Source organism: Danio aesculapii, chromosome 21 (assembly GCF_903798145.1).
Source record: "Danio aesculapii chromosome 21, fDanAes4.1, whole genome shotgun sequence".
Taxonomy (NCBI): domain Eukaryota; kingdom Metazoa; phylum Chordata; class Actinopteri; order Cypriniformes; family Danionidae; genus Danio; species Danio aesculapii.
The window spans coordinates 2,220,805-2,292,893 of NC_079455.1; the positions used below are offsets into that span (position 1 = coordinate 2,220,805).

A 72,089-nucleotide genomic window follows, 5' to 3' on the forward strand; every position below is an offset into this window, starting at 1 on the left:
GTTTTCAGTGACACCATTAATGCTATTGTTCAGCAGTGTAAATGCTAAAGCTAGCCCTGTGAAATGAGCAGTGAAGTGAAGGATATGCTTCCGGGCCCTGCAGATGAGCGGCTCCTGCAAACTTCTCGTTGATCAGTTTGATCTGGTCCTTCACGGAGCCTGGACCTAAAAGAAAACAAATCACAAGCGTTACCAATCAAACTCCTTTTCATTAACTTGGGTCTTTTATCCTCCTAGTTAAACATTCAATCAAATTAACAATTTAGTGAAGAAACTCAAAATGTGCAGATAGTGTGAGGGATATAAACGTTTACCTTTATCATCAATGTCGATAACCTGAAAAGACCAAAAAAACAACAATTATTACACATTTTAAACCCTCAAATTCCAGCTTTTCAATAGTTGTATCTCAGCCAAATATAGTCCAATCCTACACACATCAACTTATTTATTTCATCTTTCATGTGATGTATAAAATATAGCATATAATACAATATATGACACAATGTGATATATGACACGATATTAAATATACGATATGTGGTATTGTACGATATGATAAATAATATGATAATTGATATGATGTATATGATACAATGATATTTGATACAATATGATATGAGATACGATACGATATATAATACAATACAATATACAATAGGATATGTGATATATACGATATGATATATGACACTATCATATGATATATGACACGATATGATATACAATATGATATACAGTATTGTATACAATATGATATGCGATGCAATATGATATATGATACGATATGATATACGATACGATATGCAGTATGATAGGATATACAGTATGGTATACAATATAATATATGATACGATATGTGATATGATACGATATTATATACGATACAATGTATAGTATGGTATTCGATACGATATATGATATGATATACAGTATGGTATACAATATGATATACAATACGATGTGATATGATACGATATGATACAGCGTGATATACGATATATGACACGATATGATTTATGGTATGATATAGGATACAATATGATATATGACAGGATATGGTATATGACAGTATCATATAAACATTATAACCTATGGTATGATGTACATTATGATATATGATACAAAATAATAAACAATACGATTTGCAGTATGGTATACAATATGATATATGAAACGATGTGATATATGATACGATATGATATTTGATACAGCATGATATACGATACATGATATGATATTATTAATGGTACGATATAGGATACAATGTGATATATGACACGATATGGTATATGACAGTATCATATAAACATTACAACCTATGGTATGATATACAATATGATATGATATACGATACGATATGGTATACAATATGATATACGATACGATGTGATATATGATCCGATATGGTATATGATACAGCATGATATACGATACGATATGATTTATGGCACGATATAGATAGGATACAATGTGATATATGACACCATATGGTATGGTATATGACAGTATCATATAAACATTACAACATATGGTATGATATACAATATGATATATGATAGGATATGATATACGTTACGTTACGATATGATATAAGGTATGATATGTTACTATGTACGATATGATACATTACACGATATATGACAGATACGATATGATAATCAATGTTACATATTACAATATTATATATTAACAATATATATTTTATTTGTATTTCTAATTTTTGTTCTAAATTGTTCAGTATACTTTATTTCACAGTTTAAATTGACAATTAAGATTCTATTGTATTGTATAGCACAGATAAACTGACCTCCTCATCAGCTCGTGGTTTCTCAAAGTAGCTGTGTCGTCGTTTCTCCTCATCTCGATCTCTCTCCCGTTCTCGCTCTCGCTCTCTCTCCCGCTCTCGATCTTTCTCTCTCTCTCGCTCGCGGTAGCGCTCCTTCTCTTTGTCTCTGAAGCCCTTGGAGGTGGAGGGAATGTAGTCCCCGATGTCGTCAAAGATGCTGCATGCAAGAGGACACACAGATGGCTCAGAAGCTGATGTTCACAACATAAACTTCAAGAGTTTAATTTCAATTATTTTTCCATGAAAGTTCTGTTGACATTAACAGAGTTGAAGTCAAAATTATTCGCCCTCGTGCTTCTTTTTCCAATATTTCCCAAATGATGTTTAACAGAGCAAGTAATTTTTCACAGTATTTCCTATAATATTTTTTCTTCCGGAGAAAGTCTTACTTGCTTTATTTCGATTAGAATAAAGATTTTTTTTAACCCATTTTAAGGTCAATATTGTTAGCCCCTTAAGCAATATTAGTTTTGGATTGTCTCCAGAACAAACCACTGTTATTCAATGACTTGCCTAATTACCCTAACTTTACCCTAATTAACCTAGTTAAGCCTTTAAATGTCACTTTAAGCTGTATACTAGTGTCTTGGAGAATATCTAGTCAAATATTATGTGCTGTCATCATTGCAGAGAGAATAAATCAGTTATTGGAAATGAGTTATTAAAACTATTATGATTAGTCAGTGCAATAGCCTAGTGGTTAGCGCACTGACATATGGTGCAGTAGCACTTCAGGGCGTCCTGAGTTCGAATCCCTACTCGTGGACATTTCCCGTCCTTACCCAATCTCTCTCTCCCACTTCACTTCCTGTCTATAAAACTGTCCTATCCGCTTAATAAAGGCAAAAAATTAATCTTTAAAAAAAAAAAACTATTATGATTAGAAATGTGTTGAAGAAAATCTTTCTGTTAAAAGGAAATTGGGGAAAGAAATATACAGGAGAGCTAATAATTCTTCTAGGGAGTCCTGGCCAAGATGACCTCATAAAATTGCTTTAAGACAACTGACATACAAAAACATATCCAAGACACAGGGATCATATATCAACCTCCTAGTTAAAACAACAAGTAGTCCCACTCAGTTCACATTTCAATCAATTCTTAAAATTTGACAAAGAAGTAAATCACATCTAAATGTGTAAGAGATAGAAAGTTCTTCAACAACCAAGGAGCAAAGTGAAAAAAAGCTGATTCCCCATGTCCAGCGTGAACACCCAGCGCTTCCAATTGAATTCCAGATGAAGATCTGGTCGAGTAGTTTGTAGTTTGACTGTGTGTGTAAACTCACCTTAGGTCAGCCTCTGGGGCTTTCTTCTCATCCAGACGGCCTGAAAACAGAAAACACAAACACATATTCATGATGTGCACAAAAATACACTACGAGTTACTTATTAATGACTGCATTATGCATTTATTATTAGAATAATTTTTTAATGACTTCAATACATTCGTTTCAATCCGTAAACACACACAATTGGTCTCTTGGCTTCATTTCTGTCACAAACAGGAGGGATTATGTAAATGCATTACTTTGCTCTTGTTTATGTAGATTGGTAGCAGGCACAAGATTTAAAAATGTGAAGAATCGTGAAAGCGATTCAGAGCCGAGAGACAGACGATCCCTTTATTTATCATGCAGATGAACAGCTGTGACAATCTGCGAATAACATTTAAACCAATATGACCTGCTTTTTAAATGGGACCTATTATGCAGAAATCACTTTTATAAAGAGGTTTAAACACAGTTGTGTGGCAGCAGTGTGTGAAAATAACCAGCCTCTAATGGTAAACATGAAGTCATTGTATTTGTTATAATCAAACTTGATAGAATCAGTCTGCAGAAACACTTTGATTGACATTCTCCATTTGTACGTGTCATCAGAAGGGGAAAGCCCCGCCCACTAGTGACCATCTCTCCCTCATTAGCATTGGATGTTAGTCTTGTTTTCGAATCTGCCACTATTCTGACACAGACATTTGTAGCTCCGCCCTCTTTTAAAAAGTGCACAATCTCATTTAAATTTAAAGCGACAGTCACCAAAATGAGGATCAAAGTCTAAAAGGGTCAGTTTTAAAGAGTTATAAAACATTATTTGTGCGGTATTTAGAGCTGAAACTTCACATACACACTCTAGGATTATCAGTGACTTATTTTACATCTTGTAAAAAGGGGTATAATAGTTTTCCCTTTTAAAATGGAACCAAACAGCTGACTGCAAACGAACAAGGAGGAAGAGCAGAGGGAATTACCTTTGTCCTTCTTCTTGAGTTTCTTGTTGCGTGTGCCCTGTCTGAGGTATGATAGGATCTGTGTCAGCTTGCTGATAACAATGTCATTGGTGGTGAGTGTCGTCTGAGCCTGAAAAACAAAAGATCAGAAGAAAACTGTAGTTCAGCCCGCTCCTACAAACCTTACTGGCTGCGACAATAACAAATCTTTTTGGCTCAAGACTTTCGCTCTTATTCACTTCCATTGATTTCTAGATGTTAAAAACAGCTTGTTATGCTTCTTGATTTTGCACACTGATATTGTCTTACTATATTATTCTACTTTTTATGCTTAGTCATGAACGCACTTGTTTGTAGAGCGAGTAGTTTGATTTTGTTCTGCCGTTTATTATTCCTAGTCATTCTTAGTCCTAACTGAATTGGAATTTCAGGTTGTGTCCTTGAATAACACTACCTGACAAAACTCTTACAATCCCTGTTGTAAGAGCAACAAATAATAACTCGACTTCTAGTTGATCATTTGGAAAAGTGGCAGAAGGTAGATTATTCAGATGAATGATCTGTTGAACTGCATCACAACCATCACAAATACTCCAGAAGACCTACTGGAACATGCATAGAGCCAAGATTCTCACAGAAATCCAAGTTTGGTGAAGGAAAAATCAAATCAAGGTCAAGGTGCTCCAGGATTGGCCAACCCAGTCACCAGATATGAACATTATTGAGCACGTCTGGGGTACGATGGAGAAGGCATTGAAGATGAATCCAAAGATGAACTCTGGGAGTCCTGCAAGAATGCTTGCTTTGCCATTCCAGATGGCTTTATTAATCAGTGATTTAAGTCATTGCAGAGATGTATGGATGCAGTCCTCCAAGCTCATGATGGAGTCAGACACAATATTCATTCTGTTTCCACTGCAGCATGACCACATATTCTATACTGGACATTATTGAAGGATCAGTGACCAAACTTTTGTCTAAGCAAAGTCAGACATTACTGTCCTAATTAAAATATTAAAAATCAAGCCATGATCATGTTTTATTGTGGTAAAATAAGCGTAATCTAGAGGTCTTTGCCTTTCATATAAGCCACTTCTATTTCCAAATGATCAACTAGAAGTCGAGTTATTATTTGTTGTTCCTAAAACTTGGATAGGTGACAAGACTTTTGTCAGGTAGTGTATAGCTAAGCCTGTACCATGACAGTGGCTAAACAAACTCTGCATTACAGGATTAGTGTTGAGTTGACAGATCCAAATCCGTGCAATCAGGCTTTGTTGTTACCATGATGCTGATCACTGACTTTGTGAACTCATCATTAGCAAACAGCCAATCACAGGCCTTGAAACATAAATATACTGTGACTGACTTCTCACAAGAGAGTTAGCTTAATTCACAACCAAAAATAAAAAGATTTTTAAAAATACAGATCATTTAAAAACATTTATAGAGAAGAGATGACAAGAGCGGTCCATAAAAGAGGAAAACTACAATAAAAAAAGTTAATCGTGCAAGTGAAGTAAATCTGTATAGTTTATAATATATACAGGTAAGCAGAGACTCAAAAATATAAGCTCATAAATAATCTTTTCTATAATCTATCTTTTGATAAGAAAAACAAAACAAAACAAATATTGTCCGCTCTCCACCAGAGGTAGTCTGGAAGCGGTGTGTAATGGTGCGTTTGTGTCTGTACCTCCATGGTGGGACAGTCGGCTTTACTGCGGATGAGTGTGGTAGGGATGTCTGTGTCTGCATACTCGTCCTCCAGATCCACCACATACGCCATCCGGCCCGGCAGGAACAGCTCATTACGCTCCAGCTGACGGCCCTTGAAGACGTTTCGATAAATGTTCCTTCCTGAAGAGCAGAACAACAACCACTTCAATCACTTTCCAGAAGGATTTTCAAACTTTTTCAGCACTTTACAATTGTAGCAAATTACTTACAGACATGCATATTTATCCACATATCCATCTATCCATCCACATATCCATCCATCCATCCACTATCTATAGATCTATCAATCCATCCACATATCCATCCATCCAACCCTATATCGATCATCCATCTACATATCTATCTATCCATCCATCCACATACCCATCCATCCATCCATCCACATATCTATCAATCCATCCACATATCCATCCATCCATCCATCCATCAATCCATCCACATATTCATCTAACCCCATATGCATCCATCTATCATCCATCCACATATCTATCCACATAGTCATATATCTATCCATTCATTCACATATATCTCTATCCATCAATCCACATATCTATATATCCATCCATCCACATATCCATCCATCCAACCCTCCATTTATCATCCATCCATCCACGTAAATATCTATTAATCAATCAATTTATCCATCCATTCACATAGATCTCTATCCATCAATCCACATATCTACATATCTATCCATTCATTCACATATATTTCTATCCATCAATCCACATATCTATATATCCATCCATCCACATATCTATGCACATATCCATCCATCCAACCCTCCATTTATCATCCATCCGTCCACGTATATATCTATTCATCAATCCATTTATCCATCCATCCACATCCATTTATCCGCATATCTATCCATCCATCTACATATCCATACATTCACAATCCATCTATCTATCCACATATCCATCTATTCATCCACAAATATATCTATCTATCAATGCATTTATCCATCCATCCACCTATCCATCCACATATCTATCCGTCCATCCATCCATCCACATTTCCACCCATCCATCCACCAACATATCCATCCATCCATCCATCAATATATCCATCCACCAATATATCCATCCATCATCACATTTTATTTCATAGCTGTCTGGAATACTCTATTCTGATTGGTCACTTGCTACATTCCAAGGTATGTTATTCCCAAAAAACAACCGATGGATAACTCTCTTATAATATCTCTCTTTTAAATTAATAATTTTAACAGGAAGCTATACAATAATATATTTGTGCAAATAAATTAGATTAGTCAGAACTGAAGCCAAATCTGGAGCTTATCTAGCTAAATAACGGTCCAAAAACTAGTACAGCTAAATGTATATGATATACATTGCCTATATTCACTGAAAAATGAATACATATATTAATTTTCAAAATGGGGTGTACTCAACTACCCTGAGCACTGTACATCCACAAGCACATGTATGTCTGTCATGCTGCGCTTTGTTTTTTGGCGCCATCTTGTGACTGAATAATGCACAGGTTAGTGTATACTCCATCAGCTGTTTTCATTTCTATCAGATTTGAGTTTAATTAACCTGGGAATGTTTTCATCCACTCTGGGCTGATTTTGAGTCTTAATTTGGCCACAGCTTTCTCTGTGTTTTAGCAAATGGTGAATGGCTGATGTTTGGTCACAAATCTTATTTTGGGAATTGTTCATATTTTGAGAAAATGCTTTGGAATTTTTCAAGTCGTCGATACATTCTGGGCAGATTTACTACACATTCATTATGTTGGGGGCTGTTTTTGCCCCATTGACTTCCATTATAATGGCATTGCAAAGCCATGACACCAAATAATTATAAATGTTTGATTGTTATGGCTTTCCCTGTTGGGAAGTGGTACATTTTGTCATTTTAGCTTGAATGGTGTAATGAAATGAATGCTTTTTAAGCCTTTTTCTGCTCATATTTTTGGGCATTTTTCTCTTTCAGCCGCAAGCCAAAATCATTTTCAAGGTCTGGAAATTTGGTGCATACATAATATCCATGTTCAAGCACTGACATTTGTTTACAATTTCAGTTCAGTAGTGTTATATTACATCTCAGAGAACTAAAACATGTTCAAATGCTGCTCAGAGTCATATGCTTTGACTGCTGTTAAAACTCACCCATGCGGGTCTTGAACTCAATCTTCTGCTCTGGATCTTCATCTTTCCTGTTAAACACAAACATGTTAAAATACAGTACGAGCTGGATTGAAGAATAATAAAAATGTTAAAATAAAAGTTCCATAAACCTACTTGACTTCCTTCTGCACTTTCTCGATCATGTCCTCCTCTTCTCTCTCCTTACTCGTGATTTCAGCTCTGACCTAAAAGAAATCAAATTAAAAGTTTACTTAAATTAAAAAGTACTATGAGCAAAAGAGAGAGTTTTGAGTGTAATACCATATCAGCTTCTTTGGCTATTTCATAGCAAAACCAGATCAAACTTACATTTTATAAATATCTCTTCTTTCTATAATAATCAATTATAACAAAAAGACATTATCAGCAATCCATAATAAGGTCTAAAACTGTATACTTATGATAAAAATTATAAAATTTTTAAAGGATTCACATTTTAAAATATTATCTTTAAAGTTAACGTTGTTGTCTGATAACATTAAAAACGGAAAATTTCAAAAAATATATGTATAACAGTTTGGTTCCTGTTGCAATATTGACTTTTTGGGGGATCTCCTGAACATAGCAGTGAATTATTTATATCCAAAGACAAGACAGATATCCAAAGATGCCTTTTCAAGTTGATAGAAATCTAATGAAGACAGCAGAAGGCAATGATCTACTTCAATTATTTAGCCTGACATGTTTACCGTAGCAGAATATTTGAAATGTTTCCTAAAATAAATCAGATTGTGTTCAAAGTTGCTGATTTTTACCCAGACATTTAAAAAGAGCATATTTTAGAGCAGTGATCACAATACTGCAATATTTGTATCCAAGGATATTATACAGTCGGAATCTCATACCGGCCCATGCCTAGTCTTGTGTGTCCATTATGACATCTTGTGTAAACAATCTCCAGAGTTCATACACATTTTTACTACTAAACTTCCATGACTTTTCAAAGACTTTCAAGTCAAAAGTTTCATCTAATGTCTCCGTCTGTCTGTCACGAAAACAATTTTTTGTTGTATGATATATTGCACCAAAGCATAATGCACTGAATAATATGACCTTTTAATAGCATCATAATGCAAACACACTCTTACAAGATCATATTTTATCCTTAAGAATATTTCATTTAAATTATAGTCAGCTTAATAATGAGGCGTTGGAGTCAGAATGTGAACACATATCCTCAAATAATAATAAATGCAACAAAAAAGTGCAAGGTGAAAAGTAACAGAGGCTGTGATATCTGCTACCAGATCTATTTAAAGCTGTCAGACACACACTATACTAAAGTCATTTATAGTCAATACTATAGTGTTTTAACCATACTGACACCTCCAATAGAGAGAGGTGTTGCACAATTAGCAGAATTGGTTTTCATGTATGGGCGATATCTATATTGCATCACCAAAAATGATTGAGGACATATCCATGTGTTGTGCAATAAGTCAATATATTGATTATTGGGAAATTTTCGACAGCATATCATCAATAAAACAACAATCGAATTAGTTTAAATGTATTTTTATGTATATAATGTAAAATTATTTAGATAATACTTGCACATCATTAATTATTTGAGAGCATGATTAAGACAACTAACCTATTTTGCGTACTAATTTCTATGACTTTCTACCAAAACTTTGTGTTTTTCCGACTTTTCCAGGCCTGAAAAAAGCCATATCAGAATTGCAGGACTTTTCCAGGTTTTCCATGACTGTATGAATCCTGAATCTCATCATATCTTGAGGTTAAACAAAATGCTTCGATTTTCTAAGAGCAAAATTTCATGCTTATGGCAGTGGTTTGATTACAGTACAGTGGTTTCTGCTGATGTACCTTCTGAAGCAGAGCAAAATCCAACCCTTTCACCAAGTGAGTGTGCTCCATATCACCACCCAAGAACTTAGACTCCTGGATCAGCTGACGCCTCTTTTCTGCTGCTGATTTGTCCCTGCTCATCAGTGCAGGAGGAAAAACAACAACAAAACACACATTACAAAAGTCACAAAGTCCTATGGATCCTTTTAATGGTCATCAGCATCTTAAATGTTTTTAATATTAATTTAATCTAATAAAATTAATTAATTTAAATCCCTTAGATTTTTTTTTATTCAAAATCTAGACGTAAAAGTAAACTCACGCCTCTGCAGTGGGTCCGACAGCTCTATAGTTGGCAGTGGTGCTGATGAGTTCAGTCTCCTCGTAGTCTTTATTGACACCGTCACGTCTTTCTCGAGCTCGATCACGGTATTTCTCTGCCAGCTCACGCTCTCGCTCCATCTCCTGCTGCCGAAGTTTAGCATAATAACTGCAGATTGAACACAAAAAGGTTGAGAAAATCTTCAAAATCTGTTCTTAAGTCCTACTAAAATAACACAACTTGTAGTATTTCAATCTGGAATGGTGTCATTTTTTGCGATTTGGCTTTCATTGATTTTTTTTACTCGCATCTTACAGATTTTATAATGAAAAAGCCAACAGGAAAAACTTTATACAGTGGGGGGAAAAGTTTTGAAAACGTCATACTTTTTTCTGGGAATAATATTTCTAAAGGAGCTGATCAAAACAAAACAAAAATAAAAAAATGAGTTATATGCAATGAGAAATCATGGATCTTGATGGTTCTGTGGGTCTCGTCTATCAAATTTGATCTTTATTTTGTCATTTCTATTGGATTCGGATCGGGTGATTGGCTGGGCCATTCTACAGCTTGATGTTCTTTCTCTGAAAGCATCTGAGAGTTTCCTTGGCTGTGCTTTGGATCATTGTCTTGCTGAAATGTCCACTCTGGTTTCATCTTCATCCTCCTGCTAATGTAGATGTTGGACTGAAGTAGCTGATATTCATTTACACTGACAAAGGGCAGAGGGTTTCATTTTATTACACAGAACTTCATTTGTAAACTAATTAGATTTATTTTCTTTGCATTTATGGATTTCTTTAGTTGTTTTTAACATCCAGGGAACGTTTTCTCAATGTTTTCTGAGAAAAATGGTGACGCGTTCAATCCTTATTAACCCGACTGTAAAGGTAAAATATTTAATTCTGCTTGAAATGCTCATCCATTGATTTTTCATGTACATCTGAGGCGATTACATTCAGTATTCTGTGTTGCAAGCAAGAGAAATTTCAATGTGAGCAATTCCAGCGTTATGGACTTGACATTTGCAGTAAAAACGTAAAACAAATATTCACAGAAAAAGTATATGTTAACATTATATTGAAACATTTGTTTATATTTTCCAATACAACTAACCACAGAGTTATGGGATCAGAAAAATATCAATCTGTAAACATTTTTAAAACTTAGTGCTTTTATTTAGTCGTTTTGTTAAAAGAATAAAAAGGTAGAAGCCATTTGATCTGCTGCGAATTAAGTTAATCTCATAAAATTGCTGATTAAAATCTGAATTTTACAGTAAAACGCTGTGATAGAGCTTTATTCGCTTCATTCGCTCACCTTTTTTTCTTCCGCCTGCGAGCTGCAGGATCCTCATCCTCATTGTATTCCCGTGGCATCCTGAGAAATTCACAATGACAAAAATGTAATGAATTTAAAAAGACTTATCATGAAGACTGGCAGTGTATATATAATGAGAGAAAGCTGTTAAGCGAGTCCGCGTACTCATGGTGGCGTGTTTTTGAGGGTGGAGCCGAGGACGGAGTGGCTCTCGGGGTCATCAGAAGCTTCCTGAAGTCATCGTTGGTCAGCTTGGATCTGAGGGTCACAAACACATGGTCAAGATTGGAGAAACTGAGCTTTTCAAAGCTTCAAAACAATTCAACAATTCAAATTGTTTCGAAGCGATTGAACCAGCACATGCTTGAGACACCTACTGGTCAAAACATGAAAATGGAAGAAAAACGTCATACTAGAATTGACTTTTTAAAACCTAAACCAAGACTATAGACTACAGAAGACATGTCACTTATATAGGTTTGAATGGGCAAAAGGGCAACGGTCAATATGGCGAATGAATCCCCGCCTACTTGTACAGGAGCCAATCAGCGATCGCTTTAGACTGACGTTTCTCCAGGAGAGAAGTTCAGACTAGATGTGTGCTTTAACGATAGTTTGTTAGTCAACAAACATGCTGGAATCTTGGTGAATACTTGCTTCACAGGCATAAATATATACAGATAGAGCTTGAAATCTGTACTTTTAAATGAACCCACCACACTTGAAAACAAAAAGTTTTTTGGTTTTGTAATCTGTATGAAACAAACGTGACATAAAAAGACAATCATTTACTATTATTCCTTTTCATTTTGCAAATGTCTAATTAAAACTGATCTGAAATACTTCTGATGAAGCATTATCCAGAGGATGAACATGTGTAACACTGCCATGAATGAGGTTGGTGTCGTGATCTTGTTCCTCTAGAGTGTGCATGCGCATTAGCTTAAAACTTATGACACAGTTGTTGTTTAATTTAATTGGTGATTCCAAATATGTAGTGTAATCATAAACTTGACAAACAGTTTTGGAGAATTTGATGTTTCACTATTCAGACAGAATGCCAAAGGCATTTCAATTGTCTTAAAGGGACTTTGCCTATAAAGTATAACCTATAAATGCACCTAGCTTATCATCTAATATCATTCAATATGAAGCGTCAGCACAATATGTGTTATTTTATCATTTTTCAAGACTTATATGTTGTTTGTTCTATTAAAAAGACTATTATTTACTATTATTCCTTTTCATTTTGCAAATGTTTAAAATCAAAACTGATCTGAGATCAGATGAAAACCATGAAAATTAAAAAATGCGCCACTAAGCAGGCAATGGCTGTGGCAGACACAGTCGCACACCCCTCAAAAAAATGTAACTACATCTTGCGATGACGTGTAGCGCATGCTCTGTGATTGATCGGTTTGGTGTAGTGACGCGTGTGGGCGGGGCCAAGAACCGAGGGAGAGCAGCGAGACCAAGTTTTGGATAACTTCTGATGAAGCATTATCCAGAGGATGAACATGTGTAACTGCCATAAATGAGGTTGGTGTCGTGATCTCGTTCCTCTCGAGTGTGCATGCGCACTAGCAACCTGAAAATATTCAGATTTTGTTTAATTCTATTGTTTAGAATCTAAACTTATGACACAGTTGTTGTTTAATTTTATTGGTGATTCCAAATATGTAGTGTAATCATAAACTTGACAAACAGTTTTGGAGAATTTGATGTTTCACTATTCAGACAGAATGCCCAAGGCATATAAAAAATGGCCGCCAAGTGAAATGACTCGTCTTAAAGGGACTTTGCCTATAAGTATAACCTATAAATGCACCTAGCTTATCATCTAATATCATTCAATATGAAGCGTCAGCACAATATGCGTTATTTTATCATTTTTCAAGACTTATACGTTGTTTGTTCTATTAAAAAGACTATTATTTACTATTATTCCTTTTCATTTTGCAAAAGTTTATTTAAAACTGATCTGAGATCAGGTGAAAACCATGAAAATTCAAAAATGCGCCACTAGGCAGGCGATGGCTGTGGCAGATACAAACGCACACCTCTCAAAACATGTAACTACATCTTGCAATGATGTGTAGAGCATGCTCTGTGATTGGTCAGTTTGACAGCGGTGATGAGTGTGGGCGGGGCCAAGAGCCGAGGGAGAGCAGCGAGCTCATTGGAGCAAGTGTTTAAGTGTCGAATCCTGTAGAAAAGCTCCAGATGCAGACTTTTGTTTGTGTTTACTTCATGATTAAGTTTGTTGCATGTTCGCTGGTTCCTGCTTCTGAATGAGCGAGTTTGAGCTACTTGTACAGTAAGATAGTGTTACAGGCTTTTCTGGTGTAAACAAAACACCGGTGAAGAAACTCGACACAGAGGAACATAAAAATGCGCTGCCAGCTAGTGTTATTGCAGAGAACAGAACACAGAAGTATAAACGCACGGCTGCACGCAAGGCAGGCGCAGTGGGTAACAGTGTTCACGCAGGAGTATACATCAGCCCTATCAGCGAGTGATGGTGAAGAGCACTTACTGCAGTGCTGACCGGTGGTCCTCCACCTCATGGCCATCTGGAGCCAGAGGATTAGAGTACACATCAGCTGAAAGACAGAACAAACAGACAGACATATTATTAGGACATTACGGTACACAACAGAGAGAAGAAGAAGAAGAACTAACTGAGGTAAAGTTGGTCTTATATTTGCACATTCATTCAGTGCCAACTTGTGACACGCTCCGTATTAGGACTGATAATGGAAAATCTATTATTGCGATGGTTTATTTTTCTGCGATAAACACAGCAATATGATCATGAAGATGATCTGAATACCTCTATTTGCCGGTTTTCTGGGGAGTCTAACAGAATTTGAGTACAGAAATTAAATAATCACAATGCAAAAAACGTTTGTCTTTGTTTTGTCTTGTTTCTAGTCCAAATATCAACAAAATTCTTAGACCAAGTAAAAATATTGTTTAGTTTTCACTGTCAGAAGAAAAAAATGTATATTACGAGTTTGTTTTTGCTTGTTTTAAGAAAATTATCTTCCAGTGGGGTATGTGAAATAATATTGTTTTTGCTTAAAATGTAGATATTCGGACTAGAAATATCTCTCATCTCATTTTTGTCCGCTTTAGCTGGGCCGGGTCGCAGGGGCAGCAGTCTTAGGAGAGAACCCCAGACTTCCCTCTCCCCAGACACTTCCTCTAGCTCCTCCAAGGGGGTTCTGAGGCATTCCCAGGCCAGCCAAGAGACATCGTCCCCCCAGCCTGTCCTGGGTCTTCCCCGAGGCCTCCTCACGGTGGAACATGCCTGGAAAACCTCCCTGAGTAGGCGTCCAGAAGGCGTCCGAAACAGCCACCTCAGATCTCTTCTCTCGATGTGGATCTATAAGGGTGCGCCCTGCCACCCTTAGAAGTAAACTCATTTCAGCCGCTAGTATCCGAGATCTTGTCCTTTCGGTCATGACCCAAAGCTCATGACCATAGGTGAGAGTAGGAATGTAGATTGACCAGTAAATTGAGAGCTTTGTCTTTCAGCTCAGCTCCTTCTTTACCACAACGGACCGGTACATTGACCACATTACTGCTGCCGCTGCACCGATCCGCCTGTCAAACTCACGCTCCATCCTTCCCTCACTCGTGAACAAAACCCCAAGATACTTGAACTCCTCCACCTGGGGTAAGGACTTTCCTCCAACCTGGAGATGGCAAACCACCATTTTCCAGTGGAACACAAAAATTCTACATAAGAAATATTTTTTCGCATAAATCATATAAAGTCCATATAAATATAGTGATTACACACAATTCTGTGTGGCTCTTGGTCAACTATAATTCAGACTGGATATTGCATATCTTTGCGATGTGACTACTGCTAAAACAGTATATAGTGCAGCCCTACTCCCTAGATCAGGGGTCACCAATCTCGGTCCTGGAGGGCCGGTGTCCCTGCAGGATTTAGCTACAACTTGCCTCAACACACCTAGCTGGATGTTTCAAGTTTACCTAGTAAGACCTTGATTAGCTTGTTCAGGTATGTTTGATTAGGGTTGGAGCTAAAATCTGCAGGACACCGGCCCTCCAGGAACAAGTTTGGTGACCCCTGATCTGGATTGTTTACAATGGTACTTTCCAATATTCAGTCTGAGATCACATGCAAGTATGACTTGAAATCAACATTAGCACTATTTAATTGACTGTAAACAGTGTTGAACTTTGATAGTTAATGGCTGATATTATGAATTTACTATTTATACTTTTCTGAAATTATATTATTAAGGAGAAAGTCAGAATGTGTGGATATTAAAACCAACTTTACCTCCGTCATAAATCTGAAGTCAATAATGAAGCATTCCCTTCATTACTGGACTCTGCAGCTATGTAAAACACTGGGGAAATGCCTGCCTCGGTTGGCATTAGTGCATTTTTTACTACATTCATATTTTATATGTGCACTAAGATCATATTTTTATGAATATCTCATTTCTTTAACGATCTTTAAAGCCTACACAGGATCACAGGAGACACGGGCGAGTGTTAACAAAACACAACAGCGCCAATTTTCGATTATTATACTAATTTACTGATTGTTTTCTCGCTCCCTCATCGCATACATAATAAATAAAAGGCATCTTATACTTACTTTCGCGTTCAGGCATGATGAAATAAAAGTACCAGCTCCAAAACACGACGCACTCTAATGTTGATAGCGCGTCTGATGATGTCACTTCCGCTTGTTCATCTCCTTTCGCTCTGGCAGCGCCTCTTGTTGAGCTGGATGAAAGCGGTCGTTGCTAAAAGGGATACAGCTGCGGCCAGTTGTTAACGAGGATTCATTCATTCATTTTCTTTTCGGCTTAGTCCCTTTATTATTTGTGGCCCCAATCCTAAACCCAACCCTCACAGTAATGTAAAAACATATTCATATATTCATATTATTTATTAAATTACGCATTGATGCATTTTCTTAATGTCTACCCCCACCCCTATGGTGGACAAAACCTGCAAAAACAATAAATAAATACATAAATATGCAAATTATTAATTAATAAATCCACAAATTCCTGCATAAATAAAGCAATAAATAAATCCCCATATATATTTTTTTATTTTATTATTATTTTTTTTGCATATTTATTCATGCAAATTCCTTTTTAACACAAAATCCTGCATAAATATATATATATAATATAGTGTGGACAGATTAATAATTTAATGAATTACACGGATGTTGGGGAATAAGAAAATTAAACTGAACTGAAATTAGATTTTTCCCCCTTTCACACCGCACTATTATTTATTTCTATATTTATTTATGCAGGAGTTTGTAGATTTATATATACATTTGTTTGTTTATTTAATTGCGTTTTTATTCATTTATTGTTTTATTAATGCAGTAATTTGTGTATTTATTTATTCATTTATTTATTTATTTGCGTATTTATTTAATTATTGTTTATTTATGCAGTAATTTGTTTATTTATAAATGTATAAATTTATTTATTTATTGCGTATTTCTTTAAATATTGTTTTATTTATGCAGGAATTTGTAGATTTATATGTACATGTATTTATTTATTTGCATATTTATCTATGTATTTAATATTTTATTTATGCAGGAACTTGTGTATTTATATATATATATACATTTGTTTATTTATTTGTGTATTTATATATTTATGCTGGAATTTGTGTATTTATTTATTTATTTATTTATTTGCGTATTTATTTGTTTATTGTTTTTATAGGTTTGTCCTCCATATACCCCTCACAGTATATAAAATATTTTCATATTATTTATTAAATACTTTACTAACGCCTACCCCAACCCTAAACCCAACACTCACAATGTAAATAATAATAATATTAATTGTTGTACAGCGTCACAAAAGAAATATGCATGAGTATCAGGTGAGTATTCGTCAGCTGTATCCCTTCTACACGTTACCCCAGTTTCCAGTAGGTGGCGGTGGATCAAATGCAGAGCGTTTTCCAGCAAACAGCAGCAGAAGAAGAGCACTTCCTCCGGTGAAGGTGACAGTCATGGCGGCCGCAGCGGTGGTTCGAGGAATCGGCTCAAACTTGTCAAAAAACCTGCGTGAAATTCGCCTGCATTTATGCCAGATCTCAGCCGCCAGCCAGGGCACCAGGTGCAGTACTGACCGCTCCTACTGTGTGTGAGAATAAAGGAGAGGAACTGTCCTCTGTGCGTCACCTGAACAAATATTCAGGAGCGTTATTAATGTTGTCCGAATGCGGTTATTATAATTGAGGTAAAGTTGGTTTTATTTTCACACATTCAGACTTTCACCTTAATATAATTTCATTAAAGTATTCTAAATAGTAAAGTCATAATATCAGTCAATGACTATCAAAGTACAACATTGTTGACAGTCAATTAAATAGTGCTAATGTTGTTTCGAAGTCTTCTCACATGCGATTTTAGACACAATACGTAATGTATCATGGTAAACAACATAGATATCGTGCCACAAGTTGTGCTCATAATAGTACATCATTATAATAAATCTCTATTAGTCTTTTAAATTCTGCTATAGTGTTTTAGTGAACATCAAAGTCCGAATGTGTGAGTATATAACCAACTTTACCTCACTGTTATTATACAATATATATTAACTGTGGTTAATAAAGGGACTAAGCCGAAAAGAAAATGAATGAGAAATAATCAGCATATTTACAATGATTCATTTATAATAATCTAAATGTGTGTGTGTGTGCGTGCGTGCGTGTGCGTGTGTGTGTGTGTCTCTCTCTTCTAGTTTTCTGATATTTTCTTATGCTTTGTAATTATTGATGTTTGTTGTTATTATAGGGACTTCATTGAGCAGCATTATGTGACTCTGAAGAAGGCAAACCCTCAGTTCCCCATCCTGATCCGAGAGTGCTCTGGAGTTCAGCCCGTGCTTTGGGCTCGATATGGTATGAAAACACACCTAAAGGGATAGTTCACTCAAAAATGAAAAATTCTGTTATTAATTACTCACTATGGCTTATGGCTGTGCAATTAATTGAAAATTCAGTTTCGGGTTCTAACGATTATGATAAAACATGAATCGAGATGAAGCGATTACTGCATCGTATCCCGCTCCCTTTTCCACACATCTGTTGCTCTGCAAAGCTCAGTTTCAGGTGAAAATGCAGTCGTTTGCAGCATGAGATGCGCATCATTCATTCATGTACATTCGAATCATTGATGTTTTTAAAAGCGCGAAAGAGATCGCATGCTGTTGTGTGTGTGCGCCCGCTCAGCCTCAGAGACGAACAGAGCACACACATCTAAAGTCATTGTAATGTGAGCACTTTAATGGTCAAAAACATGCAGATGTGTGTCAAAACGCGGTGTTTAGTGTTTATTCATATTAACCCTCATTTGTGTAATAAACAAACGAGTTGAGAATTAAAAGACATGTGAAAGAGAAACCATAAATCAGAACCGCGCTGCTCTTAAAGTGACAGCACGCAATATTCCAGCTGCAGACTGTTTTAATCATGAATCAAACAACAAAAGGAGAAAATCCCTCACTGCTCTTGACTGACGGACTGCTGGAGCGATAATTAAAGTGTTTTTCTTACAGTGAAGATGCTTAAAGCACAGTTTTTCATATTTTTAATAATTTTTTTTTTCAGATTTTCATATTTTCTATTGTATTTATTTCCTTTTCCTTATTTACAGGGAGGAAAATAACTGTATATATACACGGTTGAAGTCAGAATTATTAGTGACCCTTTCCCCCCAATTTCTGATTTTTCTTCAACACATTTCTAAACATAACAGATTTAATAACTCATTTCTAATAACTGATTTCGTTTCTTTGCTATGTTGACTGCATATTGTTCAAAATACAAGCATTCAGATTAAAGTGTGACCCAAAGGCTTAATTAGGGTAATTAGGCAAGTGATTGTATAACGGTTGTTTCTTCTTCAGACAATCAAAAATATATATAGCTTAAAGGGGCTAATAACATTGACCTTAAAATAGGTTTAAAATATTTAAACCTGCTTTCATTCTAGCCGAAATAAAACAAATAAGACTTTCTCTAGAAGAAAAAATATTATAGGAAATACTGTGAAAAATGTCTTGCTCTGTTAAACATCATTTGGGAAATATTTAAATAAAAAACAATTAAATTGACTTTAACTGTAATCGTTTTGAATAGTTGTGATTGAGATTTTTCCCATAATCAAACACACAATTATTATTCTATAAAGTCACTTCTGTAACCAGCTGTGAATCTCCAGCATGTGTGTTGAGTTGGAGCAGCGTTTACTTGGCCTGTCACAGTAATCAATATATGGGCTTATTGCACAACACACGGACATGAGCTCAATCTTTTCTAGTCATGCAGTATATAACGCCCATACATAAAATCAATTCCAGCAACGTTTTAGCAGATTCTGCAACATCTCTATCGGAGCTGTCAGTGTCACAATGGGTAAACACTGTAGTATTTACTATAAATTACTATAGTATATTTTCATGTGGATGCCAGACGACTGACAATAGATCTGGAAGCAGATATCGCAGCATCTGTTACTTTTAACCTTGCACTTTTTTTGTTAACATTTATTATTATTTATTTAGGATTAGGGTTGGGCGATGTCGACCAATTTGGCATCGTACGATGTCTATTTATTTATTTATTTTGTATTTTTTTATTGCATAACAAGAACAATAGCATACAAAAAATTAGGAAAACTATGCTTACATTTTTTCACGTCAAAGGAACAAATTAGTAGGGAAAAAAATGTAATAAAATAAAATTACAGGTGATCTAGAAACTACAAAAAAAATTGTATAAGAAAAGGATTCTAAAATTGCATGCATTCTTATAGCATTTTTGTTTTTTGTGTCTTTTAGGGTTTCGATATAATGCTTAAGATCGATTTTAAACATAAATATTAGGCTTATCATTGTCATACGATGTGTTATGTGAAATATTGTGATGGACAATGGCATCATCATCATCATCTTAGGTGGCACTGAATTAATTATTTATGAAAATATGATCTGTGTCGTTATAATTCAATTCAATTCCCCTTTATTTGTGTAGCGCTTATACAATGTAGATTGTGTCAAAGCAGCTTCACATAAAAGGTCACAGTAAATAGGAACAGTGTAGTTAAGTTTGTAGTGTTTAAGTTCAGTTCAGTTGAGCTCAGTTCAGTGTGGTTTAATAATCACTACTGAGAGTCCAAATACTGAAGAGCAAATCCAACGATGCGCAGCTCTACAGATCCCGAACCATGCAAGCCAGTGGTGACAGCGGAGAGGGAAAAAAACTTCACTAAAGGCGGAAGTGAAGAAAAAAAACCTTGAGAGAAACCAGGCTCAGTTGGGCACGACCATTTTAATTTCTCCGCTGGCCAAACGTCTTGTGCAGAGCTGCAGTCTCAGTGGCGGAGGCTGGAAGCTGGCCTCAGCGAAGACTCGTCTGTCTCTGGAGCGTCACAGGAATCAGTCTCATGTTCTCCACTCCTCCATGACCATCACAGCAGCTGCTCAGGATTCGGCCTGGTCCAGGATATGGAAACCTTGGGATCATCTCGTCGTTGGTCTTGGATCGAATCAGTGACTCTGCATAGTCTGGGGGCCTCGGGAAGAGTATCCCCAGGTGGAAATGGAGAATAAAGAAAATAATTAGCGTAGCTGCTGTTCATAGTGTATATAAACAAGATGCAGAACCAGTGTGGAAGCCCCCTAAGTGGTGCACTAAGTGTATGCTTTACTGAACAGATAGGTCTTTAATCTAGTTTTGAATTGGGAGAGTGTGTCTGAGCATGATGGCGTCGATAAACTTGGTTGGTAAAAAAGCTGCACAACCAACAGGAACCAATCAACAGTCTACACAAGTACAAGTGTGAAAGCGAAAGATTGAAGCAGTGTACTGGCACTGACACGTTACCTGATCGATTCAAAAGAGTGAAGATTCGTTAGATAGAGACAAGATGAATTAAACATCACGTTTAACAACTATAATTAGACCGTCGAGACATCATGATTTCTATCTGCGATGGACGATGGCATCGTCTATCAACCCAACCCTATTTAGGATCTGCATTTTCACATTCTTATTCCAATGCCTCATTATTAAATAGTTACAATGACTATAATAAATGAAGTAATCTTAAAGAGCCCATATTATGGGTTTTTGAAAATGCCCTTCCATGTAGTGTGTAACACAGCTCTAAGTGAAGTGAAATATCCAGCTAAGGCTCAAATCTGTAAGTGTACAGTGTTTAAAACTATTGATTCCTCTATAAAGGAGTCGACTCATAGTGCTTCAAACGAGTCGTCTTGATAACGAGTCATTAGGTGTTTCGTGAAAGAGCTGGTAGACTGTGAAGGGCTAGGAGATCTCCTCGCCAGTTCTTGGACTTTTTGCTTGATAAAATAGTTAGTCGTCAGTATTTTCTAGTCCATCGTCTGTGTTTACATTCACCCACTGGCAGCCAAAATCCACTATGAAGCGTGTATGCACTGTGACTACTTTTATATTGTTGATTAGCAGCTGGGCATTTCACTCTGTCTCGCACTGAAGCCTGTCGGTGTCGTCGACCAATCGCAGCAGGCTGTCATCAGTCCAATCAGCGCAGATTAGCTTCGCGCTGAGGAGGGGTTTGGGAACAAATGAATCGCTGAACGATTCATATGGGAGTCGCTGGAATAATTATGTAAAACTAAATGCAGATTATAAGACCATCAAAGTGTTGTTTGACCTTGCATGCAGATTAGACTCTTGTTGGAGACCCTTACAACCTAAATATGACCCTATTTCATGTATAAAATGGGCTCTTTAAGAATAAAAGGATGTGTCTTTTGAAGAGTGTACTTGCATTATGATGCTATTATATTATAATGGCATAAAATAGTCTTAAAATGACAATAACATTGTTTATCGCAATATAATTTGGTGCTATATATATATCATACAACAAAAATAGATATCGTGACAGACCTAACATCACTGGACCATTGCTGAAAATGGAGGATGATGAAGCTCTCAGATTTCATCTGAAATGTATTATTTGTGATCTGAAGGTAGCTGAAGGCCTCAGGGGTTTGGAACGACATGAGGGTGAATAATTAATAACAGAATATTCATTTTTGGTTGATTTAACCCCTTTAAACAAGCATAACTAAAGCAAGTTGTCATTAGGCATAGGCTGGTATAAGATTCTGACAGTATGATAACCTTGGATAAAATATCACGGTTTCATAGTATTGTGATTACTGCTCTAAAATATAGTCTTTTTAAATGTCTGGGTATAAAACTAACTTATTATCCCCATTGAAAACAATATCTTTTATTATTTTTTTAAGTTTTATATTATTTTGGAGCAGTAAACATGTCAGGATAAATAATGAAAATTAATCGTTGACTTCTGTCTTCATTAGTTTTAAAAACACAGATTTCATTACCATTTAAAATTTTCTGCTGGAGATACTGTTGTCTTAAAAACTTTTTAAAAATGTAAATTAATTTTTTACACACACCTTAGGAACGGTATTACAGAAAAACCTTGACTTGGTTTTAAAACCTTGACTTTTCCAAACCGCTGTATACCTTGAAGACGGTTATCGTCCCATGCCTAGTTGTCATATGTGTAATGATGCATCTCTCCACTTCAGGTTTTGGTAAGGAACACAGTGTTTCACTGGACAACATGAGCGCTGAACAGGTGGCCAAAGCACTGGAAACAGTCGTCAATGCAAAGCCCTGAGTGACCCTTCTGATGTAAAAAGATGTAAATGTTGATTGTGTCCCAAACTGAGAATAAATGTATATTCTAAAGATTTTGGTTTGTGGCTCTTTTAAATGAATGTGGCAACATTTTGGTTCAAGTTCTCATATGCATACACCAGTGTTTCCCAACCCTGTTCCTGAAGGCACACCAACAGTCCACATTTTCAACCTCTCCCTAATCAAACACACCTGAATCAACTCAGCAGAACATTAGAAAGACCCCAAAACCTGACACGAATGGGTCAGATAAGGGAGACATACAAAATATGTACTGTTGGTGTGCCTCCAGGAACAGGGTTGGGAAACCCTGGCATACACAACAAACAATTTCAATGAGCAGAAGTGAGCATTCATTAGCTTCATGCTTTAGCCTCATGTGTGGCATATATACAAATAATACAACCATATGCGTATCTTTACCCAGGAGTTATTAGACTCTGTTTTGTTTGCATATTCTTATTCTGACAACTTATTTACATGGCATATTTTGGACTGCATCCATCGCAAGTTGTCGTCAATCGGTTTTATCATTTAAAATCTCCTTTGTTGCACCAAGTTTCCTCTTTCATATCAATCCATATCTGTCTGATTTAAAATATATACACTTCTCAAATAAATAAAGGGAACACTGAAATAACACATCCTAGATCTGAGTGAATGAAATATTCCTGTTAAATACTTTGTTCTTTACGTAGTTAAAAGCAAAATCACACAAAAACTTTCAGTGGAAATCAGATTTATTATCCCATAGAAATCTGGATTTGGGTTCACACTCAAAACTGAAGTGGAAAAACACTACAAGCTGATCCAACTTTCATGTAATGTCCTTAAACAAGTCAAAATGAGGCGCAGTAGTGTGTGTGTGTGTGGCCTCCACGTGCCTGTATGAATTAAGAAATAGTTATAGGGTATTTTTAATGTAAATCAATTTTAAATGCAGGAAGCTGTTATCAATACCTGCTATTTATATAAGAAAAAAAGCAAACATGCTAAAATATATATTAAATATTGTAATATAAACAACTGACCCATTAATATAGTTTTCTATAACTTATACTACAATACACCACAGTTTACTGTAGTAAAAACTAAAGTATAGCAGTATACTTTACTAAAATACTGTACACGCTCAGAAATAAAGGTTCAAAATCTGTCACTGAGGTGGTACACTTTCTCAAGGTACGCTTTTGTACCATACAGGTGGACATTAGTACCTTTAGGGTTCACTTTTGTACCTTTAAGTTACTGTGAGGTACACATTTGTACGTTTTAGGTATTAATGTGTCTTTTAAGGACATGTTAAGAACAAAAATGTACCGACAGATTTGTACCTTTAATTCTGACAGTGCATACTACAGTATCACTTCACTATAGTTAATAGTATGGTGTAGCATTCATTGACAGCATTGTAAATAATATATTTCTTTATTTAACCAGATAAAAACCCATTGAGATCAAGATATTACTCATATACTATAATACTATCATACTATAATATTTCAGTAGAATATTCTTAAAACATTACAGTATAAATTACTTTTTTCATGTGAACAATTTAAATATATTCAACTAATGCATGAAGCTGTTATCAATGCCTGGTATTTATATTACATTGCAAAAAATATGCCAAAAAATTTGATGATAGTTAAAACCCTCGAGGCTCAGAAATAGACAATCGACTATTCAGTTCTTGTAGCCTTCGTCATGGCAGAGTTGGACTGTTTACAACACTGAGGAGGGGCTGATTTTAATATCATGGCGATATTTATCACATTTCACGCTTTTTGTGAGTGCAAGACGCAGTAAATTTGGGCGTATGGTTACGCAATACACTGTTTACTAAGAATAGCCTATATATTTGTATTGTTTAGCCTATATATTTGTATAAGACCGGTAAATATCGAGTTTTCTTTGGCACTTTTCAAGCATTTTGTAAATGCAAGACGCGGCAACTTGGGCGTATATGCTTACGCAATGAACTGTTTACTAACAAAAAAGCCTGTTTTATCGCTGTATTTCTCGATACATTGCACAATAGCCTATATATTTGAACATATATTGAGGCAGTCTGTATAGTCGGTCAAATGTTGTTGTTTTTTGCCACTTTTTCGCCATAATCAACCCGAATGATGACTGAATCCTCCCAGCGGTTTTCCAACGCCACGTCGCGCTGCCTTCAGCCAGACTTCCAGAACAAAAGCGCTTGTCATTATTAAAGTTTATCGTCTGTCTCCACACTAAACTAAACTTCAACAAAACTGATGTGAACTTCGACCGAGTGTCCGTTTATTCTGAAGAGGATATGGCTTTGTTTGTGCTCCTCATCCTCGGTCTTCCAGCGTGTGCGTCCATGAGATCAAACCGAGAGGACTTCGATGATTTTCGGGTTGAAGAAAAGCCAGAAGCTGCAGCTTTTAAACCCAAACAACCTCCACATATCATCTTTATTCTGACCGACGACCAAGGCTTCAATGACATCGGCTACCACAGCGGGGAGATCCGAAGCCCGACGCTGGATAAACTGGCCTCGGAGGGGGTCCGGCTGGAGAACTACTATGTCCAGCCGCTGTGCACGCCGTCCCGCAGCCAGCTCATCACAGGCAGGTCATTCAGCTTATTCACAGTATTTATCTTGAATGACAGCCCCTGTACACGACTTTTATTTTGAATGGGACCTATTGTGCAAAAATTTGTTTTATAAGGGCTTTAAATACAATTGTGTGGCAGCAGTGTGTGAATTTAACCAGCTTCTAATGGTAAAAATGTATTAATTTTATTGTTTATAGTTGTGCTTGATTAAAAACAGTCAGCAGAAACACTTTGACATTCTCCCTTTGTAGGGGGAAAGCCCCGCCCACCAGTGATGGTCTCTCCCTCATTAGCATAGGAGGTTAGTCTTGTTTTGAATCTGCCACTATGCTGACACACAGGCATTTGTTGCTCCGCCCTCTTTTGAAAATAGCACAGCTTTTAAGTTGGTTTCACGAAGTATGAGGGGCGTGTATTTTTTTCAGCGTGCATGATAACAAGCAGGATTCATGCAACATTGACACATCAGCGTCAAGCAGGAGCGGTTCATGAGGCGCGTGTGTATGGTTTTCTGCAGACATGCATCATTTTGTTTTCGATTAAACCCAGCCTGATCTCACAAGACAATGTAAGTATTTTACGTTTTGTCAGTTTTGTACCAGTTCAGTCGGACGAAATTGCACGATTTTAAAAGGGAGGTGTGGCACCTAACCCCACCCCTAAACCCAACCATCATTGGGGGATGAGCAAATCGTAGTAAATTGTACAAATTAGATCATACGAATTCGTACAAATTAGCCACTAAATCAAAAAGTTACAAATTGCCGTGAGATTGTGTTGATTAAACCACATTGCGTTCACAAGCATAGATTTGGTTCTTCAAACAGACAAGTGTATTCTTATTATGATTTGGTCTATATACAATGCCATCCTCCATCGCCGATAGACATCACGATGCTGAGCCGGCATCGCAATCTTCCACCCTGCCCCCATCGCAGCAGCAACCTACTCGCGAAAAATACACACGGCCCCGTTTACACTAATACGTCTAAGTTTTAAAACGGCATTTTAGAACGAAAACGATCCACGTCCACACTGACGTTCCATCTAGCATTTCTGAACAACCCTCGGCCACACTATACTACTGAAAATGCACATCATTTAACCACACACTCACACACTCTGGCATGCACTGCAGCGTATGTGCACGTCTGAGCTCCAGGCAGTCAGCGGGTGCTTTGAGCACAAAACCCCAGAGAGCAGTGCACGTTGGACAGTTTATCACGGATGTACCGCTGGATCGTGTCTCACTATAGTTGTTAAATGTGATACTTAATTCATCTTGTCTCTATCTAACGACTCTTCGGTCTTTCGAATCTATCAGGTAACGTGTCACAGTGTCAGCAGACTGCTTTGATCTTCCGCTTTCACACTTGTACCCAGTAATTTTAGTGTAAACCTCAGATACTGTTGGTTGGGCACCTTTTTTACCAGCCAAGTTTGTCGACGGCATTATAACGACACAGATCACTCTGCCTATTCATGCCAGAGTCCTGTGAAAAAAGTGTGTAACTTCTCTTTATTTATTTATGATTTGGTTTTGGGTGAAACAAAGACCATGCGGGTCAGGTAGTCGAAACGGTAGGCTACAAATAATTAATTAGTTATAAATTACTATTCATAAATAAATAATTCACCGCTGCCTACAACGACGATGCCATTGTCCATCACGATGTTTCACATTAGACATTAGACAATTACCCTAATTCCTATGGTGTGTTCACAACATCCTGCGACATGATTCACGCGAATGAGGCGGGTCACACAAATGAAGCTGCGTGAATTAAGCGCATTGCGCGTTTGACGCACTTTACACGGGAACCTCGGGAGTCTTGTAATTCGCTCAAGTTGGAATATTTGAACTCTAGTGGACATACATGCCACATTACCTAATCAGGAGCATGCTCTTGTAGGGGGGTGATTATGACCTAGCACCTGCAGTTGGTGTCCAGAGGGGGGAAGTCCTCCCACCGACACCGGACAACAGCTCATCAAACTGAGCTCGGCTCAGTTGGAAGCACTGCTGAAAGCCTCCATCATCCAGGTATAGTTTCTGGAGGAGTTGATGAACTCACAGAGCTGGGTGCTTCTCTGAAAGGATCTTGTGATATCAGATACAGCGACGAATGAATCTACGCTGTTTATCAGCCTTCCTAAAGCATATAAAGCACAACTACTCTCTCAGTTAATTCCATGTTAGCCATTTAGCAACTAAGCTAGAGTCAACGGGAAGACAGAAGCCCCGCCCATGACACAAATCCACATCTATTGTGAAGTGAATTTGACGCATGAATGAAGCAAGTAAACCTAAAATGTTCACGTGTCTATTTACGCACGAATAGCAGGACATTTTTGGTGCCAACACCATTACAAAATTAATTACTCAAAAAAGAAAACCCATATTGTTTAATTTATTGTATAATTTGTTTATTCTTTCCTTTAGGTATCAAATTCACACCGGCCTCCAGCACTCCATCATCAGGCCACGTCAACCCAACTGCCTTCCTCTGGATGTGGTCACGCTCCCTCAGCGCCTTCAGGAAATCGGCTACTCCACTCACATGGTTGGGAAGTGGCATTTGGGTTTCTATCGGAAAGACTGTTTGCCAACACGCCGCGGATTTCACACTTACTTCGGTTCATTGACCGGCAGTGTGGACTACTACACATATGGCTCATGTGACGGCAAGTCACTGTGTGGATTTGACCTCCACGAAGGAGAGTCAGTGGCTTGGGGGAGAGCAGGGAAGTACTCAACTCACCTCTACACCCAAAGAGTGCGCAAAATATTAGCCACACACGACCCAACCAGTCAGCCCCTTTTTATTTTCCTTTCCCTTCAGGCGGTGCATACTCCTCTAAAGCCGCCCAAAGAGTACATCTACCCATACCGCAACATAGGCAACGTTCCTCGCAGGAAATATGCAGCAATGGTTTCTATAGTTGACGAGGCAGTCCGGAATATAACATATGCACTGCGCAAGTATGGCTTCTACCGAAATAGTGTTGTCATATTCTCCACTGATAATGGGGCGCAACCACTAACAGGGGGCAGTAATTGGCCCCTACGAGGGTGTAAGGGAACATATTGGGAAGGTGGCATTAGAGGAGTGGGTTTTGTGCATAGTCCCTTGATACGCCATCGAAGAAGGGTTAGCAGAGACCTTATTCACATTACCGACTGGTATCCAACTCTAGTTGGACTTGCTGGGGGAAATGTGTCCCAGCATCAGGGGTTAGATGGGTTTGATGTTTGGCCAACTATTAGCGAGGGGAAAGAATCACCACGATTAGAAATTCTTCATAATATTGACCCTCTTAATCGCCGCAGTCGGGGTTCACTTAAGGATGGCTATGGACTTTGGGACACCATCGTACAGGCGGCCATTAGAGTAGGTGACTGGAAGCTCCTGACAGGTGATCCTGGGAATGGGGATTGGGTGCCGCCACATGTCCTTACAAACTTCCCCAGCAGCTGGTGGCACCTGGAGCGAGATATTGGAGAAAAGAGGAAATCAGTTTGGCTTTTCAATGTAACAGGTGACCCTTGTGAACGGCATGACCTTGCGGTGCACAGGCCTGATGTTGTTAAGGAGCTGCTAGCAAGGCTAGCCTTTTACAATCGCACCGCAATACCTGTCCGCTACCCGCCTGATGATACCCGTGCCAACCCTAGTGCGAATGGAGGGGCATGGAGACCTTGGGTGGGGGAAGATGAGGAGGAGGAAAACTGGGACGGAGTTTATTATAAGAGAGGAAAGAATCGCAAAAGGAAGAAATGTAAGCTCTGCAAGTTGCAATCTTTTTTTAAGAAGTTCAACTTAAAGATCATGTCAAAACAAATATAGGGATCTTCCGGTATTGGATATCACTGATAAGACTAAACTTAATTGCTGACCATGTACAGGGGTTGGACAATGAACCTGAATAATTAATTAGTATGGTGTCCGGCCTCCTTTTGCCGCCAGTACAGCATTAATTGCCCTTGAAAATGACAGATACAAGTCTTGCTAAGTAGTCAGAGGGATTTTGAGCTATATTTCTTGCAGAATAGTGGCCAGGTTACTACGTGATGCTGATAGAGGAAAACCTTTCCTGACTCGCTCCTCCAAAACACCCCAAAGTGGCTCAATAATATTTAGATTTTGTGACTGTGCAGGCCATGGGAGATGTTCAACTTCACTTTCATGTTCATCAAACCCCTCTGTCACCAGTCTTGCTGTTTGTATTGGTACATTATTATCCTAATACATGGAACGACCTTCAGGATACAATGTTTGACCCATTGGGTGCACATGGTCCTCCAGAACGGTTCAGTAGTCCTTGGCAGTGATGTTCCATCTAGCACAAGTATTTGGCATAGGGAATGCCATGATATTGCAGCCCAAACCATCACTGATCCACACCCATGCTTCTGGGCAAGCAACAGTCTGGGTGGTTCACTTCTTTGGGGCTTCTCCACACAGTAACTCTCCTGGATGTGGGAACGACAGTGAAGGTGGACTCATCAGGGAACAATACATGTTTCAAATTGTCCACAGCCCAAACTTTTTGCTCTAACACCATTGAATCAGATGTTTGGCATTGGCACGGGTGACTATAGCAGTCGGCCATGTATATTGACCCTGTGAAGCTCCTGATCAACAGTTTTGGTGGAAACAGGAGAGTTGAGGTGCACATTTAATTCTGCTGTGAGTTGAGCAGCTGCGGTTTTATGTTTTGGGATACAATCCAGGCTATCAGATGGTTTCCTCTTGTGTTTACAGTTACTCCTGTTGGATGTGAATCTTCTTCTTGGTGGTTTGCTGACATTACTCTGGATACTGATAATCACAAAGACTTGCTGTCTCGGTCACAGATGCGCCAGCAAGACGTGCACCTACAATCCTCTTGTGAACTTGGATGTCACCCATCATGTTGCATGCACTGCCATATTTTAAGCAAATCTGTGCTATTACTCTGCTTATTAAGCCTTCACACTCTGCTCTTACAGGTGGAATCAATGAAGATTGGCCACCAGGCTGCTCAAATTTAGTTATGAAACCTCCAACACTAAATTGTTTCAGTTTCATTGTCCAAACCCTTTAAATAACCTAATGCCAGGCATACAGTGTGCAATTTACATCCGATTTTGAGCCAAAGTGTGACTCTTCTTTGAATCTAGACAAATTTCAGCCTTGTCGTGCCGTGTTCATGCGGTATACATGGAGAACAGAGAGGAAATTAACCTGTCCCGATGGGCAATCAGATGATTTTCGGATATGTCAGCCCTTATGCTCTTCAGTGTTTGGACTTTCAGCAGTAAAAATTAAACCACACTGAACTCAACTCAACTAAACTGTGAAAACTGGACTGACACATTTTCCATTTACTAGAACTTCTGTGTTAAGCTGCTTTGACACAATCTACATTGTAAAAGCGCTAGAGAAATAAAGATATACTGAATTATGAGGAAAGCACACAATTGGATCACAGCTACGAATCGATTGAGTTGAACTCAGTGTTTGTGTCCTGACTCCACCTGTGGAAATATAGAAACAAACACGCATCCTTCCAGGTTCATGGTAGGGCGATGGTGCAATATTAAAGGAGCTCTTCTAGAACATAGAGAAACAATTAAAAACATATAATATTTCAGACTGATTTTACGAGGATTTTACTGATTATTTCTGTCAGTTTAGTTACTAATTCGTACAAATTCGTACAAGTTCAAATACAAATCGCCTAGAATTGTTCCAGGACTATGTGCATTTTTCAATAAGATACAAAAAATTCAGCTTTTTTCAGGCTTGACGGCATTTTAATAAGTAATAATTGCATACAAGACTTGTAGTTTGACACACAGTTTTTGTCATTCAGTTTCTTTTCGGCTTAGTCCCGTTATTAATCTGGGGTCGCCACAGTGGAATAAACCACCAACTCATCCAGCATATGTTTTACGCAGCAGATGCTCTTCCAGCTGCAACGCATCACTGGGAAACACCCATACACGCTCATTCATACACACTCATACACAACGGACAATTTAGCCTACCCAATTCTCCTATAGCACATGTGTTTGGACTTGTGGGGGAAACCAAAGCACCCGGAGGAAACCCACGCCAACACGGGGAGAACATGCACACTCCGCAGCTGAGGCTTGAACAAGTGACCTTCTTTCTGTGAGGCGATTGAGCTACCCACTGCACGCCTTCAGCTTTTGTATTAATTAATAAACACTAAGATTTTTGTTTGTTTTACTTTTTAAAGGGCAACAACATCGAGAATATGTATAGTAACCATCACATATAGTTATGATTTTGGGTTTGTTTTTTGCCGTTACGCTTGAGACGGTGTCGTTTTCAGTGCAGCAAGACTTTATTGTGAAGTTGGCTTTAATAGTTCTGTAGCCTAAAATTATGAATTGACAATATTTGCGCTTAAGTATACGTGTATACTTATACTGATAAAACAAATTAGTTAACATGCTGTTTATATTAATTATGGATATTTAAAGCAATTGATTTTTAAAAAGGAGGCGTGGCACCAAACTCCAATTGTATGAATGAAATCGTACTAATTCATATGAATTAGCCACTATATCAAAAAGTTACGAATTGTCGTGAGGTTGTGTTGAATATTCTGTTCCAATATTTGTAAGATACAGATCTGATTAAGATTATATATATATATATACTCTAGAAGAAGCATCGTATGAATTACTGGTCCCTATATTATTGTTTATTTGTTCATTTTTGAAGCTGCTAGTGGCCGAAAGCAGTGCTTTTTTAAAATGTCCAACTCATTCAGACGGTTATGAAGCAGAGGAACGTTGGAAAATCTTTAAGCTTTACTTTTCTGTTTCATTCATGTTATTAAATAAGCAATGTTGCGGAAAATCAGGCAAAAAATTTGATTGCATGCAGTTGCAAAAGGTCACTGGCTCGAGTCCCAACTGGGTCAGTTAGCATTTCCGTGTGGAGTTTGCATGTTCTCCCCGTGTTGGCGTAGGTTTCCTCCAGGTGCTCCGGTTTCCCCCACAGTCCAAACACATGTGCTATAGGGGAAATGAATAAACTAAACAGGCTGTAGTGTATGAGTGTATGTGTGTGTGAGAGAGAATGAGTGTGTATGGGTGTTTTCCAGTACTGGGTTGCAGCTGGAAGGGCATCCGCTACGTAAAACATATGCTGGAGCTGTTGGCGGTTCACTCACAGACACACCAACTGGCCCAGCCAGGACTCGAACCAGCGCCCTTCATGCTGTGAGAGGACAGTGCTAACCACTGAGCCACCATGTCACCCTTATATTTAATTTATTTTTTATATTTTATATATTACAAAAAGGTTTTAAAACAACAGAAATTTGTAAATTATATAATCTTTTTCTTTAATATGATGTGTATATACAACTTCTGTATATCTTCTGGGGGGGGGTGTTCATTTTTTTTAATACAGTACTGCAATTGTAGTAAGTAAAGTTTTATTTGTTTTATTTCAGCTAGAATGAAAAAAATTTTTTATTTTTTAAATATCATTAGCAATATTATTAGCCCTCTATTTTTTCAGATTGTCTACAGAACAAACCTCTGTAATACAATGAGCCCCAACTTTCCTAATTAACCTATTTAAGCCTTTAAATGTCACTTTAAGCTGTATAGAAGTGTCCTGAAGAATATCTAGTCTAATATTTACTGTCATCATGACAAAGAGAAAATAAATCAGTTATTAGAAATGAGTTATTAAAACTATTATGATTAGAAATGTGTTAAAACAAATCATCTCTCTGTTAAACAGAAACTGGGGGAAAAATACAGGAGGCCTAATAATTCTGACTTCAACTGTGTCTGTAAATACAAGTACTTGTACTTATTTTACAGCTAATTGCATGCATTTTGTAAATAAATGGTTAAGTAGGAGATAAAACATGAGTGACTGTCAAACTACTGTGTCATATCACAGGTGTCCTGCAGGTGACGGTCTGAGACTGTGTTCTTGGCACTGATGCATGTGACATCTCTTATAAGACTTGCTGAAACACTCTTTAAAATGATTTGGATGGTCATTTATACAGTACGACCTTGTTAGTCTTAAGGGATTGCTTTCAATTTTCAGATTAGGGCGTCGTCTTGGTCTTATATGAAAATAAATACAGAAATATGACAAGTTCATATACATTATTTCTCATATGTGCAACAGATTTGTTTTACCCAACAGTCAACTTTATCAAATGAAACTCAAAATTGACTGAAAGTTAATTGTACTCATTTGAAAAGAGTTTTGAACTCAGTGTTGAAGGTAATGTGTTAATTAAATACCACATTACTTCAACTTAAATGGAGCAAGTTCACAGTACTCATATAGATTTGTTTTTTTAACTCAAATGCTTTGTAGCAATCGGTGTTCTCAAATGGTTTGAGTTGCCTTAACTTATTAGTTTTTACAGTACTCAGTTGGTTTGAGTTCTCTTCACTTATCGGGTTTTACTGTGCTCAGATTGCTTCGTTGACTCAAGTGGATTAAGTTCACAGTTCTGATAGGATTAGTTTTGGAACTTAAATGGTTTGCTGCAATCGGTCTCCTCAAATGGTTTGAGTTGCCATAACTTTTTGGGTTTTACATAGCTATAAGTTAGGCATATGTGTCCACATGGCCAAATATGTGAACACATACACTGTAAGAAATAATATCATCAATTAGTCATGACAGCATATGTTTTTTGTAACTTGTTAAACTAAGTTAATCATGTTATAACTTAATTTTTTAAGTTAAACAAGCTATTTTAAGTCAGTTGAACAGTTTTTACAGTGCATGTAATTATATCTAATTAACATACTGTATGCTGTTTGTAATTCCGATGGTTGAAGAATATATGTAACTAATCTTGCAATATTTGACAAATATTTTCATGTGCATACACTCTAAAAAATGTGTGGTTATTTCAACTCAATTCTGGTTGTAATAGGGACTAACCCATCTGCTGGGTTCATTTTATAATGAAAGTAATAGGGCCAAATTTAAGTTTAAATAACCCTGCTTTTTAGAGTGTATGACTTATTTTATAGGCCTAAATGCACGGTGCAAATTACAAAGGGGTTAGGCTGGATTGACCCTCCTAATTAAGGCTTGATCCCCCTGAACTCTGAAAACTTAAATACATTTTATGAACAAATTAGATGCAATCTCTACTAAATAAAACCAGCTTAAACCAGCCTAGGCTGGTTTTAGCTGGTTGACCAGCCTGGTTTTAGAGGGGTTTTGGCCATTTCCAGGCTGTTTTCCAGCCATTTCCAGCCTGGTCTTAGATGTTCAGGCTGGAAAATGACCAGCTAAAACCAGCTTGGTTTAAGATGGACATAGTTGGTTTTGGCTGGGCTCCCAACCTGGCTAGGCTGTGCAAGCTGGTTTTAGCTGGTCATCTCCAAGCCTGACCAGCTAAGACCAGGCTGGAAATGGCTGGAAACCAGCCTGGAAGTGGCCAAAACCCCTCTAAAACCAGCCAACCAGCCTAGGCTGGTTTAGGCTGTTTTTTTCAGTAGGGATTTAAATAAACACATACATTTGATTCTCCGAATCATGTATTACACAAAATAACATTACCAAAAAAGGATGGATGTATAATGTTTAAAGAATGTATAAATCGCACACTGCCTATATGTGAAATATATGTGGGAAAACGTGTGTGTGAATTGCATTGTTCAGAAGTCTAAATGGGGGAATATTGAATGTAAATTAACACTGTGTGACCTAATGCTAAAATGCTGCATGCGGTTGTTTTATCCCAAAGTTGGGTCAAATATGGTCAAACCCAACCGAAAATATCCATGTTTGAGCCAATGTTGGGTTATAACAGCAACGCATTTTTACAGTGTCAGGTCATTAGCCTACGTTACATCTTAAGATCATTGACGAGTTATTCCCGATCGCTTTATTATTGCAGCTATTTGTTTTGTCATAAAAAATGTTATAGTAAAATAATGTTGCTATCTGCTACTGTATTTATCACCTGCTAAATTATGCTAAATATAAACCTAATAAAATCAAGTCGAGACTGGAAAGAAAGTACTGGTTGCCTTAAATTTTTAAGCTGAATCGAATTAACCTTATGAGTCCATTGAACTTATGTAAAACTGACTTAATTATTTTAATAAGTTTCAAAACATATGCTGCCAGGGCTAAATGATCATATGATTTTGATAGTGCATATATAGCTAGACATTTTGCTAATTCAATTGAAATAATTGTAATTAAATTTATTTAATTATAATTGAAAAATAAAATAAAAGCCCGTGTCATTCACGAACAAGCGTTGTTGTTTTCTTCTTTATTGCACAGAGATTGCTGAAATAAGGAAACATGAGCTGCAAGGTGTGGCTTTTATGAATGAATTATCGGAAGGAAAAAGTTCAGTGCTTTGCACTTGCAAGTACAAATCCAATGTTAACGAGCTCTCCGCCACGAGACCTTTGCTTTCTGCATGATCAACCCTTATTTTGCATTACATTTACTTTGCACGCTGCTTTGGATAATTCAGCACAAATGCAATGTGTTTCACAGAAGTTAAAATAGACATAATTTACAGTGGACAAAACTATTTTATAGGCCAATTTCTGTTCGTAATTTGTATTAAATATTGCATCAGTCAACCTGTTTATCTTCTCTATTTTGATTCTGTATTCATCTCTAAAATAACATCTTTTAAAACTTGCACTGATTAAAATTAATAATAATAATAATAATAATGACATTGGTGTTTTCCGATGGTCGTGTAGTGATCCAGTTGACAGTGTGAATCAATATGTACTATATAGGCCTAATTTAAATGCTAAAGAAATGTCTGTTATCTTAAGACGAGGAATGTGTTCATAAAACGGTGTGAATATTAAGTTTACGAGAACAGTAGGCCTAATAAAAATTAACCACTCGCAAACACAAACTCAAGCAGGCAATAAGAAAACAACGTATCTTTGCATTATAGCGTTATCTTATCAGAGGCTTTTTTTAGTCGAGTAAAATGAAGCTATACCACCGTATATTACCCATATAACCTGATGCTTGTCATACCAGCTTGAACTCTTAGCTGCCAACATAGCTAAATAATACTGTAAATTGTCTTAGTTTTTGAACGAGTAGGCTTAATTTAATGTTGTGGTAACTTTAGATTTGCTACCATAAATAAATTACTCAATATTACAGTTTTAATATGAATATATACTATAAAATATTATACTTTAAGCTGTGTACCGACCTTTTCATGTGGGATAGTACTAATTTAAAGTAGGCATAATAGAGTTTTTCAACAAAACTATAAAGTAGTTATTACCTTATGGTAACTTCAGAGTTGTTAGTATTATAAACAAAATACTCAATATTGTAGTTTTATTATGCTATTGTCATGGATTGGTCAGGCTCTCACGACCCCCACTCACGAAGATCACCATCACCTGACTTCTAATGAGCACACAGCTGCATCACATTCACGAGCACCAGATAAAAGCACAGCACTCCAGTCGCTCATTGTCCGGGCTCGTCTCGACGAAAGCGGACAACTGAGCGACCACTCAGCGTAGTCATCCTCAGCTAAAACAAACGATTTACTTACCTGTTCTCTTTGTATTCCTCCTAGTCTTCCTGGTCCTCCCGAATCGTCCTGTCTTCCAGTCCTTCCAAGTCTGTGTCATCCTCTGTCAGCTGTATCTGGTGTGTGCTGTCCATCCTCGTGTATTCCTGTTACCCAGCCACGGAGGAAAAGACCCCAACATCATTCCTGATCCTCCTGGCTATCCTTCATGTGCTCCTTGTTGTCATTTAATAAACACCCTAACGTTTCCTTACCTCTGTCTCCTGTCCGCTTCATAACAGAAGCCCGGACCTTTAACGACGACAACATGAGCACCCCCGATCACCTTCAAGAGCTGGTGGACCAGTTGAAGCGGATTCTACAGCCACCAGCTCCACTTTCCAACGCACCACCAGCACCGAGCACTTCCGCCTCCACAGTTTCTTCTTCGGCCCTTCCTTCCAGTCCCATGGCCCGACCAGCGCCCTACTCAGGCGGAGCGGGGGAGTGCAATGGTTTTCTGTTACAATGTTCCCTCATATTCGAAATGCAACCTTCTCTATATCCCACAGATAAGTCGAAGATCGCCTACATCGTATCTCTACTCTCTGGACCTGCACTTAAATGGGCTGAGACGATCTGGAACCAAGCCGGGCCGGTCATGAATTCCATCACTACCTTCACGGAGTATTTCAAAGAGGTGTTTGGACGTTCTGATGGGGAAGTAGCCGCTGGAGAGCAGCTGTATCATCTAAAGCAAGGTACTCTATCTACACAGGAATATGCTCTCCGGTTTCGCACTCTAGCAGCTGCAAGTGGATGGAATGAGAGATCGTTGTTGACCACGTACCGGCTCGGCTTGGAACCCACTCTCCGAATCCAACTGGCCACATTAGATGATACAATGGGTCTGGAGAGATTCATCCAACATTCTCTCCGATGTTCCGATCGTCTCCGTTCCTATCAACAGGACACCATCACCCCCTCGTCTGCACTCCTCCAATCGCCTGAGTCAACAGCCTCTCCAGAACCAGAACCCATGATAATAGAGTCTGGAAGACTGACATCAGCGGAACGACAGAGGAGGCTGACCCGGGGTCTGTGTCTATACTGCGGTGTCAGTGGACACACCCGTATGGAGTGTCCCCTTCGTCCCATTCGGACTTCAGTGAGTGTATTCAGTACGAATATTGAACAATGTAAACCACTTACTACCACCGTACAAATAACTACTGCCTCTATTTCTCTCCTTGTCACAGCCCTCATCGACTCCGGGTCAGCAGGGAACTTCATCTCCCAATCCCTCTGTCGTCAACTCCACCTCCGTACTGAGGCGTCCTCGCATATATACCAGATACAACCGATAACCCAGTGCACTCGATCTTCGACCCGTATCCATCGACAATGCGAAGACATCCTTCTTCAAGTGGGGTTGTTACATCAAGAGAGGATTCAATTTCTGGTTCTGGAGGGTGCAAATATGGACATCATTCTAGGGCGCCCGTGGCTGGTGAAGCACGATCCCATCATCTCTTGGGGCACAGGAGAGATAAAGAAATGGGGATCTGGATGTACACCTGCCTGTTTTCCAAATCTCCCTCTTCAAGGTCGGAACCCCATTTCTTTGTTCGCAACATCGGTCGAGAGCCCTCCTGAGAAGCAGTCTATCCACATTCCTAAGGAGTACAGCTCCTTTCATGATGTCTTCTGCCCCAAGAGAGCTTCCCAGCTACCGCCGCATCGGCCATGGGACTGCGCGATCGACCTAGTTCCAGATGCCCAGTTGCCAAGAGGTAGGATCTACCCGCTCTCGCTTCCAGAGAATCAGGCAATGGAAGATTACATAAGGGAGGCTCTGAGTCAGGGGTACATACGTCACTCAAAATCACCAGCCGCCTCAAGCTTCTTCTTTGTGGCCAAGAAGGACGGAGGGCTGCGTCCATGCATCGACTACAGGGTCCTAAATAACGGTACAGTAAAATACCGATATCCCCTTCCTCTGGTACCAGCCGCTTTGGAACAGCTCCGAGAAGCTAAAGTCTTCACTAAATTGGACCTCCGCAGCGCGTATAATCTGATAAGAATACGTGAGGGGGACCAATGGAAGACAGCATTCGTGACCCCTACTGGCCACTATGAATATGAGGTCATGCCTTACGGTCTGGTCAACGCCCCCCTCCGTATTCCAAAACTTCATTCATGAAGTCCTCCGGGAGTTTCTTCACCACTGTGTAATAGTGTACATAGATGACATCCTCATTTACTCCCGGAGTGAGGCCGAACATCGCCAACACGTTGCGGAGGTCCTACACACATTGAGAGAACATCACCTCTACCTCAAAGCGGAGAAATGCTCATTCCACCAGAAGTCGATTCATTTCTTGGGATACATCATTGACCAAACCGGTATACGTATGGATGGGAAGAAAATTGAGGCTGTTCTATCCTGGTCAGAACCCACTTCCATTAAGGAGCTCCAGAGGTTTCTTGGGTTTGCTAACTTTTATAGACGGTTTATCAAGGACTACAGCAGGATTACATCACCTCTCACTAATCTCCTCAAGGGTAAACCCAAAGGACTGGAGTGGACCAAAGAAGCAGCCGCAGCCTTCCGCCTTCTTAAGAAGGAGTTCACAAGGGCCCCACTCCTGACTCATCCTGACCCAAATCTTCCTTTCGTGGTGGAAGTGGACGCATCCACCACCGGCGTCGGGGCAGTATTATCTCAACATCATGATACACCGCCCCGACTGCATCCCTGTGCCTATTTCTCTCGGAAGTTGAGCCCGGCGGAGCAGAATTACAGCATAGGAGACAGGGAGCTTCTAGCAATCAAGCTAGCCTTGGAGGAGTGGCGTCACTGGTTGGAGGGAGCCAAACATCCGTTCCAGGTGATCACAGATCACAAAAACCTCCAATACATCAAAGAGGCCAAGAGACTATGTCCACGTCAAGCCAGATGGTCACTTTTCTTCTCACGTTTTGATTTCTCCATTTCCTATCGTCCAGGACCCAAGAATCTAAGAGCAGACGCTCTCTCTCGTTTACACGAGCATCACGATCATGAAGAACTCCCAACGAAGATTCTTCCCGAACACATCTCCATTTGTCCGATCACCTGGAACGCTCCTCCAGTCGCTGCCACTCCGGACGCCCCTGCTCCGCCGGGATGCCCTCCTCATCGGCAGTTCATACCACCTGAACACCGGGTAGATCTGATCCACTCCTTACATACCTCGCTAGGCACTGGACATCCAGGGATCAACAATACTCTCTCGCTAGTATCCCAACGATTCTGGTGGCCAAACATGGCAAGGGATGTGAGGCAATATGTTCAGGGCTGTAAGGACTGTGCCCAATCCAAGAGCCCACGTCATCTACCCGCTGGAAAGCTCCATCCCTTGCCGATTCCGAACCGTCCCTGGTCACACCTAGGAGTGGACTTTATCACTGACCTCCCTTCGTCAGAAGGTAATACCTGTATTCTAGTCATAGTAGATAGATTCTCAAAGTTTGTCAAACTAATCCCTCTGAAAGGTCTTCCCACAGCCTTTGAAACTGCCGACAATATCTTTAATCAAGTCTTCAGGTCATTTGGTATTCCAGAAGATATTGTGTCGGACAGAGGTCCACAGTTCATCTCACGTCTATGGAAAGCCTTCTTCAAGCTCCTAGGTGTGGCCGTCAGCCTCTCTTCTGGATATCATCCCCAAACCAACGGGCAGACAGAGAGGAAGATTCAGGAGGTGGGACGGTTCCTGAGGACCTTCTGCAGTGGTCACCAGAACTCCTGGAGCCAGTATTTGGGCTGGGCAGAATATGCCCAAAATTCACTGCGGCAACCCTCCACCGGACTCACGCCATTCCAGTGCGTCCTGGGCTTCCAACCACCGCTCTTTCCCTGGGATGGCGAACCATCTGATGTCCCCGCAGTGGATCACTGGTTCCGGGAGAGCGAGAGAGTCTGGGACGAGGCTCATCAACATCTGCAGAGGGCAGTCCGTCGAAGCAAGGTAACCGCCGATAGGAGAAGGTCTGAAGAACCCAGATACACACCCGGACAAAAGGTGTGGCTATCCACCCGGGACATACGCATGCGACTGCCCTCTCGCAAGTTAAGTCCCCGATTTGTTGGTCCCTTCACCATCGTGGAACAGGTTAACCCCGTCACCTACAAACTACAATTACCCTCTCACTACCGTATTCACCCTACATTCCACGTATCACTCCTGAAACCCTATCACGATCCTGTTCTTCCCTCCACAGAGCCTGACCACGAAGAGGAACCCCCTCCTCCACTGCTCCTAGAAGAAGGAGCCGTCTACGCAGTGAAGGAGATCTTGCGTTCCCGACGTCGTGGTGGCCAGTTGGAGTACCTGGTGGACTGGGAAGGGTACGGCCCCGAAGAAAGGACATGGGTTCCCAGAGCTGATATTCTCGATCCTAGTCTCATGGTGGAGTTTCATGAGAGCCACCCTGAGTTCCCAGCGCCTAGAGGCAGAGGGAGACCACCACGGCGTCGGAGGTGTCGGCCCTCAGGAGCGGGCCCTGGGGAGGGGGGTACTGTCATGGATTGGTCAGGCTCTCACGACCCCCACTCACGAAGATCACCATCACCTGACTTCTAATGAGCACACAGCTGCATCACATTCACGAGCACCAGATAAAAGCACAGCACTCCAGTCGCTCATTGTCCGGGCTCGTCTCGACGAAAGCGGACAACTGAGCGACCACTCAGCGTAGTCATCCTCAGCTAAAACAAACGATTTACTTACCTGTTCTCTTTGTATTCCTCCTAGTCTTCCTGGTCCTCCCGAATCGTCCTGTCTTCCAGTCCTTCCAAGTCTGTGTCATCCTCTGTCAGCTGTATCTGGTGTGTGCTGTCCATCCTCGTGTATTCCTGTTACCCAGCCACGGAGGAAAAGACCCCAACATCATTCCTGATCCTCCTGGCTATCCTTCATGTGCTCCTTGTTGTCATTTAATAAACACCCTAACGTTTCCTTACCTCTGTCTCCTGTCCGCTTCATAACAGCTATACTATAAGATACGATACTGTAAATAGTATACTACAATACTCCACATTTTAATAAAAACTACGCCTATTTATTACAACTGTAGCATCCTTTAACAAAGTGTGGTTAATAGCCTAATATACTAGTATAGTTAGTATAGAATAGTTTTACTACTGTACCATTTTTCATGTGGGACACTGCCACATTTGCTGTTTTTAAGCTATTAGTAGCATCGAAAATATGTAATTCCGCGTTCAGGCTAATTTCAGCTAACACAATCAAAGTTTGAAGAGGCAAAAATAACTAAATATGATTGTCTAGTCTAGTGGTTTGTTTTCTAACTGTAATGTTGTTGTTTTATGTTCATCATTTGTAGCCGTGTCCGTTTCCCCCACACACAGTGTTCTCGTCAATTTTGTCTAGATGTCAGAGAAGTTTTTCATTTCATGGTCGTATGATGCTGTCTTATCATAACAGCTGATAGGAGACATCCTGAAATATGTAATTTCCTATAGCCTATATTCTCCGTCCATTTACTTGAAAACATAAAGCGCAAGCGCACCGATGGTAAAATGAGCAGAAAAAGGTATAGAAACATGTATAACATATCTGATACCATACCATATTTCAGTAGGCTAGTCTAAACTTTAATTTCGTCCTGTACCACTTCACTATGGGACAATTTCTGATGCTCTCTATTGGCTACACTAATAATTATATTTTAAAAGCATTCGGGTTAAGAATGAATTATGACTACATACAAAAAAATAATGCGTATGCCCGAAAAAATACAAAATTAAAAATGTTGAAAATCATTTGTTATAATAGTCTTGTTTATACTGTATATTGTTTTGGATGAAATGATAGTCAAATGTGTTGTGCATGTTTATAATGTAGCTATCATGCGTACAGACCGCAATTGTGTTTTAATTAGGCAAAACCTTAAATTTTGAGAAAAGAAATACGATATTATTATTTAGTTATTAAACACAAAAATATTTCTAATGAGTTTTTTTTTCCAGGGATGCCATGAAAGAACAGTGTTTGGTTCTTGAGAGAACCTTATGAATGAAAGCCTCTACAAATAACCATGATTAGTATGAAGAACACTTAATAATCTGAAGAACCAGTTTCACAAATAACCTTGTTCATGATATTAAAAACATCGATGCCAATGAACTTTTCATTTTTTTCGTTTGTCAACATCCGTAATCATAAAAGGTTAATAGCAATATATTTGTCGTTTTTTTTAAACATTGGCTTTAAGACTAAGCCGAATCCTCCGTTATAGCTGCCGCTTCGGTTTAACTTCAGCTAATCAGTTTTGGCCAATGCTAACTAATATTTAAATTTTATAATCTGACGTAAGTGAAGTCATCTTTCGCTACTGCGTTGTTTTTAAATAGAGAAAACATTTTACTGCTAACTTTAATTCTAACTCTTGGAGTTTATTCTTGAAAAATAAAGAGCAATAAAAAGGTGTGAAGCATCAAAAGTGGACCATATTGAAATAGATTTTGAACACTAGCCTATTTTGGCTATTGTTGTTATCATCCATGAGTTTTCAAATGTACTTTTTTTTTTACAAAAGTGGCTAGAAAATTGTGCAGCTCTACATTATATTATTATTATTATTATTATTATTATTATTATTATTATTATTATTATTATTATTAATAATAATAATAATAATAATAATATTATTACTATTACTATTATTATTATTATTATTACTATTATTATTATTATTACTATTATTATTATTATTATTATTATTATTATTATTATTATTATTATTATTATTATTATTATGTTTTAATTATTTTTATTCAAATGGCCAAATTCTGACTGAGAAAATTGAATGTTCTGCTTAGTTTGTTATTTGGCTATAATGAAATAGACTAAAGTATAGACTAAATGGAGTATTCAAAACTCATAATTAAAGAGAAAATGAGGCGAATAATTGCAAAAAAGGTCAATTGTTTGAGAAAATAAAACCATCGCTTTCACCAGGCGGGATACGGGATTAGTCCCTTATTTATCAGAGGTCCAATAATTGGAGAAATGAACCTTCAACTATTCCGGCATATGTAAATTATAAGTATTTTCTTGATGATTTAGATTCTTATTTACATCCACGTTGCCAATAAAATAAATAAACAAATAAAGTCTTCTAAACTAATAATCGCTTTTGCGTGAAACATTTGTCTTAACTTATGTTTTCAAGCAAAGCTTTTACACTCAAAAATGACTCTTGTTCAAACTACTCGTTTAAAATGAGCTGAAACAACAATATTCTTGAGTTTTTTTGTGGTGAAATCTTAATGGTTTTTATGTTCAATCCACTTATGTTTGTAAAAACTAAGAAGTTAAATTAATTCCGTCAGGTTGTCCCAACACAAACCGATTGTGTGGATTATTTTACAGTGTACAGTAGCATTTTTTCACATTCTCCCCATGACTCACTATGTTTGCAGTCTATAACATTTTATTTTATATTTTTTTTATATTTTTTTATATTGTGAAGACCATTTAATAATCTAAAAAACCCTTTTCACAAGTAAGCTTCTGTGCACAAATATGCTCAACAGATGTCAATGAGCAGTTTCATTTTTATATCCCTAAATCATAAAGCAATCTATTTGAGTCTACTTCTTTAAAAAATATAAAATAAAAATATAAATAAATAAAATAAAAATGATAATTGGATTTTATAATATGTATTTTCCTAATGATTTAGAGTTTTATTTTCATTAGCAATAAAATAAATTCATAGGTCTAAACAAATAAAACCTAAACTAAACGTCGCTTTTGATTGAAACTTAAGTTTTTACACTCGACACACTCAAAAAAAAAAACTATTTGCTCATTCAAACGACTTGTTTAAAATGAGTTGAAACAACACAATTCTGGAGATTTCATTGGGACAACTTATTTTTTTATGTTCAATCCACATAAATTTGTTAAAAAGGACAACATGATTGAATTGTGTGGAACCCTGCATTTTTACAGTGCATGACGCTTGTTCTTCTTATTTAAAATGAGCTGAAACAACACAATTCTTAAGGTTTTTGTGGGGAAAACTTAATGTTTTTATGTTCAATCCACTTATTTTTGTAAAAACTAGTAAGTTAACTTAATTCCGACATGTTGTCCCAACACAAACCGATAGTGTGTTTTTTTACAGTGTACAGTAGCATTTTTTCACATTCTCCCCCATTAAGTTACTAACTATGTTTGCAGTGTATAATATTTTATAATAGGTATAAATTCCGAATGGCGCTCTTGATGCGCCGCCGCTGTGAACTGGAACACGACCAAAGGCAGTTTCTGAACCCATGCAGGGCGGGCAATAATAATAATCATGATCATAAAAGTGACGTCACTGCTCTAACCTTTAGCAGGCATCAAGGCTGAGGTGTTCAGAGAATCCGGCCAGGTAGAGGAACCGTCAGGTTATAGGCATATAACCCTGGGACTGAGGAGCCTAGATCAATTTTTTTGGCGGGGGAGTGCAAGCTATGCACTGGAGCCACCAGAAAAAATGTACGTGAGTTATCTCCTGGATAAGGACTCCAGCATGTACCCGAATTCCGTAAGACACCCAAGCCTAAATCTAAACCCTCAGAATTTCGTACCGGCGCCTCCACAGTATCCGGACTTCACAGGATACCATCACGTCCCGGGAATTACCACTAATGACCCGCATCACAGCCAGACGGGCAGCTGGAACCCCGCGTACCCCCCTCCGCGGGAGGAATGGACACCGTACGGGCCGGGATCCGGAGTGTCCAGCTCGAGCACAGGTCAGCTGGGCTTCAGTCCTCCAGAGTTTTCATCTGTCCAAACTCCGGGTCTGCTCCAGTCCTCCATCAACTCTTCAGTCGGACAGCTGTCGCCCAACGCGCAGAGGCGCAACCCGTACGACTGGATGCGCCGCAGCGTCCCGCCCGCCAGCTCAGGTGCATCTCTAACACACATGCAGTTATCTTTTTATGATCAGTTTTTTTTTATGAATTTTAGTCTTTAACTTCCACTAAAAGACAAAAAATATATATTTTTGAGAAATGTATTTGGTTAAATTGTGTTTCTGACGCCAAATGTCACCAAAATTGTATTTTTATGATAACCCAGGACACAATGTAAATTCAGGGTCATTTAAAGTCCAAACGCAATTATCGTTTATGATGGTTAAATTAGGTTAACATAATTAATGAGGGGTGACGCAGTAAGTAGTGCTACAGCAAGAAGGTCGCAGGTTCGAGCCTCGGCTGGGTCAGTTGGCGTTTCTCTGTGGAGTTTGCATGTTGGCGTGGGTTTCCTCCGGGTGCTCCGGTTTCCCCCACAGATTAAAGACACGCGGTTCAGGTGAATTGGGTAGGCTGAATTGTCCGTAGTGTGTGAGTGTGAATGAGTGTGTATGGATGTTTCCCAGAGATGAGTTGCAGCTGCGTAAAACGTGCTGGATAAGTTGGCGGTTCATTCCGCTGTGGCGACCCCGGATTAATAAAGGGACTAAACCGAAAAAGAAAATGAATGAATGATTATCGAGATTAAGTCAAAAAACTTACTTGGTTAAATCTTTTTGATATCAAATGCTGAGTGTTTTTTATAAGCCGACAAAGGGATCTATTTCCAGGTTCATTTAAAATCTAAATGCATTTTTGGTCATTTAATTAATATTATTAACGCTTTAAAAACTTCTACAATAGGACAAATGCAAACGTGTTTTGTTAAATTGTGTTTCTGACACCAAAAGTATTTTTATCAAAGATTTTTTGATAACAATATGACAAAAGGGTAAATTCAATTCATGCTCATTTAAAATCTAAATGCAATTATTTTTTTGATCATTTAATTAGGTTAATATAATTAACGCTTTAACTTCTACTCCAAGACTATATACATATATTTATTTATTATTATTATTTTTTACGGATTTGCTTTTGTCGCCAAAAGTTGAGTTTTTATGACAACTTGAAAAAAGATAAATTCTAAATTATATTTAATATGTAAATATAAAATATAATTAACGCTTTAACTTCCACTCTAAAACAAAAATAATCTATAATTTTGGAAAATGTATTAGGTTAAATTGTGTTTCGGACACCAAATGTTGAGCTTTATTTATTTGTAATTATTGTTTTAATAATAAGAACAAATCATAATAATTAAAAAATGTAAATTCAGTAATTTAATTAATATCATTAACTCCTTAACTTCCTCTCAAAGACAAATAAAATGTATAAATTGTGTTTCTGACACCAAATGTTGAGTTTTATTTTAACTTTATGATAACCTATAGGACAAAAGGTAAATTCAGGGTCATGCAAAATCTAAAAGCAATGATCCTTTTTTAACATTTAATTAAATTATTAAACGCTTTAACTTCCACTCTAAGACAAAAGAAAAATTAAACATTTATTTGGTTAAATTGTGTTTCTGACACCAAATGTTGAGTTTTATTTTATTTATGATAATTAATAAGATTAACTTGGCGGTTCACTCCGCTGTGGTGACCCCAGATTAATAAAGGGACTAAACCGAAAAGTAAATGAATAAATGAACGCTTTAATTTCCACTCTAAGAGAAATAAATATGTTGATAATTTATTTTAAAGATAAGCTACAGGCAAAAGGACAGCCAGATGCCATTTAAATAGTTAATTTAACAATAACATAAGGTCATTATTTTAAAAATATATAGAGAGGCAAGTGATTATGGAAAGCGTAAAAATGTCTCTTAAATTACCTGAATTATACGCATAAATTCACACACAAAAGAAAGCCGCACGGAGTTTGTGCCGCAAACAAACATTCATTCATTTTTTTTCGGCTTAGTCCCTTTATATGGTCACCACAGCGGAACGGACATCCAACTGATCCAGCACATGTTTTACGCAGCGGATACCCTTCCAGCTACAACCCATATCACTGGGAAACACCCAAACACTCTCATTCACACTCATACACTACGGACAATTTAGCTTATTCAGTTCACCTGTACTGCATGTCTTTGGACTTGTGGGGGAACCCAGAGCACCCGGAGGAAACCCACGCCAACACGGGGAGAACACTCCAGACAGAAATGCCAACTGGCCCAGCCGAGGCTCGAACCAGCGACCTTCTTGCTGTGAGTGCCGCCAAAACAAACAAACAACCAAATTCTGACCTTACAGGGTATAATAATTTGTTAACTAATTTTCTTTGGTAATTGTAAGTAATTTACAGCATATAGTAATTTTTTTTAATCCGAGAAGCGTGCATATCCTGATACACTTTTCATAATTTACTAATAAAATATCAGTAAAAATGTTGTTAGAAAGAAAAAAAATCTAATAAAATACACAAAATAAAAACGCAAAACAATACAAAGAAAGCCGGGGGACGGTCAATTGAATTGCTTTATGTTCAATCTACTTAAATTTGTAAAAATAAGCTAAATTAATAACCAAAACAAAGACAAAAGTTCAGGCACGTAACGCACATTATTAAAGCAGAATATCTGACTTCAGCATTGTCTTTCAGAAAAACAAGAATGTTCACTGAGCATGTTTCTGAATATCTGCAAACATATTATGGTGTTTTCATGCTTTAGAAGAGTCAAAAACTTACATACAGCACCTTTAACTTAATTCGATTGTGTGGATCCCACAGCATTTTTCCACAGTGTTTATTACTTGTTCACAATAGTATATTGAATCGAAACGTATGCAAAGTACAGCACAATAAAATGCCTGTCCATTGGAGGACTGTTCACAAAAAATGACGTTTGCTGTTTGTTCAAACTACTTAGAGTAATTAAAATGAGCTGAAACAACACAATTATTGACTTTTTTGTAGCGACAACTTAATTGTTTTATGTTCAGTCCACTTAAATTTGTAAAAATAATTTGATTGTGTGAAACCCAGCTATCTTTTTTAGTGTTTATTACTTGTTCACAGTCACATATTGAATTGAAACCTATAGCACAATAAAAGTAAAGTGTCAGTACAGCACAATAAAACTCCCTTTCGAATGGAGGACTGTACGAGTTTCTCGACCGAGTTAATGATAACTAGAGATTATGGTCTCTTGTGAGATTTTCGATGAAGATGCGATGGCGGAGAAGCCTAATTATCTGCAGTTCCTCCCTCTGTGCCTGTTGCCCTAGACAGGCGGTGTCCTTCTTTTTGCCGCTTATGCTTTAATATTTAACCCGGCAGCCACTTAAGTCCCTCTCGCCTCTGACAGGGTAAACTGAGTTTGAAATATAGAGACGCGACTTCAAGACCTTTATAACGTGGACATCTTGGTGTCGTATGTATGTGTGCTCTTAACCATCGGCTTGATTAAGGGAGCAAACACCATGTTCCCATAGTTACTTTTTAATAGAAAAGATCAACACATTAACTCAAAAACAAAATGATGACCCTACGTTTATAATCGCATCATCATTAATTAGTGTCAGCTTTATTTGGTTTTGGATTTCTGGCGATGACCCTGCTGAAAAATCCAGCTTAAACCAGCCTAGGCTGGTTGGCTGGTTTTAGCTGGTTGACCAGGCTGGTTTTAGAGGGGTTTTGGCCATTTCCAGGCTGGTTTACAGCCATTTCCAGCCTGGTCTTAGCTGGTCAGGTTGGAAAATGACCAGCTAAATCCAGCTAAAACCAGCTTGACCAGCCTGGTTTAAGCTGGACATAGCTGGTTTTGGCTGGGCTCCCAGCCTGTCTAGGCTGGTCAAGCTAGTTTTAGCTGGTCATCTCCCAGCCTGACCAGCTAAGACCAGGCTGGAAATGGCTGGAAACCAGCCTGGAAATGGCCAAAACCCCTCTAAAACCAGGCTGGTCAACCAGCTAAAACCAGCCAAACAGCCTAGGCTGGTTTAAGCTGTTTTTTTTCAGTAGAGAGTGTTCTCTCAAAACAGCTTTTGCTAAAAATGCCGGCTTCCACACAATTCCTTCATGTTGTCCCAACACAAATTGAGTGTTAACTTATTAGTTTTTACAAATTTAAGTTGATTGAACACAAAGCAATTAAGTTGTCTGAAAAAACCCCAAGAGTTGGGTTGTTTCAGCTTATTTTAAATGAAAAGCTGAAATAAAATCAAGAAAAACAAGCTAGAAATTTTTTTTTTGAGTGCTCTCAAATATTTTTTCTTGCTACTTATTTAAAATGAGCTGGATCAACTCAAATCTTGAGTTTATTTAGACAACTTAATTGTTTATGTTCATCCCACTTTTAACTATGTTGACTTAATTGATTTGTGTTGAATGAATGTGAGAATTTTGTTTTTGGTAAAGCAATATTAATGAGGAAAAATAGTGATATTTAGATTAAAGTCAGGACGTTTGAGTAAATATTAGGAGTCACTAACTTTATAAATTCTTTCACTGCTTTTAAAATATAATTAAGAAACATTATATTATATATTTTACCAAATTATACAATGTCCTATGGTGTGTGATAAGGACAACACGGTGGCTCAGTGGTTAGCACTGTCACCTCACAGCAAGAAGGTCACTGGTTCCATTCTCGGCTGGGGCAGTTGGCATTTCTGTGTGGAGTTTGCATGTTCTCCCCTTGTTGGCATGGGTTCTCCGGTTTCCCCCACAGTCCAAACACATGGTGAGTTCAATGAGCTAAATTGGCCATAGTGTATGAGTGTGTCTGTGAATGAGTGGGTATGGGTGGTTCCCAGTGCTGGGTTGCAGCTGGAAGGGCATCCGCTGTGTAAAATATATGCTGGATAAGTTGGCAGTTCATTCCGCTGTGGCGACCCCTGATGAATTAAGAGACTAAGCCAAAGGAAAATGAAATGAAAGGAATGAAAGCCCCTAACCGTCTTAGCCCAGAAAGGACTATAATAAAGTGCCACATAGAACGAAAGAGTTCAGAGCGATGCAGAAGAGCCTTTTTATGGTTGTCCAAACCTGCTAACCACTGAGCCACCACACCACCATACCGTTTTACGTTCATTCCACTTAAATTGGTTAAGTTAGCTTAATCAATTTGTTTTGGGACAACATGAAAATCCAGCATTTTCTAAAAACTGTACTTTAAATATGTCCCATGCTGTGTGAGACTGCAAAAATAAACAAAAATAAGCAAAATATATTAAATAAAAAGTGAAAACCACCCATTAAAATTCCCCAAAAGCATTCCAAGTCAAATAAAATGAGCAGGAATAAACGTACATCAAGCCATTCATACACAACCTGCACGCTGAGATCAAACTGATTTAAAAGCTACTCTTCCCTGAAAGCCCCTAAGTGTCCAGGTTAAGATATTAAAAAAGATTTAAAAGAGAATAGCCTTGAAATGACTCAGATTTTTAAATATATCAACACTCATAGATAATAGCGTGCCAGAAACAGCTAAAAAAGGGGTGTTCAGAGTGATGCCATATAGAAGAACCTTTTATGGTTCTCCAGCAAACCAGTTATTTAATGAACATTTTAATAATTAACAACAATGAAGAACATTTTGTGTGATGAAAATGCTTCATGGATGTTAAAGATTCTCATCAGTGAATGCTAATAACTGCAATAATGCTCAATCCATGCTAATAAAAAGCTTTAGTTGTAGGAGTGAATCAGTGTGTTGCCAAATAAACTATTATACAAAGTAAAAAATTAAAAAATATAATAAAGAAAAAGAATATATAAAAATATACAGTGTATAAAAAATAAAGAATCATCAGCTCACATACACAATGAAAAGTATATATATATATATATATATATATATATATATATATATATATATATATATATATATATATATATATATATATATATATATATATATGTATATATATATATATATATATATATATATATATATATATATATATATATATATATATATATATATATATATATATATATATACATATATATACAGTGCTCAGCATACGAGCACAGCCCATTTTGAAAATGAACCCTAACCCTAACCCAATTTTTCTCCATTTCTCAGTGAATATGGGTCATATTTATTGGTGCATTTGAACAAAACAGATTTATTAAACAGATATATTTATTACAATAATATTTTAGTAACAGAACATCTTTAGAAATGGAAAGAAAATCCAATTAAATTCATGCAAAAGGTTGCAGAGAAAATTGACAAGTTACAACATTTCAACAAAATTGTATATATTTTGTGTTTCTCTTGATTTGAGCTATTTTTGAAAATGTTATTTAATATTTTCAAGCAAAAAACAGAAGCGTGCGCACATCAGAAAATCTCAAAGACAGGTGCTCGATCAAAAAACAAACATTTGTGGAAAAAAATCCAAAGAAAATCGGCACACTGCCACTTCAGCTCTCAATGTTTAATGTCTCAACGTTTCGACCAACACGGTCTTCATCGGGTAAAGCATTACAAACGGAAGCACTCAAGAAATAGTGAAACAACTCTACACAGCACCTGCAGTCAGTCATCACAATCAGCCAACAAACAGGAGCATTTACATACAATAATATACAGATGACCATATGAGATGCATCATAATATTACACAAAAGATTTAAAATACAGATGCAAATTTAAACTTTTAACTTCCTCGGATTTAATATTTTCTCCTAACATATAAATTTGGTCTACTAATCTTTGAAGCATTATAGTAAAGTATTTTTTTAGATAAGCTCCAGATTTGGCTTTAGTACTGACTAATGTACTGTATATGCACAAATATAATATTGTAAAGCTCCTATAGAAAATATTATTTAAATAAGATATTTGTGAGGGGTGTACTCATTTATGTTGAGCACTGTACATATATATATATATATATATATATATATATATATATATATTCAGTAGTCAAATAAATCAAAATAAAATTATATATATATATATATATATATATATATATATTTGTTTTTTACATGAGACTTTTTGTTGTTTTAGGAGGAAAGACCAGAACAAAAGACAAATACCGGGTGGTGTACACAGATCATCAACGTCTGGAGCTGGAGAAAGAGTTTCATTACAGCCGCTACATCACAATAAGAAGAAAAGCAGAACTGGCAACCGCACTCAGTCTGTCAGAGAGACAGGTCAGCTGCTGTTCTTAAAGCCACAGTTCACTCAAAAATGAAAATTCTGTCCTTATTTACTCACCATTCACTTGTTCCAAACCAGTTTCTTCCCAGCAGACACACAACATCATAAGACATTATTACTAGGTTAGATTTAGTTCACCAGTATCTAAGGACATGTTATTTTGAAGTCCAATAATGACGTCAAATGACGTTGATACTTTGTTGATTTTAGGTTGTGTTAGAAAGTGACCAAAATCCAACATCGATCCAACACTGACATTAATTCGACAGGTATGGCAACCACAATTCAACATCTGATAGACGTCATAGTGGTAACGTCCACACAACATCAAGCTGTAACATCATTAGACATTTAGATTTGGTTGTTTTTAGGTTGTGTTGGAAAGTAACCAAATTGCAACTGTCCGACAGTGGATATTGACATCTGTCTGACGTTGGGTTCTGATGTCAACCCGATTTTCATTTCCAAACAAAATGCAACGTCCCACAACGTTGGGGTACAACGTCAATCTGACATGATGTTGACATCCTGTGCTGCAGGGTTTCTTCTGTTGAGCACAAGTGAAGTTTCACAAACTAATTTCGAGAGGAGCACGTGATATGATTGACTACAGCTGATCCTCATTGCTAATCATTAGCTAGCCTATCAGATCATTCTAAAACTACTATAAATATCCTGCCTAAACTTCATTCCTTATCTTCGTTTTGGAAACCCCCCCTCATCCTTCCCTTCTCCCTCCTCCTCTTTCATGATCGGGCAACACGGTGGCTCAGTGGTTAGCACTGCTGCCTTGCAGTAAGAAAGCCACAGGTTCAAGTTCTAATTGAGCCAGTCGGCACTCCCTGCGTGGAGTTTGCATGTTCTCCCTGTGTTTGCGTGGGTTTTCTCTGGGTCCTCCGGTTTCCTCCCACAGTCTAAAAACATGTAGTGAATCGTAATACAGTCACAAGCACTTAACGCATACATAGCAAAAGGGGGCACTCGAGAAACTCCTGATCTCGTATCCCTCCTAATGCTCATTGACCAGGCGGGAACCTCGAGCTCATCTATCTCCGAGCTCAGGGTTCTCTCCCGGGACAGCATGCCAAACCTGCTATCATAGTCGAGCATTATCTAAGTGTGAACTCTTGAAATAAGATATACAGAAAAAGACTGGAAAGGACAGTCATTGACTATTATAGTATTTTTGTTCCTATTATGGCAGCTTTTTTTCAACATTCTTCAGAATATCTCATTTTGTGTTCAACAGATGAAAGAAATTCATAAAAGTTTAGAAAATGTCATTTATTCATTATTTTATGCACATTCAACCTTTTCACCCACAGAACACAGAACATTTGGTTTCCATTTGATCTTTTTTTTTGGGAACCAAATAAGTACATTCTGAGAATGTTCTCTTAATTCCACAGCAATTCATACATTTTTGACATAATGGCTAATACGTATGAATTTGTATGATATCAATCTTACATTTTAGTACGATTAGCTCATCCCCCAATGACAGTTGGGTTTAGGGGTGGGTTTGGTGCCACGCCTCCTTTTTAAAATCGTACATTTCCGTATGACCCAACACGTACAAACATACAAATTAGCCACTAAATTTACAAAATGTAAAATAGTTACATTTCATCATCAGGCTGAAAAAAGAGCATTCTGTGAACATTCTCCTAACCTTGAGGGAACATTCCATTTATGTACAGAAAACCGGCTAACCACCTGGGATCTAACATTCTGGAAACCAAAATATAACGTTTCCAATATGTTCTGAGTATTAGCTGGGCGGCTTTACTTCTGTTTTAAGGCCCCGGTATACTTCAAATGAAGTGTTTTGGTACTTCGTTTAAGGGCAAAAAGAAACTGGAAAGGTCGGAGTGACCTTTTCCGAACTCTCCTACACCTCCACGCTGCAGTGGGCTGGGTTGTAAATGTGTCGCAGTGCTTGATAGTGTTGCTAAACACAACAACAATGGCGACTGAGCAGTTTCATAAACATCTGACAAACTGTCGCGAGTGCTCTCCACACACAATCAGACAGGAAACAGATATATTCAAGAGCGTCTATCATTTATTAACAAACCATAGAAAACAAGGACGTTAGGACTGGACAAAAACTAAGCAACACAAGGGGTGTGACACAGGTGGAGGTAATGAATACAAACAAACAGCGGGAAAACAGAACAAAGGGGTCACATGATACCAACAGAAGCCCACAGAACACATGACAGAACCTGATATATTGTTTAACTTTATATTCGCCATGCACAGACACCGAATAGCACAATGTTTAGAGTTTTCAACTGGTGGAGTCTTTCCGCGAGTGATAGTACAGGTGCGGATATATCTGTACCAACTTTGCTATACTCGACCCTCTAGACTATTTATGTTGCAATCTTTAGTGCTGTTGTGCTGGATGTTTTTCCTCCTCTCGGATTCTGAACTCCCGGGACTCTGAGTGCATCAAAGAAGGCAGAGCTCCACCGACCGTGTGATTGTCATTGACCAATAGCAGCTCAAAGGCGTTTGGGACCAAAACGAACTTTCCCAAAAAGTGTGTGGTAGGCTGTTTTGAACTGCCAATGTTTAACTTAGTTTGTTTCTTTAATTTTAGATCATTTAAATAGTTTCCTCAGTGTTGGGTTGCGGCTACAAGGGCATCCACTGCGTAAAACATGTGCTGGATAACTTGGCGGTTCATTCCGCTGTGGCAACTTCTGATTAATAAAGGGACTAAGCCAAAAACAGCCATCACTATCCTCACCTTTAACTACATATGAAAAAATAAAGAGGTTTTTTTGGGCATTATGACTAATGGCATGTTGTTGTTGACAGGTGAAGATCTGGTTCCAGAACCGGCGCGCTAAAGAGAGGAAAATCAATAAGAAGAAAATGCAGCAGCCTCAGCCGGCGTCCACCACCACACCCACCCCGCCGGGCTCAGCTCTGCCAGGCAATGTGCCTATGGTGACCAGCAGCAGCAGCGGTGGCCTGGTGTCCCCGCCCATGCCAATGTCCATCAAAGAAGAGTATTGAGGACTCGGAAAACCTGGACTGATAGAGATTTTTATACCGAAACACACTTATACAACACAGGGTACTCTTCAAGAAATCAGCACATCTTTCCTGGAGCACTGACAGAAAATTATGTTGAAAACAATTCATATGGGCTGAATTTAAACATACAAAACTGAATTGAGTAATGTTCAGCTTAATTTGTGTTTAAATTCAGCCCAAATAAATTATTTGCAACCACTTGCCTTAAAAGAATTTATCCAGCAGGCACAGGACGGTAACATGACGTCAGGCTGACGTTGTCCGCCAACGTCGTGGGGACGTTCCAAGTTGTTTGGAAATGAAAATCGAGTTGACGTCAGAACCCGCCAAACCAACGTCAGAATCCAGGCTGATGTCAGTGTCCAACATCCAACCTAAAATCAACCAAATATCAACGTCTAATGATGTTACAGCTTGACGTTGTGTGGACGTTACCACTATGACGTCTATCAAATGTTTTATTTTGGTTGCCATACCTGACGAATAAATGCCAGTATTTGACGTCAATATGATGTTGGATTAAGATGTTGGCTCAACGCTGAATTTAACAACCTAAAATCAACTAAATTTCAACGTCTAATAGTGTTACAGCTTGACATTGTGTGGATGTTACCACTATGACGTCTATCAGACGTCTATCAGACATTGGACTTTGGTTGCCATGCCTGACGAATAAATGTCAGTATTTGACGTCAGTATGACTTTTGTTTTAGATGTTGGCTTGATGTTACATTCCACACAACCTAAAATCAACCAAATATCAACCTCTAATGATGTTACGGCTTGACGTTGCATGGACGTTACCACTATGACGTCTATCAGACGTTGAATTTTTTGGTTGACATACTTGATAAATAAATGTCAGTATTTGACGTCAATATGACCTAAAATCAGCTAAATATCAACATCTAATGATGTTACAGCTTGACGTTGTGTGGACGTTACCACTATGACGTCTATTAGACTTTGGACTTTGGTTGCCATACCTGATTACGTTGAATTTTGGTCACTTTCCAACACAACCTTAAATCAACCATTATCAACGCCATTTGACGTCATTATCGGACACCAAAATGACGTTGCCCTTTGACGCTGACTAGACATTGAATTTTGGTCACCTGACATCACAACCTAAATCTAACCCAATAATAACATCGTTGTGTGCCTGCTGGGTAGTAAATCCAATGAATCACGTTTTTTTCAGCAAATGAAAATGAAACACAAACACTGCAATGACATGGAATTTTACTGACAAACACAAATAAAAACCAACTTAGTCGACAGCCACACTTCTAAAAATAAAGGTTCTTAGATGGCAATAAATAAGCATAGATATTTTTATTTTGATGGTCTCTTTTCTGAAGGAACACTCCACTTTTTTTGACAATAGGTGAGTTTTATCAGTTTTTTGTATGCGTTATATCAACTTTAAAAGTTTTATATTTTCTTTAATGTTTTAAGTTTTTAAATGCTATACTGCCACAATAATTCCGCACATTTTTATTTATTGATTTTTTACAAAATTCTGCACAAAAAAGCTTAAAAAGTCTGCTTATAATCAACAAAATGTGTTAAAGGAATGTGATTATTTGTAAATACAACTCATTTTACAGCTCCCCTGGTGTTAAACAGTTGAGTTTACTATTTTTGAATCCATCAGCCAATCTTCAGGTCTGACCGTAGCATTTTAGCTTAGCTTAGCATAGATCATTGAAATGGATTAGACCATTAGCATCTCACTCAAAAACTTTAAAAAAGACTTTTGGACTCTGGACTCTGATGAAAAATGAAAAGAAACACCTGAAAATAGTTCTGAATGATTTCTGACAGAAAGATGGTGCAGTCATGGTACGGCAGAAAGGTTCCTGGTTTAGTACGCCAGAATGGGAGTTTAGGTCTTAGATATGTTGACCTAGAAAATAGCAACTTTTAATTTTCCGTCAGTCTTAGTAGATGATGAAACAACACAAGATTTAAATAGAAAAATGATCTAAATTCATAATTTGGTAAATTGGTAATTTTTTAAGAGAGATGCTAATGGTCTAATCGGATTCAATGACCTATGCTAAGCTAAGCTAAAATGCTCCCGCTATACCCAAATTGGCTGAATGGACACAGTGGAAGCTGTAAAATGGGTAAAAAGTGTTGCTTTAACACATTTGATGATTATTAGCAGGGTCAGGTAGAATCTGCAGACATTTCTTCCTTTTTCCGTGCAGAATTTTGTAAAAAAGAATATTTTGATAGAACTAAAAACTTAAAACATGAACTAAAAAATATAAATAAGGTTTACAATGCAAATCTAGATCCACAAAGTAAGTTTCTCGTATAACATAGCTACTGGATGACAGAAAATATTACAATACAAACTTTACTGTAAATAATGTCTGTTGGTGGAGCGATGTCGGCAGATATTAAACAGACAGTATATTCTATACTCTATGTTATTCATTCATTCATTCCTTCATTTTCCTTCGGCTTAGTCCCTTATTTATCAGCGACACATCCACACACACTCATACACCAATTTAGTATATTCAATTCACCTAAACTATACCAGTTTGGATTATTTAATTCACTTATACTATGAGGAAATGTTCAGAAACATTTTAGTTTAAGGACCAATTCTCACTTTAATGATTTATTACCTGCCTATTATTGGCTGTTTATTTGTATTTCTAAAGCACATATTCTGCATGATCTTACTCTACATTACTAATATTACCGACTATCTATTATCTTAATAATTATTAATAAGCAGCAAATTAAGAGTTTACTGAGGCAAAAGTTAAGACAATGATTTGTTAATAATGGGAATTGTACCTTAAAATGAAAGGTGACCTTTATCCCGAACCTTTATTTTTAAAAGTTCATTATGAAGTAAAGAAGTGACATTCAAAGTCCACTTAAATCTGAATTGTTAGCTATTTCCCTGGTTGTTTTATTTTCGTACTTTATCTACTGCTGTTGTTTTGTTCATCATTGTAAACTTCAAGACGGTTTGAGATTATGAGACTGAATTAAAAGAGAAATGTTGTGTATTTTTAAAGTAATTTGTATTAATAAAATAAATGTTTATTATTGTGGCACATTTGAATCATTTCAGAGTTTGCAAGCAGAGCAGAGTTTTTATACTTCATCTTAAAGGGACAGCTCACTCAAAACAAAAAAATCTAACAATTTTCTGAATATATTTTGTGCTCAATGATTTTTTTTCTATGGGAGATTCCAAGCTTCTACACCATCCCAAATAGTCCAAGCAGTTCTAAAGAATCGTGAATTACCCTGATTCATTGGGAACATCTGTTTTAATCACCTCAACAGGTGAAAAACAAGCTATGTGCTGTTGGTTTGTGGACAGTCATGGCTAAGACAAAGAAACTTATTCAAAGTGGCTGCTTACAAGCCAGGAAAGGGCTATAAGACCATATCTAAATGTTTTGAAGTTCCAGTGGACACAGTACAAATTAATATAAAAAAATACAAGATGTTCAGTACTGTGAAAAATCTCAGAGGACAAAAGTAACACCTGTCCTTATTTGCTCAACTGAATAAAGAAGACACCTAGGGTCCGTTCTTCGTACTTCACTTAAATGATCTAAGATGATTTGGCAGATCCTGGATCTGTTAATCTTGATAACTGATCTCTGGCTAATTTGGTTCTTCAAACAAGTTCGTGAATCCGATTAAAATGTCTGGATCTGAGATCGCTGCATGTATTGTGAAGGACAGATCTATTGATTCTCGAAATCATGATCAACAATGCAACGATTGGCTGACTGCACAGCAGCGTAATGACATCATCTGATTAATATTCAATTATCCATATGAGCAAATTACATCAAATTCGTAGTAAACGGTTTGTTAAATATGATACGCGATAACTTTCCACCTTGTTGTGGGCTGCATGCTTGGCCCCTTCATGTGTCAAGAGCAGTTTATTTAGTTTTACAGTTAGAGCGGATTTTCTTTATTATAGTAGCCATAGTAGTAATATAGTAGCCGGTTTTTTAATCGGTGTAAAGCAGTGTTTCCCAACCCTGTTCCTGGAGGCACACCAACAGTACATATTTTGGATGTCTCCCTTTTCTGACCCATTAACTTCAGGTGTTGGAGTCTCTTCTGATGTTATGATAAGTTGATTCAGGTGTGTTTGATTAGGGAGAGGTTGAAAATGTGTACTGTTGGTGTGCCTTCAGGAACAGGGGTGGGAAACACTGCTTTACACCGATTAAAAAAACGGCTAATAACTGGATGTTTACAAAAGCATTTTGATATCGGTAAAAGTGTCTGCAACTTTTGTGAAGCATCAAATCACCGTCATAATAACAGTCAAAACATGTTTATGACTGCAGAAATGTGTTATTGCTTTTAAAAAAGTCACATATTGTGCATGTCTATTATCATACACAAATTGTACTAAAGCGATCTAAAAAGTTCATATCAATAAATTTTCTCTTTGCACCACCAGGTGGCAGTCTTTGTACTTTCATTTCGGAGTGCAGATTGGACAAGTTTTATTAATATATATATTTTTAACTTTATATATCTAGCTAAAATTATTTACTATTTTTCCAAGTACTACTCTAAGAAAATATCAGAATTCAGTACATACTTTCAGTATTATCTCTGCTTGAACTGACCCAATTTAATCCTGTTTATATGAAATGAGCCTGCTCCCGACCAGGTTTGAGCTACCAGAACTGTTGCTATGACAACAAGTGTCAGATCAGTTTTGAAGAACGAAACGATCCTGGATCGTGTCAAATCGACGATAACCAAATCCAGCTAACTGAGTAATCCACGTACGAGGAACAGACCCCAGTGGACGTTTCAGCAGGACAACAACACAAAACACACAGCAAAAGCAGTGATGAAATGATTAACAGACAAAAACATTAATGTTTTGCAGTGGCCCAGCCAGAGTCCTGACTTAAACCCAATCGAGAATCTGTGGGTGGGAACTAAAGATCCGGGTGATAACAAGAAAACCCTCCAACTTGAGTAAGCTCATCGCTAAAGATGAATGGGCAAACATATACACGGGGAGACATGCAAAAAGCTGATCAGCAATTATAGCAATCATTTGATTGCTGTTATAACCAATAATGTTTTGGGGGGTTGTTTTTCAGTTGGTGGATCAAGGAACAGTAAATGGCTCCATGAAAAAAGACCAATAGATCAAAATTCTCGACATCAATATCAGGCAAGTCTGCAGAGAAACTTGACCTTAGACACCAGTGGAGATTTCAGCACAACAACCCAAAACACACAACAATAAGTGGTGAAGAAATGATTAGCAGACAAAAACATTAACATTTTGCAGTGGCCCAGCCAGAGTCCAGACTTAAACTCAATTGAGAATCTGTGGGTGGGAACTAAAGATCCGGGTGATAACAAGAAAACCCTTCAACTTGAGTAAGTTGGAGCTCATCGCTAAAGATGAATGGGCAAACATATACACGGGGAGACATGGAAAAAGCTGATCAGCAGTTATAGCAATCATTTGATTGCTGTTAAAACCAATACTGTTTTGGGGGGTTGTTTTTCAGTTGGTGGATCAAGGAACAGTAAATGGCTCCATGAAAAAAGACCAATAGATCAAAATTCTCGACAACAACATCAGGCAAGTCTGCAGAGAAACTTGACCTTAGGCACCAGTGGAGATTTCAGCACGACAACAACCCAAAACACACAACAATAAGTGGTGAAGATATGATTAGCAGACAAAAACATTAACATTTTGAAGTGGCCCAGCCAGAGTCCTGACTTAAACCCAATTGAGAATCTGTGGAGGAAGCTAACATTTGATTGCTGTTATAATCAAATGTTTGATTGCTGTTTTTAATTGATTATTGAGAAGGTTATGAATAATGTAAACATCGTTCAAATGTAAACAAAAGCTGAGAAATAGATATTTTTTTCTACAAGGATTCCTTTTGTTCATGTCTTATCATCTTTTGTGAGAAGCCTGTGTCATTTCCAGTAAAAAACATCAATTCATTTGCTGGTTGAATTTAAATTACTTTAAGTCAGAATTTGCCAGTGCTATGAATAATTTCGGTCAAACGAAGTAAACGAGTAAAACGAAGCAGTGGATCCTCATTTTTCCGAGAAGTGAGAAGTGATGCAGAGCCGGAGCTCATGCTGTTTACTCAGTGTAACGGCATGGCGGGATCCCAGAAACTGTGGGCTCTTTCATTATCAAGCACACTCTGGACTCTCTTATCGCTGCTGTGACAGAGAAGCTCAGCTTGACGGCCACACATATCTCTCCTCCACAACGTTGCCGCAACAGGACCTGTTTTATGACCACGTTAACAAAGCCAGGGTGTGGCGTCCAAAGGCCACGCGAAAGGCACTGTTGAGCAAACAACACGCATCTGCCCGAAGTCATGTCCACTGGTACATAACATACAGCCATATGTCAGAAGACTCAGAAGACTTATTATTAAGCAGTTATAAGAATTTGATGGGATGATGATTTATATTAAGGTTAAAAGTGTAATCATAACATTATATATAAATATACACTGTTAAAAAATATCATTTTTTTTATTTATGCTTTTTAATCGAATTAATAGACCATCTTTCTCTCTTGAAAACCTTGAAAAAGGGACTTTTATGAACATTTTTAATATTTTAAAGTGATATTTAGTCTGTGTTGGTGTTGTATATCACGCTACAAAAGCCTTGCAATAAACAGCCAGCACATTTTCTGCTGTTTTACAGACTTATATCTATTATTTCGTATGCATTATATTATTTCAAGCTACTAAAATGTCAATAAAAGTCACTTTGTTAAACTGTAGAGTTGAATTTTCAACATCAAAAATCAACAGAGCAGAGATCAATATCCCATAATGTAATTCTCAACTGTAAATTGACCGAAAACACACAGAAACGGTTAATCCACGGCTATTTTTTTTACAGTGTAGCTTACATGCTTAAAATAAAACATGATATCAGCAGGCAACACATACAACGCACCTTCTATTGCTGTGTGTTCTGTGTTTGCTATATGTTCAGTACTGTGTTTACCGTATGTTTTTGCACACTTCATAAAAACATACACAGAAGACAGATTGCAGATATTCATAGCTGTAGTCAACATAACTCTGCTGGACACATTATAACTCTTAAAGACGGCACATGTGTGCATGTATAATAGCAGATTACCAACCCGGGCACATTCTGAAAACGTACCACTATATACATTTCTGGAGAGCGCCAAATACATCACAGGAGGTACGTTTCTTTTTGCAGTTTTTATTCTTGTGAATCCACTAGAGGCCGCTGTGTACGCTTTTTAAGATCTCAAATTTCTCTCGCGAGTGCCATTCTCGCTTGCTGTTCTCACGTAAATCCACCAGAGGCCACTGTCGACTGACTGACCCATCCTCCTCCTTCCCTAAACCCAACCAATAGTGTTTTCAAAAGCACCAATTGACCAGCGCCCACCCACTTCCCTAAACCCAACCAACAGTTTTAAAAAGCAATCCAGAAAAAGAAAAGCCCTCACCTGATTTTTACCACGTTTTCAGATTTTACCACATTCTCACCCTGTTATTTACTTGTTTATTTTAATTTTTGGCATCTGGTTTTGTCTTACCTGCTTTCTGGAACCGTTCTTCACCGGACTTGAACCCCTTCATTGTGGGCAACACCTCTCTCCGTCTCAAGTCCACCCACATACATGGCGAGCTACTGGACAAACAGTGGAAAAGTCGTCCATATGGAGGTAAGCGGTCAGCTAGTAAGCAAGAAAAGAACTTTTCGAAGAAGAAAACTTATTGTTAACCAAGTTACAGATTTTTACCATAGTATTTTTACAGTATTTTCTATTAAAATAACATATTTTAATATACAGTGGGGGAATTAAGTATTGAACACGTCACCATTTCCTCAGAAAACATATTTCTAAAGGTGCTGCTGACTTCAAATTTTCACCAGATGTTGATAACAACCAAAGAAATCCATATATGCAAAGAAAACCAATCTAATTAGTTTACAAATGAAGTTCAGTGTTATAAAATAAAATGACACAGGGAAAAAGCATTGAACACATGAAGAAAGGGAGGTGTAGTACGACAGTGAAGGCCCAGACAGCCGCTGAAATCTCTCAGTAGTTCTTCAGCAACCCTCCGCCCTTCGTCAGTGTAAATGAATATCAGCAGTTTCAGTCCAACATCTACGTTAGCAGGAGGATGAAGATGAAACCAGGGTGGACATTTCAGCAAGACAATGATCCAAAACACAGCCAAGGAGACTCTCAAATGCTTTCAGAGAAAGAAAATCAAGCTGTAGAATGGCCCAGCCAATCACCTGATCCGAATCCAATAAGAAAAACAAAATAAAGCTCAGATTTTATAGACAAGACCCACAGAAACATCAAGATGTTTTGCTACAGGTTTTTACCAAAATGTAGTTCAATTCCATGTCAACGGTTCCTTTAGAAATAGTATTATTCCAAGGAAAAAACATGACGTGTTCAATACTTTTTCCCCCATTGTAAATAATATTAGAGATAATATTGATATAATAATCACCCTAAATGGTTATAAATCCTATATTTAATAGTTCATTAATTCATTAATTTATATTTCATTAAAACTATTTAAATGATCTTTAAATCCGCCTCAGCCCCTTGCATTGTTCCATTTTTCTCTTTATCATTGCTCTATTTCTGGTAAGGGGAAAATTGTATAAACAAGCTGGCTGATAGCTTTCTCCACGGTCATAAAGTTTATTAGGGGGTATGTCGTAAAAATATTCTCACCACAGTAACAAAAACATGTTGATAGTCTCCTTCATGTAAAAGTCTGCGTGAGATACAGAGGTTTGTAAAGTTAGGAAATCCAAATATCATTCATAATGACTAACGATGGGTTTTTATTAAAATGTAAATATACATGATGGTATATTTAAAGTCTAAAGCACTTTAAGAATTAAGTTTTAAAGGCACTATATTAAAATTAATTATAATTATTAAAGAGCATGACTGTATTAGATCCCTCAAAATGGGTTTTAAAAGTATGCAAATTTTCTTACGAAGTCAACCCAGGCTCGTTATTGATATGTACCCCTGTATACGTTTCTGGAGAGCACCAAATACGTCCTAGGAGGTACTTTTTTTGCAGTTTTTGTTTTTCGCGAATCCACCAGAGGGTGCTGTGTACGCTTTTTCAGATCTCAAATTTCTCTCACGAGTGCCATTCACACCTGCTGTTCTCACGTAAATCCACCAGAGGGCGCTGTCGTCTGACTGACTGACTTCCACCCCCATTTTTCCCAGGAGTCTCCCATATTTCAGACCCATCCTCTGCCACCCTCCCGTTTTGTTATTTCTCCCGGAAAACTCCCGTAATTTCACCCAAGTGCTTTTCACTGTGATTTTTGGTAGAGTCTGTAACACCCCTGGGTCGCTAACTTTGGTATAGTATACGATAGCAGCGGCTGCCTGAAATACAGTCTATAGTACAGTTACCAACACCACAGTACTAATCCAGTTCTCAACTGGACTCTCAACTTGAGAAACACAACCTGCCACTCAAACTATCCCCCTCCTCCAACCCTCCCCCCTGTTTCTCCAAGGAAATTCAGAAACAAATGTTGGCAGGTATGCCTCCACCCCCTTCGCTAACCCCAACCGATAGTGTTTTAAAAAGCACCGAAATCCCTCACGGCCGCCTGATTTTTACAGCATTTTCAGATTTTACCACATTCTCACCTTGTTATTTACTTATTTATTTTAATTTTTGGCTTTTGTTTTACTTGCTTTCTGGAACCAGACGCGAACCCCATCGTCATGGTCAACTCCTCTCTGTGTCTCAAGTCCGTCGACGTACATGGCGAGCTACTGAGCAAACTGGTAACATCGAAAAAGCCGTCCATACCTAGGTAAGTAGTCAGCTGTTAGCACGAAAAGGAATGGTGTCATACCTCCCACGTAGCGTTCATTTTAAAGACGAAATGCAGCCATACGTACTTCTGGCTACATAATTCGGGATCTCCAGAAATATATATAGAGCTACGTTTTCAGAGCCTGTGTTGCATAAAGTCCTACTTTGAGAATGAAAGATCAATTTAAAGCTTATTTCCAGTGAAAAAGTATTAGATTTACTTTTTAAGGTAAGGATTTTTTAAGGTAAGTGGTTGCAAATAATTCATAAAGGCTGAATTTAAACAAACAAAATAAGTTGAACAATAATAAATGTAATTTGTTTGTTTAAATTCAGCCCATATAAATAGTTTACAACCACTTACCTTAAAAAAAACAAGTAAATCCAATAATTTTTCAGTGGAAATAAGCTTTAAATTGATCTTTCATTCTCAAAGTAGGATATTACGCAACACAGGCTCATTCTGAAAACGTAGTCTGTTTAATAGTACCTATACTATTGAACAGGGTTATAGAAAGTCGATTTACAGTCGGTAGTGTATAAAAAACGAGGGATACCCTTGTCTATCTGCACTTAAAAGGAGCTAAACAAACTCATTACCTGTCTAGTCTATATATTACTCTTGTTTACGAGGCTATTGTATCATAAACGTTCAATTACAATAGTTATGCCCGCTAATAATCTCTATAATGGCGAGAATAATTCTACATAAACACTGGAGCTGTAAAGCAATGATTCTAGCGACTCTCTATAAATAGTAGATATGGTTAAGTGCCTGTGACACCTTTTCATTGAACTCGGTGGAATTCACTGGCAGAAATACCTGTGCTGGCGGTGTTGTTGTCATGAATGCATCTAACAGCGCTTTTTTATTGGGTTTTCACAAATGTTAGAATATTACATAATTACTTAAAGCTGAAAGCAAACATATTAGTATTATCCTCCTGTGACATTTGCATTCATTTTTCAAATATTACTCATTAATATCTTTATAACATATTTTAAAACATAATAATAACTCATTTCTTCTAACAATTTTTTTTGTTATTGCTGCGATGACATTATATTTCACTAGATATTTTGCATTATATAGCAAATATTTAATATATATTTAAAGCTCAGGTAGGTTAACAAGGCAGGTCAGTTGGACACTCAAAAAATTACATTTGATATACAGTTAAACTACTCATTTTAAATGAGCTGAAACAACACAACTTTTAGCTGTTTTTGGGGACAACTTAATTTGAAATGAGTTGAAAAGTTGAAATGACTAGAAAAGTTCATTTGATTCAACTAAAACTATGTATTTTTATAGTGTATTTGTATGTAACTCATTAAAGTTAAGGTTAAGGTAACGATTGGTTATTAAAAAACTAAACTATGTGCGTAATTTTAACAACAACAACAACAAGAACAACAATAATAATAATAATAATAATAATAATAATAATAATAAGTTGGGTCTAAATTTATCTAACCTTAACTTTAATGAGTTACATATACATATATATATATATATATATATATATATATATATATATATATATATATATATATATATATATATATATATATATATATATATATATATATTACAGTGTATTTGCATGTAAATGTTCTTGAAATTGTAACTGTATAGTAATTTTAATTGTAAATTGCTGTAAAATGCGATTATTAGGCTTCTTTGAAAAAAGTGAGTAGACCCAACTTGTAACTGTAAAGTTACCTTATTCTAATTATTTTTATAATTATGCACATAGTTTATTTAGGCTAATGTGTTTACTCTTTTTTTTACGTAAAGTTAACTAATCGCCTTTTACAGTGTGTAATTCAATTATTATTATTATTATTATTGTATAATACATTTTATTGGAAATAATGCTGGGCAAAGATTAATCTCGATTAATCCATCCAAAATAAAAGATTGCTTTGATAAAATATATATATATATATATATATATATATATATATATATATATATATATATATATATATATATATATATATATATATATATATATATATATATATATATATATATATATATATATATTAACAATGAATATGTAATACACATATTTAGAAACAAATCTATACACACTGAAAAGTTTACATTTACATTTTATTGACATTTTAGTAGCTTGAAATATGATGTATAAGAAATAACATATAGAGAAATATAAAAACTGTTTTTTGTAGCACCAACCCAGGCAATATATCACTTTAAACTATAAAAAATATTAATAAAAGTCTCTTTTTTTAACTTTCAAGGGTAAACGTTGTTGGAAGAAAGATAATGCAATTGAAAAGCAGAAATAAAGAAGAGGAAATGCGTAAGTCACAATATACTGTAAACAGATAATTTACAGATTTTTTTACAGTGCAAAATAATTTAGATATTAAAATGTATATATAAATTGTATCATATAAATATACATTTTATATCTAAATATAAATTAACATTTTCTCGAATTTATGCATGTGTGAGTTTATATATCCGTAAATAACAAACAGTACACACACACACACACACACACACACACACACACACATATATTATGTCAAAACAGACTTTTATTTTGAAAGCGATAATTTGCCCAGCACTAGTAATTATATTAGGACATTAGCTGTCAATTCTTAGAAACCTCCAAAGGTGATCCTCAAATAGCTTATATATTAAAGCTAATTTAAGGTCAATATTATTAGCCCCCTTAAGCAATATCTTTTCAGATTGTCAAACCACTGTTATAAAAATGACTGGTCTAATTACACAAAATTACCCTAATTACCCTGGTTAAGCCTTTAAATGTCACTTTTAGCTGTATAGAAGTGTCTTGAAGAATATCTAGTTAAATATTATGTGCTGTCATCATGGCAAAGATAAACGAAATCAGTTATTAGGAATGAGTTATTAAAACTATTATTAAACACAAATTGGATATAATATATAAGGAGGATAATTATTCTGACTGTAGAACTGTATAGCCTATGTCCCATATTTAATGGGAGTGAATATGAGTTCGCTTTGACGACTCATCCTTCACCTTTGCCTTTGTCATGTTGAAATGCTCTAAATTATCAACAACGCATATCAATGTCAAAACAAGTTCATGTTTGGTAATCTAAGATAGACGTGTAAGACTCAATCCTCGGTTCCTGAGATGTGGAGTGTGAATGATTAACCCGCGCTGAACGCTCGGTAAACTTTAACATCCATAAAAAAGCCCATGATTTCAACTGTCATCCTGGGACGAGTTTCCACAGCGCTACTAGAGCGGTACTAATTACGTTTGTTAATCAATATGTCATCAACACGGCAAATTAGCGTAAAATAAAGAGGTTTTAAGCAACTGCGGTAACCTACAACAAGCTAGCAACAAACAACAAGCCGTTTTTCTCTTAAACAGATGCTGAGTTTTACGTGATGTTTCGGTTTCAGTCTGTCACAGTTCAGAAATCCACCAGCAGATCATTGAAGCAAGACTCTAATTAACTTAAGATCTACACACGATCCTCTATACTTAAATAAAGTCATCTTAAATGCTCATCTTCATTTTAAAACTGGACTGAGAGCAACTTAGTTTATGAAAACGATAGCATTGGGGCTAATAAACGCCATTTTTCAGGTTGATAGATATATGTATATTTACATTGTGTAACCTACAGCTGATATGCTTAATGAGGATTTATTACCTCCCACATAAAAAATACTATAGTGATTTATGCAATACCACATTTTAGCGTGGTATTGAACCCTACAAAATGTATTGTACTATAGGCCTAGTTTGTCCTATAGGCAAAGTTTTTACAACCTTACAGCATACAATGAACTCTGAAATTGTGATATACTGAAATATATTAAACTATTAATAATTTATATAGTTGTGAAAAACATAATAGGCTACAGTGTTGATTATTTTGTTTATATTACAGCTTATAAACAGCTTAAACCAGCCTAGGCTGGTTGTTTTTAGCTGGTCTACCAGCTTGATTTTAGAGGGGTTTTGGCCATTCCAGGCTGGTTTCCAGTCATTTCCAGCCTGGTCTTAGCTGTTCAGGCTGTAAAAAGGCTTAAAAAGTTATCAAATCGACATTGAGAATCTATAATCGATCTAAAACATGAAATAAATGAATAAAATAATCCTTCATTATTTATAATCGAGTTAAAATGTTCAATTAATCAAGATTTTGATTTTAGGCCAAATAGTCCATCTCTAATGGGAGCCCAGCCAAAATCAGCTATGTCCAGCTTACCAGGCTGGTCAAGCTGGATTTAGCTGGTCATTTTCCAGCCTGACCAGCTAAGACCAGGTTGGAAATGACTGGAAACCAGCTTGGAAATGGCCAAAACCCCTCTATAACCAGGCTGGTTGACCAGCTAAAACCTGCCAACCAGCTTAGGCTCCTTTAAGCTGTTTTTTTTTCGGCTAGGCCTATTGAATTACCACAAAAATGTATAAAAAATTATTATAATATGGTTCAAAAAGAGTATTTATTATTAATTACTATGGTATTGTGTTTTAGATGGACAGCATTGTACAATGTGAAGTTGACGTTTGATGATGACTCTTATACAGAGATGCAGAATTAGGTGACTATCGCCTGATCATTATTTAAACTTATAGCTATATTTTTTTTATTTATTATTATAAATATGTTAATATAATTGTATATATACAATTGAAGACAGAACTATTAGCCTCCTGTTTATTCTTTCCCCCCAATTTCTGTTTAACGGAGAGCAGATTTCAGCACATTTCTAATCATAATAGTTTTAATAACTCATCTCTAATAACTGATTTATTTACTCTTTGCCATGATGACAGTAAATAATATTAGACTAGATATTCTTCAAGACACTTCTATACAGCTTAAAGTAACATTTAAAGGTGCAACTAGGTTAATTAGGGTAACTAGGCAGGTTAGGGTAATTAGGCAAGTTATTGTATAACGATGGCTTGTTCAGTAGACTATCGAAGAAAATACAGCTTAAAGGGGTTAATAATATTGACCTTAAAATGGTTTTATCAGACATACTGTGAAAATTTTAAACATCATCTGGGAGATATGTAAACAAGGAAAAAAAGTCAAAGAGGGGCTAATAATTCTGACTTCAACTGTGTGGGTATATACAACCAATATTAGTCCTAGTTAGCTTATATATGCTGCAGTATGACATAGGCCAATGTCATATGTCGATTCTTCTATAAGCCACTGAAACATTTCACGTGAATTAAATGTCATGCAAGCTGTTGAATACACACACTGTTGAACACACACACACACACACACACACACACACACACATATATATATATATATATATATATATATATATATATATGTGTGTGTGTGTGTGTGTGTGTGTGTGTGTGTGTGTGTGTGTGTGTGTGTGTGTGTGTTCAACAGTGTGTGTATTCAACAGCTTGCATGACATTTAATTCACGTGAAATGTTGCAGTGGCTTATAGAAGAATCGACATATGACATTGGCCTATGTATATATATATACTGCAGCATATATAAGCTAACTAGGACTAATATTGGTTTTGTTAAATACAAAGAAAGGGGACACACAAATAAGCTAAATGTAGCATACGTTAATGCTAAATAAATGTAGCACGTATTTACAAAAAAAACCAATAAACAAATCATCAGGCAAGTCATATTTTAGTATCGCCACGTCTGTTTGGCAGGTTAAAAACATTTTTGTGTAACCTAATTCTGTTTATGCCTAATCATCATCTC

At 37.2% G+C, this 72,089-nt stretch overlaps 4 protein-coding genes across 4 annotated transcripts in view; 3 read left to right on the forward strand and 1 right to left on the reverse strand.

Moving 5' to 3' along the window:
• ik (IK cytokine) overlaps window positions 1-16,159 on the reverse strand; it is a 21,577-nt gene extending 5,418 nt beyond the window's left edge. The window contains exons 1-14 of the mRNA XM_056446817.1: window positions 16,076-16,159; window positions 13,967-14,033; window positions 11,596-11,688; window positions 11,431-11,490; window positions 10,111-10,278; window positions 9,807-9,921; window positions 8,091-8,161; window positions 7,959-8,005; window positions 5,775-5,938; window positions 4,100-4,208; window positions 3,138-3,177; window positions 1,811-2,006; window positions 315-336; window positions 87-165 (exon numbers count right to left, since the gene is read on the reverse strand). Coding sequence (XP_056302792.1) covers window positions 87-165; window positions 315-336; window positions 1,811-2,006; window positions 3,138-3,177; window positions 4,100-4,208; window positions 5,775-5,938; window positions 7,959-8,005; window positions 8,091-8,161; window positions 9,807-9,921; window positions 10,111-10,278; window positions 11,431-11,490; window positions 11,596-11,688; window positions 13,967-14,033; window positions 16,076-16,091 — 1,247 coding nt within the window. The 5' untranslated portion in view covers window positions 16,092-16,159. The remainder of the gene's footprint in view (window positions 1-86; window positions 166-314; window positions 337-1,810; window positions 2,007-3,137; window positions 3,178-4,099; window positions 4,209-5,774; window positions 5,939-7,958; window positions 8,006-8,090; window positions 8,162-9,806; window positions 9,922-10,110; window positions 10,279-11,430; window positions 11,491-11,595; window positions 11,689-13,966; window positions 14,034-16,075) is intronic.
• A 1,269-nt stretch (window positions 16,160-17,428) lies between these two features.
• Window positions 17,429-23,249, forward strand: ndufa2 (NADH:ubiquinone oxidoreductase subunit A2). Its single transcript, XM_056447086.1, has 3 exons — window positions 17,429-17,582; window positions 18,266-18,372; window positions 23,085-23,249. The coding sequence occupies exons 1-3, from the start codon at window positions 17,476-17,478 to the stop codon at window positions 23,174-23,176; spliced, it is 306 nt and encodes a 101-aa protein (XP_056303061.1). The 5' UTR covers window positions 17,429-17,475; the 3' UTR covers window positions 23,177-23,249.
• Window positions 23,250-24,929: 1,680 nt separating this feature from the next.
• On the forward strand, window positions 24,930-31,164 carry arsib (arylsulfatase family, member Ib). The gene is made up of 2 exons (XM_056446660.1): window positions 24,930-25,803; window positions 28,232-31,164. Exons 1-2 carry the CDS (start codon window positions 25,502-25,504, stop codon window positions 29,634-29,636), a joined length of 1,707 nt encoding a protein of 568 aa, XP_056302635.1. The 5' UTR covers window positions 24,930-25,501; the 3' UTR covers window positions 29,637-31,164.
• A 14,412-nt stretch (window positions 31,165-45,576) lies between these two features.
• On the forward strand, window positions 45,577-56,758 carry cdx1b (caudal type homeobox 1 b). Its single transcript, XM_056447015.1, has 3 exons — window positions 45,577-46,303; window positions 53,234-53,382; window positions 56,219-56,758. Exons 1-3 carry the CDS (start codon window positions 45,886-45,888, stop codon window positions 56,417-56,419), a joined length of 768 nt encoding a protein of 255 aa, XP_056302990.1. The 5' UTR covers window positions 45,577-45,885; the 3' UTR covers window positions 56,420-56,758.
• Window positions 56,759-72,089: the final 15,331 nt, after the last annotated feature.

What these genes read in the sequence shown, in the direction of transcription:
- ndufa2 (XM_056447086.1), top strand. Translation starts at nt 17,476, where the DNA reads ATGGCGGCCGCAGCGGTGGTTCGAGGAATCGGCTCAAACTTGTCAAAA. An exon ending in GCCGCCAGCCAGGGCACCAG is followed by an intron (nt 17,583 to 18,265) that starts GTGCAGTACTGA and finishes TTGTTATTATAG; the next exon opens with GGACTTCATTGAGCAGCATT. An exon ending in CGTGCTTTGGGCTCGATATG is followed by an intron (nt 18,373 to 23,084) that starts GTATGAAAACAC and finishes TCTCCACTTCAG; the next exon opens with GTTTTGGTAAGGAACACAGT.
- arsib (XM_056446660.1), top strand. Translation starts at nt 25,502, where the DNA reads ATGGCTTTGTTTGTGCTCCTCATCCTCGGTCTTCCAGCGTGTGCGTCC. An exon ending in AGCCAGCTCATCACAGGCAG is followed by an intron (nt 25,804 to 28,231) that starts GTCATTCAGCTT and finishes TCTTTCCTTTAG; the next exon opens with GTATCAAATTCACACCGGCC.
- cdx1b (XM_056447015.1), top strand. Translation starts at nt 45,886, where the DNA reads ATGTACGTGAGTTATCTCCTGGATAAGGACTCCAGCATGTACCCGAAT. An exon ending in CGTCCCGCCCGCCAGCTCAG is followed by an intron (nt 46,304 to 53,233) that starts GTGCATCTCTAA and finishes TTGTTGTTTTAG; the next exon opens with GAGGAAAGACCAGAACAAAA. An exon ending in TCAGTCTGTCAGAGAGACAG is followed by an intron (nt 53,383 to 56,218) that starts GTCAGCTGCTGT and finishes TGTTGTTGACAG; the next exon opens with GTGAAGATCTGGTTCCAGAA.